Source organism: Vicugna pacos, chromosome 11 (genome assembly GCF_048564905.1).
Source record: "Vicugna pacos chromosome 11, VicPac4, whole genome shotgun sequence".
Classification (NCBI taxonomy): Eukaryota; Metazoa; Chordata; class Mammalia; order Artiodactyla; family Camelidae; genus Vicugna; species Vicugna pacos.
This window is the reverse complement of record NC_132997.1, coordinates 12,370,151-12,442,239: the sequence shown is the minus strand read 5'-3', so window position 1 is coordinate 12,442,239 and position 72,089 is coordinate 12,370,151. Positions and strand designations below refer to the sequence as shown.

Genomic DNA, 72,089 nt, shown 5'->3' with positions numbered 1-72,089 from the left:
ACTCAGTTTTAATGTGAAAACGGCAGGCAATTCAAACCGGCACTAGGAAACAGACTGAGAAACCAGAGTAAGTGTTTCTCCTGCAACCCGTTCCCTTTGTGCTGGATGAACGAAAGTCTCTCCACATGCTCAGTTCTGAGAGATAAGTGTGTGTGAAAGCCGTCCTGCACCTAGCTTGAAGGGAACACGAAGTTTCTTTTCAGGTGCCAACTCCACTCCATACATATATATGGGGAGGTACAAGCTCCAACTCGGTTTTAATGTGAAAATGGAAGGCACTTCAAACCGGCACTAGGAAACAGACTGAGAAACCAGAGTAAGTGTTTCTCCTGCAACCCGTTCCCTTTGTGCTGGATGAACGAACGTCTCTCCACATGCTCAGTTCTGAGAGATAAGTGTGTGTGAAAGCCGTCCTGCACCTAACTTGAAGGGAACACAAAGTTTCTTTTCAGTTGCCAACTCCACTCCATACATATATATGGGGAGGTACAAGTTCCAACTCGGTTTTACAGTGAAAACGGCAGGCACTTCAAACCGGCACTAGGAAACAGACTGAGAAACCAGAGTAAGTGTTTTCCTGCAACCGGTTCCCTTTGTGCTGGATGAACGAACGTCTCTCCACATGCTCAGTTCTGAGAGATAAGTGTGTGTGAAAGCCGTCCTGCACCTAGCTTGAAGGGAACACAAAGTTTCTTTTCAGTTGCCAACTCCACTCCATACATATATATGGGGAGGTACAAGCTCCAACTCGGTTTTACAGTGAAAACGGCAGGCACTTCAAACCGGCACTAGGAAACAGACTGAGAAACCAGAGTAAGTGTTTCTCCTGCAACCGGTTCCCTTTGTGCTGGATGAACGAACGTCTCTCCACATGCTCAGTTCTGAGAGATAGGTGTGTGTGAAAGCCTTCCTTCACCTAGCTTGAAGGGAACACAAAGTTTCTTTTCAGTTGCCAACCCCACTCCATACATATATATGGGGAGGTACAAGCTCAAACTCGGATTTACAGTGAAAACGGCAGGCACTTCAAACAGGCACTAGGAATCAGACTGAGAAACCAGAGTAAGTGTTTCTCCTGCAACCCGTTCCATTTGTGCTGGATGAACGAACGTCTCTCCACATGCTCAGTTCTGAGAGATAAGTGTGTGTGAAAGCCGTCCTTCACCTAGCTTGAAGGGAACACGAAGTTTCTTTTCAGGTGCCAACTCCACTCCATACATATATATGGGGAGGTACAAGCTCCAACTCGGTTTTAATGTAAAAACGGCAGGCACTTCAAACCGGCACTAGGAAACAGACTGAGAAACCAGAGTAAGTGTTTCTCCTGCAACCCGTTCCCTTTGTGCTGGATGAACGAACGTCTCTCCACATGCTCAGTTCTGAGAGATAAGTGTGTGTGAAAGCTGTCCTGCACCTAGCTTGAAGAGAACACGAAGTTTCTTTTCAGGGGCCAACTCCACTCCATACATATATATGGGGAGGTACAAGCTCCAACTCGGTTTTAATGTGAAAACGGCAGGCACTTCAAACCGGCACTAGGAAACAGACTGAGAAACCAGAGTAAGTGTTTCTCCTGCAACCCGTTCCCTTTGTGCTGGATGAACGAACGTCTCTCCACAGGCTCAGTTCTGAGAGATAAGTGTGTGTGAAAGCCGTCCTGCACCTAGCTTGAAGGGAACACAAAGTTTCTTTTCAGTTGCCAACTCCACTCCATACATATATGTGGGGAGGTACAAGCTCCAACTCGGTTTTACAGTTAAAACGGCAGGCACTTCAAACCGGCACTAGGAAACAGACTGAGAAACCAGAGTAAGTGTTTCTCCTGCAACCCGTTCCCTTTGTGCTGGATGAACGAACGTCTCTCCACATGCTCAGTTCTGAGAGATAAGTGTGTGTGAAAGCCGTCCTGCACCTAGCTTGAAGGGAACACAAAGTTTCTTTTCAGTTGCCAACTCCACTCCATACATATATATGGGGAGGTACAAGCTCCAACTCGGTTTTACAGTGAAAACGGCAGGCACTTCAAACCGGCACTAGGGAACAGACTGAGAAACCAGAGTTAGTGTTTCTCCTGCAACCCGTTCCCTTTGTGCTGGATGAATGAACGTCTCTCCACATGCTCAGTTCTGAGAGATAAGTGTGTGTGAAAGCCGTCCTGCACCTAGCTTGAAGGGAACACAAAGTTTCTTTTCAGTTGCCAACTCCACTCCATACATATATATGGGGAGCTACAAGCTCCAACTCGGTTTTACAGTGAAAACGGCAGGCACTTCAAACCGGCACTAGGAAACAGACTGAGAAACCAGAGTAAGTGTTTCTCCTGCAACCCGTTCCATTTGTGCTGGATGAACGAACGTCTCTCCACATGCTCAGTTCTGAGAGATAAGTGTGTGTGAAAGCCGTCCTGCAGCTAGCTTGAAGGGAACACAAAGTTTCTTTTCAGTTGTCAACTCCACTCCATACATATATATGGGGAGGTACAAGCTCCAACTCGGTTTTACAGTGAAAACGGCAGGCACTTCAAACCGGCACTAGGAAACAGACTGAGAAACCAGAGTAAGTGTTTCTCCTGCAACCGGTTCCCTTTGTGCTGGATGAACGAACGTCTCTCCACATGCTCAGTTCTGAGAGATAAGTGTGTGTGAAAGCCGTCCTGCACCTAGCTTGAAGGGAACACAAAGTTTCTTTTCAGTTGCCAACTCCACTCCATACATATATATGGGGAGGTACAAGCTCCAACTCGGTTTTACAGTGAAAACGGCAGGCACTTCAAACCGGCACTAGGAAACAGACTGAGAAACCAGAGTAAGTGTTTCTCCTGCAACCCGTTCCCTTTGTGCTGGATGAACGAACGTCTCTCCACATGCTCAGTTCTGAGAGATAGGTGTGTGTGAAAGCCTTCCTGCACCTAGCTTGAAGGGAACACAAAGTTTCTTTTCAGTTGCCAACCCCACTCCATACATATATATGGGGAGGTACAAGCTCCAACTCGGATTTACAGTGAAAACGGCAGGCACTTCAAACAGGCACTAGGAAACAGACTGAGAAACCAGAGTAAGTGTTTCTCCTGCAACCCGTTCCCTTTGTGCTGGATGAACGAACGTCTCTCCACATGCTAAGTTCTGAGAGATAAGTGTGTGTGAAAGCCGTCCTGCACCTAGCTTGAAGGGAACACGAACTTTCTTTTCAGGTGCCAACTCCACTCCATACATATATATGGGGAGCTACAAGCTCCAACTCGGTTTTACAGTGAAAACGGCAGGCACTTCAAACCGGCACTAGGAAACAGACTGAGAAACCAGAGTAAGTGTTTCTCCTGCAACCCGTTCCCTTTGTGCTGGATGAACGAACGTCTCTCCACATGCTCAGTTCTGAGAGATAAGTGTGTGTGAAAGCCGTCCTGCACCTAGCTTGAAGGGAACACAAAGTTTCTTTTCAGTTGTCAACTCCACTCCATACATATATATGGGGAGGTACAAGCTCCAACTCGGTTTTACAGTGAAAACGGCAGGCACTTCAAACCGGCACTAGGAAACAGACTGAGAAACCAGAGTAAGTGTTTCTCCTGCAACCGGTTCCGTTTGTGCTGGATGAACGAACGTCTCTCCACATGCTCAGTTCTGAGAGATAAGTGTGTGTGAAAGCCGTCCTGCACCTAGCTTGAAGGGAACACAAAGTTTCTTTTCAGTTGCCAACTCCACTCCATACATATATATGGGGAGGTACAAGCTCCAACTCGGTTTTACAGTGAAAACGGCAGGCACTTCAAACCGGCACTAGGAAACAGACTGAGAAACCAGAGTAAGTGTTTCTCCTGCAACCCGTTCCCTTTGTGCTGGATGAACGAACGTCTCTCCACATGCTCAGTTCTGAGAGATAGGTGTGTGTGAAAGCCTTCCTGCACCTAGCTTGAAGGGAACACAAAGTTTCTTTTCAGTTGCCAACCCCACTCCATACATATATATGGGGAGGTACAAGCTCCAACTCGGATTTACAGTGAAAACGGCAGGCACTTCAAACAGGCACTAGGAAACAGACTGAGAAACCAGAGTAAGTGTTTCTCCTGCAACCCGTTCCCTTTGTGCTGGATGAACGAACGTCTCTCCACATGCTAAGTTCTGAGAGATAAGTGTGTGTGAAAGCCGTCCTGCACCTAGCTTGAAGGGAACACGAACTTTCTTTTCAGGTGCCAACTCCACTCCATACATATATAAGGGGAGGTACAAGCTCCAACTCGGTTTTAATGTGAAAACGGCAGGCACTTCAAACCGGCACTAGGAAACAGACTGAGAAACCAGAGTAAGTGTTTCTCCTGCAACCCGTTCCCTTTGTGCTGGATGAACGAACGTCTCTCCACATGCTCAGTTCTGAGAGATAAGTGTGTGTGAAAGCCGTCCTGCACCTAGCTTGAAGGGAACACGAAGTTTCTTTTCAGGTGCCAACTCCACTCCATACATATATATGGGGAGGTACAAGCTCCAACTCGGTTTTACAGTGAAAACGGCAGGCACTTCAAACCGGCACTAGGAAACAGACTGAGAAACCAGAGTAAGTGTTTTCCTGCAACCGGTTCCCTTTGTGCTGGATGAACGAACGTCTCTCCACATGCTCTGTTCTGAGAGATAAGTGTGTGTGAAAGCCGTCCTTCACCTACCTTGAAGGGAACTCAAAGTTTCTTTTCAGTTGCCAACTCCACTCCATACATATATATGGGGAGGTACAAGCTCCAACTCGGTTTTACAGTGAAAACGGCAGGCACTTCAAACCGGCACTAGGAAACAGACTGAGAAACCAGAGTAAGTGTTTCTCCTGCAACCGGTTCCCTTTGTGCTGGATGAACGAACGTCTCTCCACATGCTCAGTTCTGAGAGATAAGTGTGTGTGAAAGCCGTCCTGCACCTAGCTTGAAGGGAACACAAAGTTTCTTTTCAGTTGCCAACTCCACTCCATACATATATATGGGGAGGTACAAGCTCCAACTCGGTTTTACAGTGAAAACGGCAGGCACTTCAAACCGGCACTAGGAAACAGACTGAGAAACCAGAGTAAGTGTTTTCCTGCAACCGGTTCCCTTTGTGCTGGATGAACGAACGTCTCTCCACATGCTCAGTTCTGAGAGATAAGTGTGTGTGAAAGCCGTCCTGCACCTAGCTTGAAGGGAACACAAAGTTTCTTTTCAGTTGCCAACTCCACTCCATACATATATATGGGGAGGTACAAGCTCCAACTCGGTTTTACAGTGAAAACGGCAGGCACTTCAAACCGGCACTAGGAAACAGACTGAGAAACCAGCGTAAGTGTTTCTCCTGCAACCCGTTCCCTTTGTGCTGGATGAACGAACGTCTCTCCACATGCTCAGTTCTGAGAGATAAGTGTGTGTGAAAGCCGTCCTTCACCTAGCTTGAAGGGAACACAAAGTTTCTTTTCAGTTGCCAACTGCACTCCATACATATATATGGGGAGGTACAAGCTCCAACACGGTTTTCCAGTGAAAACGGCAGGCACATCAAACCGGCACTAGGAAACAGACTGAGAAACCAGAGTAAGTGTTTCTCCTGCAATCCGTTCCCGTTGTGCTGGATGAACGAACGTCTCTCCACATGCTCAGTTCTGAGAGATAAGTGTGTGTGAAAGCCGTCCTGCACCTAGCTTGAAGGGAACACAAAGTTTCTTTTCAGTTGCCAACTCCACTCCATACATATATATGGGGAGGTACAAGCTCCAACTCGGTTTTACAGTGAAAACGGCAGGCACTTCAAACCGGCACTAGGAAACAGACTGAGAAACCAGAGTAAGTGTTTCTCCTGCAACCCGTTCCCTTTGTGCTGGATGAACGAACGTCTCTCCACATGCTCAGTTCTGAGAGATAAGTGTGTGTGAAAGCCGTCCTGCACCTAGCTTGAAGGGAACACAAAGTTTCTTTTCAGTTGCCAACTCCAATCCATACATATATATGGGGAGGTACAAGCTCCAACTCGGTTTTACAGTGAAAACGGCAGGCACTTCAAACAGGCACTAGGGAACAGACTGAGAATCCAGAGTAAGTGTTTCTCCTGCAACCCGTTCCCTTTGTGCTGGATGAACGAACGTCTCTCCACATGCTCAGTTCTGAGAGATAAGTGTGTGTGAAAGCCGTCCTTCACCTATCTTGAAGGGAACACTAAGTTTCTTTTCAGTTGCCAACTCCACTCCATACATATATATGGGGAGGTACAAGCTCCAACTCGGTTTTACAGTGAAAACGGCAGGCACTTCAAACCGGCACTAGGAAACAGACTGAGAAACAAGAGTAAGTGTTTCTCCTGCAACCCGTTCCCTTTGTGCTGGATGAACGAACGTCTCTCCACATGCTCAGTTCTGAGAGATAAGTGTGTGTGAAAGCCGTCCTGCACCTAGGTTGAAGGGAACACGAAGTTTCTTTTCAGGTGCCAATTCCACTCCATACATATATATGGGGAGGTACAAGCTCCAACTCGGTTTTAATGTGAAAACGGCAGGCACTTCAAACCGGCACTAGGAAACAGACTGAGAAACCAGAGTAAGTGTTTCTCCTGCAACCCGTTCCCTTTGAGCTGGATGAACGAACGTCTCTCCACATGCTCAGTTCTGAGAGATAAGTGTGTGTGAAAGCCGTCCTGCACCTAGCTTGAAGGGAACACAAAGTTTCTTTTCAGTTGCCAACTCCACTCCATACATATATATGTTGAGGTACAAGCTCCAACTCGGTTTTACAGTGAAAACGGCAGGCACTTCAAACCGGCACTAGGGAACAGACTGAGAAACCAGAGTTAGTGTTTCTCCTGCAACCCGTTCCCTTTGTGCTGGATGAATGAACGTCTCTCCACATGCTCTGTTCTGAGAGATATGTGTGTGTGAAAGCCGTCCTTCAACTAGCTTGAAGGGAACTCAAAGATTCTTTTCAGTTGCCAACTCCACTCCATACATATATATGGGGAGGTACAAGCTCCAACTCGGTTTTACAGTGATAACGGCAGGCACTTCAAACCAGCACTAGGAAACAGACTTAGAAACCAGAGTAAGTGCTTCTCCTGCAACCCGTTCCCTATGTGCTGGATGAACGAACGTCTCTCCACATGCTCAGTTCTGAGAGATAAGTGTGTGTGAAAGCCGTCCTTCACTTAGCTTGAAGGGAACACGAAGTTTCTTTTCAGTTGCCAACTCCACTCCATACATATATATGGGGAGGTACAAGCTCCAACTCGGTTTTACAGTGAAAACGGCAGGCACTTCAAACCGGCACTAGGAAACAGACTGAGAAACCAGAGTAAGTGTTTTCCTACAACCGGTTCCCTTTGTGCTGGATGAACGAACGTCTCTCCACATGATCAGTTCTGAGAGATAAGTGTGTGTGAAAGCCGTCCTGCACCTAGCTTGAAGGGAACACAAAGTTTCTTTTCAGTTGCCAACTCCACTCCATACATATATATGGGGAGGTACAAGCTCCAACTCGGTTTTACAGTGAAAACGGCAGGCACTTCAAACCGGCACTAGGAAACAGACTGAGAAACCAGAGTAAGTGTTTCTCCTGCAACCCGTTCCCTTTGTGCTGGATGAACTAACGTCTCTCCACATGCTCAGTTCTGAGAGATAAATGTGTGTGAAAGCCGTCCTGCACCTAGCTTGAAGGGAACACAAAGTTTCTTTTCAGTTGCCAACTCCACTTCATACATATATATGGGGAGGTACAAGCTCCAACTCGGTTTTACAGTGAAAACGGCAGGCACTTCAAACCGGCACTAGGAAACAGACTGAGAAACCAGAGTAAGAGTTTCTACTGCAACCCGTTCCCTTTGTGCTGGATGAACGAACGTCTCTCCACATGCTCAGTTCTGAGAGATAAGTGTGTGTGAAAGCCGTCCTGCAACTAGCTTGAAGGGAACACAAAGTTTCTTTTCAGTTGCCAACTCCACTCCATACATATATAATGGGAAGTACAAGCTCCAACTCGGTTTTACAGTGAAAACGTCAGGCACTTCAAACCAGCACTAGGAAACAGACTGAGAAACCAGAGAAAGTGTTTCTCCTGCAACCCGTTCCATTTGTGCTGGATGAACGAACGTCTCTCCACATGCTCAGTTCTGAGAGATAAGTGTGTGTGAAAGCCGTCCTGCACCTAGCTTGAAGGGAACACAAAGTTTCTTTTCAGTTGCCAACTCCACTCCATACATATATATGGGGAGGTACAAGCTCCAACTCGGTTTTACAGTGAAAACGGCAGGCACTTCAAATCGGCACTAGGAAACAGACTGAGAACCCACAGTAAGTGTTTCTCCTGCAACCCGTTCCCTTTGTGCTGGATGAACGAACGTCTCTCCACATGCTCAGTTCTGAGAGATAAGTGTGTGTGAAAGCCGTCTGCACATAGCTTGAAGGGAACACAAAGTTTCTTTTCAGTTGCCAAATCCACTCCATACATATATATGGGGAGGTACAAGCTCCAACTCGGTTTTACAGTGAAAACGGCAGGCACTTCAAACCGGCACTAGGAAACAGACTGAGAAACCAGAGTAAGTGTTTTTCCTGCAACCCGTTCCCTTTGTGCTGGATGAACGAACGTCTCTCCACATGCTCAGTTCTGAGAGATAAGTGTGTGTGAAAGCCGTCCTTCACCTAGCTTGAAGGGAACACAAAGTTTCTTTTCAGTTGCCAACTCCACTCCATACATATATATAGGGAGGTACAAGCTCCAACTCGGTTTTACAGTGAAAACGGCAGGCACTTCAAACCGGCACTAGGAAACAGACTGAGAAACCAGAGTAAGTGTTTCTCCTGCAACCCGTTCCCTTTGTGTTGGATGAACGAACGTCTTTCCACATGCTCAGTTCTAAGAGATAAGTGTGTGTGAAATCCGTCCTGCACCTAGCTTGAAGGGAACACAAAGTTTCTTTTCAGTTGCCAACTCCACTCCATACATATATATGGGGAGGTACAAGCTCCAACTCGGTTTTACAGTGAAAACGGCAGGCACTTCAAACCGGCACTAGGAAACAGACTGAGAAACCAGAGTAAGTGTTTCTCCTGCAACCCGTTCCCTTTGTGCTGGATGAACGAACGTCTCTCCACATGCTCAGTTCTGAGAGATAAGTGTGTGTGAAAGCCGTCCTGCACCTAGCTTGAAGGGAACACAAAGTTTCTTTTCAGTTGCCAACTCCACTCCATACATATATATGGGGAGGTACAAGCTCCAACTCGGTTTTACAGTGAAAACGGCAGGCACTTCAAATCGGCACTAGGAAACAGACTGAGAACCCACAGTAAGTGTTTCCCCTGCATCCCGTTCCGTTTGTGCTGGATGAACGAACGTCTCTCGACATGCTCAGTTCTGAGAGATAAGTGTGTGTGAAAGCCGTCCTGCACCTAGCTTGAAGGGAACACAAAGTTTCTTTTCAGTTGCCAACTCCACTCCATACATATATATGGGGAGGTACAAGCTCCAACTCGGTTTTACAGTGAAAACGGCAGGCACTTCAAACCGGCACTAGGAAACAGACTGAGAAACCAGAGTAAGTGTTTCTCCTGCAACCCGTTCCCTTTGTGCTGGATGAACGAACGTCTCTCCACATGCTCAGTTTTGAGAGATAAGTGTGTGTGAAAGCCGTCCTTCACCTATCTTGAAGGGAACACGAAGTTTCTTTTCAGTTGCCAACTCCACTCCATACATATATATGGGGAGGTACAAGCTCCAACTCGGTTTTACAGTGAAAACGGCAGGCACTTCAAACCGGCACTAGGAAACAGACTGAGAAACCAGAGTAAGTGTTTCTCCTGCAACCCGTTCCCTTTGTGCTGGATGAACGAACGTCTCTCCACATGCTCAGTTCTGAGAGATAAGTGTGTGTGAAAGCCGTCCTGCACCTAGCTTGAAGGGAACACAAAGTTTCTTTTCAGTTGCCAACTCCACTCCATACATATATATGGGGAGGTACAAGCTCCAACTCGGTTTTACAGTGAAAACGGCAGGCACTTCAAATCGGCACTAGGAAACAGACTGAGAACCCACAGTAAGTGTTTCCCCTGCATCCCGTTCCGTTTGTGCTGGATGAACGAACGTCTCTCCACATGCTCAGTTCTGAGAGATAAGTGTGTGTGAAAGCCGTCCTGCACCTAGCTTGAAGGGAACACAAAGTTTCTTTTCAGTTGCCAACTCCACTCCATACATATATATGGGGAGGTACAAGCTCCAACTCGGTTTTACAGTGAAAACGGCAGGCACTTCAAACCGGCACTAGGAAACAGACTGAGAAACCAGAGTAAGTGTTTCTCCTGCAACCCGTTCCCTTTGTGCTGGATGAACGAACGTCTCTCCACATGCTCAGTTCTGAGAGATAAGTGTGTGTGAAAGCCGTCCTTCACCTAACTTGAATGGAACACAAAGTTTCTTTTCAGTTGCCAACTCCACTCCATACATATATATGGGGAGGTACAAGCTCCAACTCGGTTTTACAGTGAAAACGGAAGGCACTTCAAACCGGCACTAGGAAACAGACTGAGAAACCAGAGTAAGTGTTTCTCCTGCAACCGGTTCCCTTTGTGCTGGATGAACGAACGTCTTTCCACATGCTCAGTTCTAAGAGATAAGTGTGTGTGAAAGCCGTCCTTCACCTAGCTTGAAGGGAACACAAAGTTTCTTTTCAGTTGCCAACTCCACTCCATACATATGTATGGGGAGGTACAAGCTCCAACTCGGTTTTACAGAGAAAACGGCAGGCACTTCAAACCGGCAGTAGGAAACAGACTGAGATACCAGAGTAAGTGTTTCTCCTGCAACCCGTTCCCTTTGTGCTGGATGAACGAACGTCTCTCCACATGCTCAGTTCTGAGAGATAAGTGTGTGTGAAAGCCGTCCTGCACCTAGCTTGAAGGGAACACAAAGTTTCTTTTCAGTTGCCAACTCCACTCCATACATATATATGGGGAGGTACAAGCTCCAACTCGGTTTTACAGTGAAAACGGCAGGCACTTCAAACCGGCACTAGGAAACAGACTGAGAAACCAGAGTAAGTGTTTTCCTGCAACCGGTTCCCTTTGTGCTGGATGAACGAACGTCTCTCCACATGCTCAGTTCTGAGAGATAAGTGTGTGTGAAAGCCGTCCTGCACCTAGCTTGAAGGGAACACAAAGTTTCTTTTCAGTTGCCAACTGCACTCCATACATATATATGGGGAGGTACAAGCTCCAACTCGGTTTTACAGTGAAAACGGCAGGCACTTCAAACCGGCACTAGGAAACAGACTGAGAATCCAGAGTAAATGTTTCTCCTGCAACCGGTTCCCTTTGTGCTGGATGAACGAACGTCTCTCCACATGCTCAGTTCTGAGAGATAAGTGTGTGTTAAAGCCGTCCTTCACCTAGCTTGAAGGGAACACAAAGTTTCTTTTCAGTTGCCAACTGCACTCCATAAATATATATGGGGAGGTACAAGCTCCAACTCGGTTTTACAGTGAAAACGGCAGGCACTTCAAACCGGCACTAGGAAACAGACTGAGAAACCAGAGTAAGTGTTTCTCCTGCAACCCGTTCCGTTTGTGCTGGATGAACGAACGTCTCTCCACATGCTCAGTTCTGAGAGATAAGTGTGTGTGAAAGCCGTCCTGCACCTAGCTTGAAGGGAACACAAAGTTTCTTTTCAGTTGCCAACTCCACTCCATACATATATATGGGGAGGAACAAGCTCCAACTCGGTTTTACAGTGAAAACGGAAGGCACTTCAAACCGACACTAGGAAACAGACTGAGAAAACAGAGTGTTTCTCCTACAACCCGTTCCCTTTGTGCTGGATGAACGAACGTCTCTCCACATGCTCAGTTCTGAGAGATAAGTGTGTGTGAAAGCCGTCCTGCACCTAGCTTGAAGGGAACACGAAGTTTCTTTTCAGTTGCCAACTCCACTCCATACATATATATGGGGAGGTACAAGCTCCAACTCGGTTTTACAGTGAAAACGGCAGGCACTTCAAACCGGCACTAGGAAACAGACTGGGAAACCAGAGTAAGTGTTTCTCCTGCAACCGGTTCCCTTTGTGCTGGATGAACGAACGTCTCTCCACATGCTCAGTTCTGAGAGATAAGTGTGTGTGAAAGCCGTCCTGAACCTAGCTTGAAGGGAACACAAAGTTTCTTTTCATTTGCCAACTCCACTCCATACATATATATGGGGAGGTACAAGCTCCAACTCGGTTTTACAGTGAAAACGGCAGGCACTTCAAACCGGCACTAGGAAACAGACTGAGATACCAGAGTAAGTGTTTTCCTGCAACCGGTTCCCTTTGTGCTGGATGAACGAACGTCTCTCCACATGCTCAGTTCTGAGAGATAAGTGTGTGTGAAAGCCGTCCTGCACCTAGCTTGAAGGGAACACGAAGTTTCTTTTTAGTTGCCAACTCCTCTCCATACATATATATTGGGAGGTACAAGCTCCAACTCGGTTTTACAGTGAAAACGGCAGGCACTTCAAACCGGCACTAGGAAACAGACTGAGAAACCAGTGTAAGTGTTTCTCCTGCAACCCGTTCCCTTTGTGCTGGATGAACGAACGTCTCTCCACATGCTCAGTTCTGAGAGATAAGTGTGTGTGAAAGCCGTCCTTCACCTAGCTTGAAGGGAACACGAAGTTTCTTTTCAGTTGCCAACTCCTCTCCATACATATATATGGGGAGGTACAAACTCCAAGTCGGTTTTGCAGTGAAAACGGCAGGCACTTCAAACCGGCACTAGGAAACAGACTGAGGAACCAGAGTAAGTGTTTCTCCTGCAACCCGTTCCGTTTGTGTTGGATGAACGAACGTCTCTCCACATGCTCAGTTTTGAGAGATAAGTGTGTGTGAAAGCCGTCCTTCACCTAGCTTGAAGGGAACACGAAGTTTCTTTTCAGTTGCCAACTCCACTCCATACATATATATGGGGAGGTACAAGCTCTAACTCGGTTTTACAGTGAAAACGGCAGGCACTTCAAACCGGCACTAGGAAACAGACTGAGAAACCAGAGTAAGTGTTTCTCCTGCAACCCGTTCCCTTTGTGCTGGATGAACGAACGTCTCTCCACATGCTCAGTTCTGAGAGATAAGTGTGTGTGAAAGCCGTCCTGCACCTAGCTTGAAGGGAACACAAAGTTTCTTTTCAGTTGCCAACTCCACTCCATACATATATATGGGGAGGTGCAAGCTCCAACTCGATTTTACAGTGAAAACGGCAGGCACTTCAAACCGGCACTAGGGAACAGACTGAGAAACCAGTGTAAGTGTTTCTCCTGCAACCCGTTTCCTTTGTGCTGGATGAACGAACGTCTCTCCACATGCTCAGTTCTGAGAGATAAGTGTGTGTGAAAGCCGTCCTTCACCTAGCTTGAAGGGAACACAAAGTTTCTTTTCAGTTGCCAACTCCACTCCATACATATATATGGGGAGGTGCAAGCTCCAACTCGGTTTTACAGTGAAAACGGCAGGTACTTCAAACCGGCACTAGGGAACAGACTGAGAAACCAGAGTAAGTGTTTCTCCTGCAACCCGTTCCCTTTGTGCTGGATGAACGAACGTCTCTCCACATGCTCAGTTCTGAGAGATAAGTGTGTGTGAAAGCCGTCCTTCACCTAGCTTGAAGGGAACACAAAGTTTCTTTTCAGTTGCCAAATCCACTCCATACATATATATGGGGAGGTACAAGCTCCAACTCGGTTTTACAGTGAAAACGGCAGGCACTTCAAACCGGCACTAGGAAACAGACTGAGAAACCAGAGTAAGTGTTTCTCCTGCAACCCGTTCCCTTTGTGCTGGATGAACGAACGTCTCTCCACATGCTCAGTTTAACTCTCAGAATTAAGCATGTGTAGAGACGTTCTTTCATATAGCATAAAGGGAATAGTTAGCAATAGAAACACTTACTCTGGTTTCTCAGTATATTAACTAGTGCCGGTCTGAACTTCATGCATTTTGCACTTTTGATCCGACTTGGAACTAGTACCTCCTCATTTATACGTATGTAGTGTATTTCCCCAATCAAAAGTAACTGCGTGTTCCCTGCAAACTAAGTGATAAATGGCTTTTGCACAGAGTCTTCTCTCAGAACTGAGCATGGGGTGAAGCGTTAGTTCATCTAGGATCAAGGGAATGGTTTGCAGTTGAACCACTTATCTGGATTCTCAGTTATGTTTCCTAGTGCCAGTTTGAAGTTCATTCAGTTTTCATGTAAAATCGACTTCTGTCTAGTACCTCCCTGTATATATGTATGTAGGTAGCCGGCACTCAAAAGAAACTGCGTTCCCTACAATCTAAGTGATAGATGGTATTCGCTAGCATTAAACTCAGAACAGAGCATGTGGACAGGCTTTCGTTCGTCTAGTATAAAGGGAATGGGTTGCATTAGAAATAATTACTCTTGTTTCTTAGTATGTTTCCTAGTGTTGGTAAATTTGCTGCAGGTTTCACGGTGAATCAGTTGGACCTAGTACCTCTCCATATATATGAATGTATTGTAGTTTTCCACTCAAAAGAATATGTTTGTATCCAACAAGCTAGATGACTGTCGGCTTTCACACACACTTAACTCTCAGAATTGAGCATGTGGAGTCTGGTTCGTTCATCTAGCATAAAGGGAATGGGTAGCATAAGAAACACTTACTCTGATTTCTCAGTATGTTTCCTATTGCCGGTTTGAATTTCATGCAGTTTTTACTGTAAAACCGAGTTGGAGCTTGTACCTCCCCATATATATGTATGGAGTGGAGTTGGCAACTGAAAAGAAACTTTGTGTTCCCTTCAAGCTAGGTGAAGGACGGCTTTCACACACACTTATCTCTCAGAACGGAGCATGTGGAGAGACTTTCGTTCATCCAGCACAAAGGGAACGGGTTGCAGGAGAAACCCTTACTCTGGTTTCTCAGTCTGTTTCCTAGTGCCGGTTTGAAGTGCCTGCCGTTTTCACTGTAAAACCGACTTGGAGCTAGTACCTCCCCATATATATGTATGTAATGTATTTCCCCAGTCAAAAGAAACTCTGTGTTCCCTACAAGACTACTGATAGATGATTTTGCACACATTCAACCCTCAGAACTGAGCCTGTGGAGAGTCGTTCGTTCATCTATGATGAAGGGAATTATTTGCCGTAGAATCACTTACTATGGTTTCTCAGTATATTTCCTCGTGCCGGTTTGAATTTCATGCATTTTTCACTGTAAAACAGAGTTGGAGCTTGTACCTCCCTATTTATATTTATATAGTGTTATTCCCAACTCAAAAGAAGCTGTGTGTTCCCAAAAAGCTAGGTGATTGACGGCTTTCACGCACACTTAAGTCTCAGAAAAGATCATTTTAAGATACGTTCATTCATCTAGCATAAAGGGAATGGGTTGCATTAGAATAACTTACTCTGGTTTCTCAGTTTCGTTCCTAGTGCTGGTATGAATTTCATGCAGTTTTCACTGTAAAGTCGACTTGGAAATATTACCTCCCATAAATATGTATGTATTGTTTTTCCCCACTCAAAAGAATCTGTGTGTTCCCTACAAGCTAACTGATAGATGGCTTTTGAACACATTCATCTCTCAGAACTGAGCATGGAGAGAGCCGTTCATTCATCTAGGATGAGGGCAATGGGTTGCAATAGAAACACTTAATCTGGTTTCTCATTATTTTTCCTAGGTCCGGTTTGAATTTCATGCAATTTCCACTGTAAAACCATGTTGGTGGTAGTATCTCACCCTATAGATATTGTGTAGTTTCCAATAGAAAAGAAACTGTGTTTTCCCAACAAGCTAGTTGTTTGATAGCTTTCACACACATTCAACTCTCAGAATTGAACATGTGTAGAGGCTTTCGTACATGTAGCATAAATGGATTTTGTAACTTAAAAACACTGCGATTTGTACGTATGTTTTCTAGTGCCGGTTTGAAGTTCATGCAGTTTTCAGTGTAAAACCGTGTTGGAGCTACTACCTATCCATATATATATATGTAGTTTAGTTCCACAGTCTAAAGAAACTGTGTGTTCACAACAAGATAGGTCATTGACCGATTACATGCACATTCAACTCTCAGAATTGAGCATGTGGAGATGCGTTCGTTAATGTAGCATAAAGGGATTGAGGAGCCATAGAAACAATGTGATTTCTCAGTATGCTTCTTAGTGTCAGTTTCAAGTTCATGCACTTTTCTCTGTTAAACCGAGTTGGAGCTAGTACCTCCCCATATATATTTATGTCGTGTATTTTCCCACTGAAAAGAAACTCTGTGTTCCCAACTAGCTAGGTGATTGACGGCTTTCATACACACTCAGCTGTCAGAATTGAGCATGTGGAGAGGCGTTCGTTCATCTAGCATAAATGGAATTTGAAAGAGATTATAGTGACCAATGTTGGTATTAAAACAGTAAAGGGAGGATTAATTTAGAGCCTGTAGAGTTATGGTCAGCATACATGACAGAATTTCATTTTCAGCATAAGATTTCTTTTTTTTAAGGTTCAGAAAACTTAATTCTTTCCTGCAACTGGATATAGATAGTGAATGTTTTAAAGTCTTTGAGCAACTGCTTTAAACTAGAATTGTTACTTTGCTTTTGGTCTTTAACCTAAGGGAATATCCAGAATTCCAGTGGCAGTTCAAAAGCAAGGGCCTGAAATTTGCCTATTACTTGTTTTAAGTACAGTAAGAATAACTGTAGACTAGGGTACTGTGGCTAACTGAAGGGCTGCTTGGATATGTTATATGTAAGCTATATTTTCAAAAATTATTAATATCATGAAAATCAATCAACCTTGGTGATCTATCTGGTATAATTTAATCTTTAATAATGTCGATTTTGATAGCCCTTTTATTTATGTAACTTATGAAAATAAGTTGGCTTTATATAACTACTTTTTAAATAAATGATTAAATTTTGGGGTTTTTTAATCATTTGTTTCTTAAAAATAGGATATTAATTACAAAATATGTATTTTCCTTCAAGTTCATACTTTTTTCCCAAAACTATCTTGACTTGTTTAGATAAGTTAACCCATAGTCTGATTTATTTTAAACACTCAGAATGTTCTTATGTATGTTGCTTTATTAGAGAGCAAGAATTTCTTATTATTTTTAATAAAATATACTTGCAGGAAACTATACTGGGATTCTTTCATTCACAGAGTCAAGCAATGATTCCTGTTTTGTTAGATCAGGTGTCTAGTCCTCTCAACTTCCAAAAGATTACATGGACAAAGTTAAAAACGCCATTAATGATCGACTAAGAAAGTTTATTGTGTTCCTTGATTAAAAGTATAAATATGGGTCAGCCTTAAATTCGGATGTAAAGCTGCTATGAATTACATGAGTCTTCTCCAAAATTCTTTTTTTAAACATTTTTTATTGATTTATAATCATTTTACAATGTTGTGTCAAATTCCAGTGTTCAGCACAATTTTTCAGTCATTCATGGACATATACACACTCATTATCACATTTTTTCTCTGTGAGTTATCATAACATTTTGTGTATATTTCCCTGCAAACTTCTTTAATTTGGGCTTTTAACCCTCCAGTAAAATACTGGTTTGAAGGAAGAAGAAAGTCGAGAATTGATTCAATCCAAATTCTATGGGAATAAACAAAGTTAAATGTTTCAGTCATTTTTTGAAGCAGAATAGATATGTTTTCTGCACCATATGATTTTAATATTATTCATCTGAACATACGGTTTAGACACCATGAGACCACAAGCCAACAAACAAGATGTCAGGTAAAGCAAGAAAAACAACTGAGGGGATTTTCTACTGCAAAATTTCCCCTAACTCGAACTGTAAAAGAGAACAAATCTGACGCCACATTGGATCTGTTCCTTTTGTTTGAAGCACTGTGCCCTGTTTTCCAGGCTTAATCTTGCTGGCTCTGCACCTTTTGTAAAACAACGTTGCCTTTAGCCTAATACCTACAGGAAAGCCTAATCTCGGGGCTCTGACCTTTAATGATGTTAGCACTTCTGCACTTACGCAGGGATGGCAAGTTGCAAAATAGAGAATAACCTTTGTTTTGTTGGAGATTTACAGGGACACCACAGCCTGACACACATGGATGACTGCAAGAACAAAGAATGCCTGCAGCAAGAAGTTTGCACAGCCAACCACACTCCCTCCCCTTTTTAGCTTAAAAGGGGCCTGAATTCTGACTTGAGCAAGATGATTCTCCAGGACATTAGTCCCCCATCTTCTTGGTCTGCCAGCTTTCTGAGTAAAGTTACTATACATTGCTCCAAAACCTTGTCTCCTGATTTATTTTTTTATCACTGTTGTGTAGCGAGCAGAACAAGTTCAGCCTCGGTATCAGAACCAGCTTTGTCATTCTGTCTGATGTGAAATCTCTCTGGGTGTACAAGTGCTTGCCTGGTGGTGGTGGTGGTGGTGGTAGGCAAAAATATTTCACTTCTCCTGATTTCAATAGGCTAAAATTTCCTGCTATTTATGTCAACTCTAGACTTTTACAGAATCACCTGCAGATGTGTTTCTGGAAGCTAGAAATATTCCAACAATGAAAATAATTATATTGTCTCCAGACAAGATACTTTTCCTCAAAACTGAGTAGCTGTGAGACACACTTCAGGAGTACAGATACATGCAGTGTGCTTCATTTCCCATGTTGTTCCAACACAATTTTCCAGTTGTATCAAAGTAAATTAAAATCTGTCTTCAATAGCAGATGCTCTGGCATGATACAACAATGTCAATTCCACTTATTTATTGAGCCAGAGCAGCTTTAGAGTAAATGATTTTATACCAAACTCCTGCTTGATGTCCTGTCTTCTCCCTGGTGGCTAATTCCTTCTTCTTTCTTCCTAAAAGTTCTCCTGTTATGGGAAGTTAGCCTTTACTGTGCACATTCAATTGGGAAGGCACAAGTTAAATATATGAGGGGATGACATGCATATTTAATTCTTACTTATACATAAATACAAACACACAGGACATGTGTCTTGGAAGGCGTCACTTCCTAATGTGGGCAAGAGGATGGTCAATAGTTCAATCAATGATCTAAAAGCAGTTTTCTAGGATATAATAAAGCAATGCCTGAGTTATAAGACAGAACAACCCCTGGATATGAATCAGTGGCACCAATCAGTGGGGGCACATGTGTGCACACACACGGCCATGCACACTGAGCAGCCTTGGAGACACTCCATCTGTGCTGATGGAGCAAAGTCATGCTGGGGAGATGAGGAAAAAGTGCCTAATACAATCAAACCAGGACACCTGAGGAATGGGTAATAGGAGTCAATTGAATTTTCTGGTTAGCTGAAGGTCAAACAAAAACACTTTTAATTTCAAACGTCATTACTAAAAATTTTCTTAAAGCACAGAAGCCTGTTTTCCTGCCTTGCTTAGTGTCATATGCCATATTAAACATGACAGATTCATTCTTCTCTGACTGTGGAACGGGAAAGGCCTTGCTGTCATATTCTGAACATTAGTCTATGTTTTGCAGCACAGTGGATACTGAAAATGGGGCAAATTGAGTGAATGGGAATGGATGGACATAAACTTGCAGTCATTGACTGTGTGATTTGCCAACTTTCTCCAAAAAGAAGGGGTAGCAAGCAAATCAGATAAATTCAGGGATCTTGGGGTGGGGAGTCTGGTGGGCTGACAGCTGAGTGGTCTCAGGTAGCTGTTTTACTGTGTAAAATAGTGACTATGATCCACAGTGACACATTGTCAAATTCTTGTGCCTGTAGCTGTGATACCTGGCCAAGTCTGTGCAGCCAATTTTATCGATGGTGCATAATGAAAATAACTAAACTTCCCTGAGGACCATCTTATGTGACATCCATTCATTGACTCACTGAATTCCCTAAGCACACTTTTTGGTACATAACAGTCTTAAAATATGAAGCAGGGATTAAATGAAGCTCTGATGTGTTGAAGCCTTGCCCGAAATCATGCAGATGGGAAGACACCATGCTGGGAGCAAATCTTGGGCCAGACTACAGAACCTGAAGGGCCCAGCAAGTCCCCTCACCCAGGAACCTGGCCCACAGCCACTGCCAGGCCCTGTTCTGTTTCTATGAGTGCTCATGGGAAAGTGCCAGGGACTTAGTGTAAATATGACTTGATTAAGGCATTCAAACTGGGATAGCCTTTTGTTGGGGACTATAACCTGGGAGTGAAACTGGCAGTGAAGTAAGGGAAGAAACAGCCCTGGTTGTAAGAACATTTCTAGGGAAGAAGGCTCCCTGATGGGCTGGCATGGGAATCGCTGTGGTTGTGAGGCCCCTGTTGCCCTGTGGGGGTGTGGGCAGGGAAGGAGAGAGACTGTTCAGACTGGTCATAGTCACTACAGTTTGTAAACAGCTGAGTTCTGTTTCCTCACAGAACAGACACATGCAGGACATGAGGAAGCTTAGCTAATGGCCAACAGTGGGTAGCAAAGGCCAAGAGTGGGGCGGGGAGGAGAAATGGGACCACATTCTGGAAGAACCTCTGCTCCAGGGGTCCAGGAATATAATGAATCATTGGGGATGCACAAAGGGTTTGTATGGCCTCATCATGTTTTTCCTACTTTAAACTGATAGTCTGGAATATATGGTAAAATACGGTGGAATGACTGCTCTTATTTTAGGTTCTACAAACTCTTAAATGGATGGATTTCTATCTCCATTATGCAAGCACTGCTGGGAAACCTTTAAAGCCAAGTGAGGATCAAACGAGTGAGTACTTATTAATACTATTACCATGCTTCTACTGAATTAACACTTCAGCAACAGTATAATGGCCACGCTTCTTAACAACTGCTTCTGTAAGAGCTCTTGCATGTCACAAATAATAATTATAAAAAATATTAAAATAATAACAATTACAGTTACAACAAATATGTTGTTTATAGCGATGATAGTGTTAGCATCTCCCTCTCATATTAAACAATACTCAACACTGGATTCCTTAGGAAGCAATGCCTATGCATGTTTGGACTTTTCAAAGTCTTCAGCCCATGAAGCCTTTTTACTCACATTGGTCCACCACAGCCAGAATTGCTGTTCCTTGCATGGTGGGCTGCCATGCTGCGATGTCCTGGGCTTTTTTTGGCACCATGCGTCTATACTGGGTAGTCAAGTTTCCACATAACCACTCTGATTTGCAATATATTGTTCTCCAGAGCCAACAGAGGGGCCACTGGAAAGAGGCCACAGATAAGGTGGTGAACCCAAACTGAATAGCTGTTGAAAGAATGGACACACAACATGGAGTGGTGGATGGATGGAAGGACAACAGCAATTCCTCTACTCCTGTAAAGAGAGAGGGGCAAATGGTGAACTAAATCCCAAAGAGAAAAGACACTCATGGTAATAATATTGTTCAACAGTGAAAGAATCCAAACAAAAGGCAAATATAAAATCTCTGGGAAGAAGACTCATTACAACCTGTTTCTTTCACGTATATAACCTTAGTAGGAATAACATACTTAAAAACCTTCAACCAACCATAGTTATTTGCTGGTAATAAACTTGGGAATCTTGAAGCATATTATTCACTCTCAGTGTTGAAATAATACAATCTTGGAAGATGATTTGTCATTGAGGATTAAGAAAAAGAATATTGTGGTTGTATATAAGAATTTAAATCGGAATAAGGAATGTACTTTTGGGAAAGCTCTGCATAGAGAATGTTGGAGGAAATGCACTGAAAATAGGAAAGTGAGCAAGCTCCCTTGAGTCTGGGAAGGTGAGTGCAGCACATTCAGAGAGTCTATGAAGTTATTACAAGTCACAGAAAGGTATGCAATTAAAGTGTCTTCCTTAGCAAAATATCCTTCTTCAGGAATTTTTATCTTGATATTTCTATGGTCTGTGTGGTCACAAGAAGTCAAAGTTATGGTGGTGGCTTAGAAGTTCTTTTCTCTCTGTCTGTAATTTACAGGGCATTGCTACAGATGGGGCAGAAGGGATCTGCATTAAGCTGTTCCATGGGGTGGGGGAGCAGTTAGAAATGATAAGGCCAGAGATCTAAAAGACTTTTAGACCCTAATTGGCAGACATTAAAGTAAACTAGCACAGGTATGTAACTAAGACAGTGGATGAGAGGCAAGTTTGTAGTCCCTTTAGTGTTACTGCTCAGTCAAGGGATAGGGACCACTCTGGGCAGGAACGGCAAGACCGTGGATGGGGTGGATGGGTAGGAGGAGCTGACATTTGCTTCTGACCTGAGAGGCAGGGGTGTGTTGCAGAAAAACCGACAGTGCTGTAAAGATGCCTCATGTCCACAGCCCAAAAGGAGCTGTCATATTCAGGAAGGTCACAGAGAAAGAACCAGAGTTAGTGATGCCACAGTGTCAGCAGTGTGGCAGCAGTGACGTCAGTATCTGTTTCCATAACCCACCTAACCCTACATGAACACATCTGCCTACAGGGGGCAGGTAAGTAGCAGAAATATGTGGAGTGGGTGCAGCCACTGGCAAATTGGCAAGTGGACATCCTAATGAAATGCACTGCTCACAGTCACCATATTGGAAAGAGGGCCCCACACTGTCTGATCCCCTTCTTATTCAAGAGAAACTAGAAATTAAGACTTCATTAGCAATCATCCCTGTTCAAACCCAGAAAAGTTACCATTTATAATGACAACAAAGGCACAGACTCTTCAGAAATAAATTAATGAAAAATGTTAAAATGATTCTGATAAATGACTTAAAAAAAGAGAAAAAAATGATGATTGAATGAACAGTAGAATGCACCATCCTCTTCAGTTGGCAGACTCAAATTTGAGGGACATAGAACATTTTTTCTCCAAAATAAATTTAGTATCTGAATGCAAATTTACTTAATAAACCTGAATGGATTTAAGAAAAAATTCTGAAAGGTGATCCTAAATTTCTTCCAGAAATATACACAAATGTACAAATAAAATAATGAGGAGGGATGTTTGAATTTGTAATATTAGGGACATTCTGGAAAAGGATAAAATAGAACCAATTGTAGGAGGTATTAATCTATGGTCGTGGAAACAGTATAGTAATAGTGCGCTAAGAGTATGAATGAAATAGAATACATTTCAAGAATAGGCATGGATATTTAAGAGATTTTAGTAACATTATAAAACTGACACTTAAAATCAGTGGATTCAGGTACTGGTGTAATTAGCTAAATCACTAGACGGCCTGGTACATTGTCCTCACTTTTGACATTAAAATAAATTCCAGATAATTTTTTAATTAAAAAATAAAACACTAGAAATAACCCAACATGATTTAATCTGTTCAGATATTCAAGCGACAAGAACTTTCTAAAAAGCTTTTGGAACAAAGACCAAGAAGAACAAAGGCCTAGCAACTCAGCAAGGCCAGAAACGCCCCCCTGTAAAACAAAACTGACCCTCGCCCAACCCTCTCTCACTGCCCTGTATTGCTCTCTGTTACTTTCTATACTTTCTTCTTCCCTTTAAAGTTTAGTTTCTTGGAGAAGTGCCTCCGCTGATGACTCCTCCAGGGCTCAGAGCACTGCAACCCCCACGGCCCTCACCTTGGCAATGAGACAGGAGCTGCACTGCCAGTGGCTGCGTGTTTCAAACCAGTGGGCATTTTCAGCTCCTCTTTATTTGATTACCAGGTAGCTTTTGCCGTGGACATATATTTTCCTCTCAGGGGAATATTTTCCCCCCTTAATTTTTGTTTTACTTAAATAAATTTTAAAAGCCCAGGCAGAAAGGTGTGTGTGCACATATGCACACACACAGATACACACAGATCTGTTTTTTAAAGGCTACCTAAGTGTAGTCCTCCTCCACCTTTTCCTCAGTTTAAACAATTAAAAGTGGGATTTAGCCCTTGCTTTTTTGCCCCACACACCCCCCTTTCTCACTATGCTCCTTTTAGTCATTGTTCAAATCCCTCTTAAGCCAGGTTACAGCCTTTTCTGTGTTGCCTCAACTAGTTTTCTCTCAACTGCTCTGCTATTCTTTCCCTTGGTGGATTTCTCTTCTCCCTTTTGCCATGTACATGGCCCTTTTCCCCAGGGCCTCATCTTCAATCCTCCGCCTGGCAGGACTGAATTGCCCCCACGGCCTCACCCACAGCTCCTTTGAGCTCCTGACTGGTGAATCCAGCTTAACATTGGACATCACCCCTTAGATATCCCATAGACACTTCGCACTGAAAATGCCACACACAGAAATATCTCCTCGAAACCAGCTCCTCCCCTTACACTCCCCCTGCAGATCCGCTCCCCGGATGGGTCACTGGAAAGTCACCTGAGCAGCTCTGCGGCCGGCCGCCCTGGCCCTGCTGTCCCCACTGCAGCAGTCACCACTTCTGCCGCCCATGTCTCCCTCCTTCTGCCCAGGGCCTCACTGCAGGCGTGTGCCACTTGTTGTCTGGGTTACCTGGGCTGGTCCCCGAAATATCCTTTCCCCCCAAAATATGGGCCTCCCCCCAAAAATAGTATCTTCCATTCTGCTGCCAGAATAACCAGATATTCTTCAACATAAACGTTATGCAATTCTCTTACTTACAAATATTCCAATATATCCCTGCTTCCTTAAGGATATATTGAAGTCTAAGCACACAAGGCCCATCATGACAGAGGCCTTGTTCACCTGATATTCCCACCTATGTATCCTTTGTTCTAGGCCTACTTGTTGTTCTTCAGTCTGGCCAAGCCGCTTCATGCCGTGTACTCTTATATGTCTCTACCTCTCTGCATGTAGTGTCCACTCCCTCTACCACAAAATAGAGAGCTAACTTCCTTTCACCTTTCAAGATTCAGTTCAAATATTTCCAGCTCTAAGAAGTCCAATTTGTTTTCCCCTGCTTAGCAATCCATCAACTACTCGCCATGCCTTGCCTGGCCTGGGGAGTGCAGACACCAAGTCTTACCTGTCTTGGTCCCCCAGCAGCTGATACAGTGTTTGGCATAGCTGTGCTCAATGTTTGTTGGTTGGATAAATGAATGAATCAGTAAAGGGATGAGAGGTCTACCATCCCCCCCAGTTACTCAGCTGCCATTTTGGAAAGTTCATTCTGCGGAGTTAAGGAAATGTCAATGCAGGTGTTGGGCAGACAGAACAGAGGTGAGGGCGTGGGGGAGACAGGCCTGGTCCTGGAGAGCGCAGGAGAGGCGTGGGTGGGAGAGCACTGGAGAGAGAGGGAATGGAGGGGGCAGGTGCAAGGAGATGTTGAAGTACAACTGATATTAAATGCAGTAAATTAAATGGAGAACATAATATATGAAGGGAAGATCAAATTAAGACATCAAGGGTTGAAAAGGCAGTACCAGAAATGAAGAGCTCTCACTTCATCCCTCACAGCATTTCACTTATGGCACCTGCCCTCTGGGAAGGCAGTGTCAAATTCTTGAGAGACTGGTGTTTGTGCTGTGGGTGCTCTAAGTACAAAACGGTATCTTATGGCTTCCAGATTTTAAGACTGATAGATTATTTCTCTTATGTCCCATGTCTGAGTTCTCAGGCAGCAGGATCATTGGCTGGTGGGGGGAAAGATATTGTGGTTAACAACTCAGGGTTACTCTAATAATCTCAAAGGACAGTGGGGAATTCATGAAAACAAAAAAAGAGAAATTTCTCTCAGAAAAAAGCATATGCCATATAGAACCTTGTGGGGGCCTTGGGGACAATTTTACCGCCACCTCATCTAACAGTTGTATGTGAGTGTGTTGAAACTCCAAGCTCAAGTCACTTAAACACGTATGAGAACCTGGGTCCAGGCTGTGGTGCACCAGACATGGACGGGAATATGAAAAGCCTGACTACTGCCTCCGACAGGATCAGTCCATCCGGGGAGCACAATGGACACGGACACGATCACGCACCATCAAGACAGGAATCAAGTGCAATTCATGCCTAGAAAGGAGAGCAGAAAATCTCTAAAAAGTGGAGGGGTTCCTGCCAAGGCTTGGCAAGAGTCCTTCCAGGCAGAAAAGCAGAGAAAGTTACTTCAGGCGAAGGAGACTAGTGTTGGTGGCTGGTTTCGAGGCCAAACGAGGCACGGGTGGAGGGCTCCAGGGTCATCTGTCAGAAGCTGTTCCCCTTCAGCAGCTAAGAGGCATAACTAAAAAGGCAGGTGGGGTGTCATTAATGATCATGGGAAAAACTGGGAGGAGGAAACTGAGGTCAGGAGATCACCACCAAAGGCACTTTATTTTAGAGGAACAAAAAGAATTCAAAAAACACTTGGAAATTCTATCTCCCGTGAATGAAAAGAACACAAAAATAAGTTTCACTCCAGCGTTGAATACAGAATAACAGGCTGCCTACTCTCAGAAATGGATTGAATTTTCTAATTCATCAGGGATTATTTAGATAATAGGAAAATGAATTAATCTGAACAATCTCTCTAGAATAGCTGTTATTCCATCCTGTTATGTAGGGTAGAGTTAGGCTGAATTATTTAATTGGTATTTTAATGAGACTATAAAGTTCTAAAAGTCCTATCAATTTCTCCCAAAAGTGTACAATTTTTCCTTTCATGACCTTTATTTGACTTAATTAGAACAATAACTTTTTTCCAAGGCTTTTTTTTGTGTGTATTAAAATACCAAATGATATGCTGCCCCCAAAATGTTGTTGTTATTACTAATGCTGATAATAGCCCCAATAACACATATTTACAATTATGACTCATTTTGGAATAACAGGTCATTGGCTTAAAGTCCTTTTGAAAATAAGAAGAATAAACGAACATAATTTCTACACCAGGGACAGCAGCTGCACCCTTAATGGAACCTGGTCACTAAACACAACAAAAGCAAAGATGAAACTCAAATCAGACACCAGGCCACAAAGCATAGCTGACTGAAGATGCCACAAGATGACCTTTCATTCACCGAGGGAACCAGATGCATTTCTATGTATAATGTATATTTTTAAAAGCAGTTATTTTATATATAGAATGTAAATTAGGAAAAAGAAAACTCCCTCTATCTGTAGACTTATAAACAGGAAGCACAAAGGGGTGACTTTGCAGGCATGAACCTGCATGCTTAAATGCAAAGCCTATTGACAAAAATCCTTTCCTGTTTCCTAAGCTAAAAAAAAAAAAAAACAACTACTTCAAGGCAATGGTGAGCTGAAAGGGCTCAGATATAAAACGTGCACATCATCAGCCTTCTAGTAGATAAAAGTGCGCCATGCATAATAGTAAAGATAAAGTTTCCTATGGAAATCTATTTTGAGATGCAACAATTTAAAGGCAACTGAGAGCTCAAAACCAAGTTCAACCAAAGAGAAACAGAGCCCAAGCAAATGTACAGAAATGGACGAAGATATTGGAGAAGGAGGGTTCTGTGTTCTACCGATACTCCAGATCAGCAAATTCATCCTGAAATCAAGCCAGTGATGTGCCATGAGGTCACTCAAGGAATCAGGCAGAAAACATCGGCCAGAAGAAATAGGAACAATATCAAAGACAGGTGTGAGATGTGGAAGGGGTGACCCTGTGAACCTTGCTGCAATGAGGCAGGATGCTTTTGCGGGCTTTCTGCACAGGCTGGCTGGCTCACATGACTCTGTTTAGAAGGATATCAGCCAACAGCTGTGCCACACGGGCTACAGCCCGAGCTGAGTCACATCTAGTAATGGTTCTGAGTTCATCCTTAGACGACATGACCAGAAGGATCTGAGAATCAATGGTGGAGATGTACCTGAATGAGTATTCCATTTCATTCTTTGGCAGTCAATCTTCAGCTTTGTACAACATAAATATTGACAAAGATACACACAGGCACCCTATTTGAAAGCCTGACTGCATAATTGCACCTAATGGAGAAAAGTGGGCTCCGTTTCGGTATGCTAGGTCATTGTTTGGCACGGTAACCGATGCTCCTGAGACCCAAAGCATATTCTAGTATAACCGACAGCACAGAAATATCCACTGATGACTTACTCATTTCAGGGTATTCATAAAATAACCCCTGTTTGTCCATGGGATACAGATGGTTGTCCCGTTCCCATCGTGGAGTGGTCTGTTCTGCTCCCGAAACTGTGGCACCATTAGATTCATGACCCAGCTGTCAAACAGATCAAATTATAAGGCAGGATATTATCAGACCAAGGTCATAAAAGTATTACTGACATCTCAAGCTGAACACATCATCTTCCCAAGAATTTAATTTCTTGTTTTCAGGATAAATTTCTTTTTATTGCTGCCTCCCTACCCTCAAATATTGTGAAAACTAGTCCTGACTACGCACCTTAGGTTTACCAAAATTGTAACGACTACTACTACTTTATCTCCTACCTCCTTTTCAGGTGGGCATTTTAGATTTTAGAAGATGCCTTCCCTCTTTTGACATTTTTACCCCCATTTCTCTGCTATTATCCACCATGGCCTTTCCAGTCTGAAAATCGTCAGAGAAAATAAGTAAAAGAAAGTAATACAGGGACTTTGAGCTGGTGATAAGTGCTGTGGAGGAAAATAAAGGAGGGTGAGGAATGTGTGCTTGGGAGGAGTGGGGATGGGGCAGTGACCTTTGAATAAGGCAAAGACAGAAGCAAAGGAGTGGGCAGCGGAGGGGCAGAGGGAACAGTGATCACAGGCCTGGAGGACCCTCACGCAGGACAGACAGCATGGAGACTGGTGTGGGCCACAGTGAATAGGAAATAAGTGGTGGTTTTGGGGGTGGAGCCTTAGAGGCTGCCGTGAGGATGTGGGCATCTTTCCCTTTGAAGGAATTGCGGAGCCATGGAGGGTCACCGAGCAAAAAAGTGATACTCTAACGTTGGATAGAACAGGTCTAAAACCCTAATTTAAGCTGAACAAATCAAGGGCCAAAGAAGTGACACGCCACCTCAAATTCAGTGCAGAGCTTGAAAGAAACACAGCCTCGACTCGCAGCCCAGTGCTCTGCCCCCTTCTGGATGCTGTCCCATAGAGCTATCTCTAAGGATATTTTTTTCCTCACTCAGAGGCTTGTGGGTCAACTGAATGCTTCCCCCTTTTTCAAATGGCAATTTGTCCTAAAGGAAATCAGATTTGGCAGTGAAACAAGGCATGGACCTGTGACCTACAGAGCTCTTGTCCCTGAAAGCAACAGCTGGCACGTGGTTTACTCGTGGAGTTCAGCAGAAGAGACAGAGCAACAACAGACAACATAGCGTCTGGCTGAGCTTCGACTGACTGCACTGCACGTTTGGATGGATTTCAAATTTGGACAGTGAGGCGGCTTCACATGAAAGGCAGGTGTATACATCATACATGCCCACACGTCTGTATGCATACACACGTAGACACACACAGAGCATATGATGTGACTTGTAAAGAGCTGCCTCTGCTTGGTTTCCCACGGCCTCTAATCTCAGCATTAACCTTTCACTGGCCATGCTCCCAGGTTTGCTACGAGATTTCTTTGCAATGGAACATGCCCTTCGCTTCACAAACTTTCCCCACTTCTTTCAATGACATTAGGGGAAGAGCAGGGAGCTCTGGGAAGTGCTGGGGATATGGACTCGAGATACCCCTGAATCTGAATCCGCACTTCATGGCTTATTTGTTATTTAACTTTATTTACATTCAAAATGCAGTTGTTGCAGATCTCAGAAGGTGACTTACACTCACTGCTATGGCAGAATGTTGCGGTTAGTAGACCCACCACTGGATCCTCTTATTCAACATGTTCTTCCAATATTTCAGATATTACTGTGTCACAAATGCCCATTTCTTTATTTTGATATCTGCTTTTCAGTATAATTATCTTCCTTCTTTATTCTCTAAATCTTATGATTTTAAAACATTTTTCTGAGAAGTGTTCCACAGGCACTTTACATATGATAATTTGATAAAGCGATCCTGGAGATCAAAACCACATTTAAATCCTGAGATAAACTCAACTGTGTCATATATATGGCTAGGTTTAGTCTGCTTACTTTGTTACTTTGTTTAGTAATTTTTGTTTCAAACAACAAAATCCTACTGTATAGCACAGGGAACTACACTCAATAACTTTTAATAGCCTATAGTGGAAAAGTATATAACAAGGAATATATATATATATATGAACATATATATATGAATCACTATGCTGTACACCAAAAATTAACACAGTATTGTAATCCAATTATACCTTCAACAAAAAAAGTTGAAATAAAGTTGAGAGATGAAACTTCCACCATCCAGGATGCTATCATGATGAAACGATTCAAAGCAGGCCAGGTATTAGCAACCCCCTGACACAGCAAAACCCCATGTGGGGTCTTCCTTTTGAGCAGCACAGGCTAACCGGCTGTGGTCACCTGTAAATAGGGTTGAAGTCACTTAGATCCTTGGCTTGGGATCACCGTGGCCACAGGGGTGGGGGTCACTGCAGCACCTACGAGAATGACGGGGCCAGCCTGCTGCTGAAGCCGCTCCCCAGGCCGCAGCCCAGAGCGCTGCAGGCAGGTCTGAAGTCCGGCCGGGGGCGCGCAGCTCCACAGCCACTCGGAGCCCTGCGGTGCGGGTGGTGCTGGGACCGCGCTCATCCATCACCCTCCCTGGCAACCAGACTCGGGATTCTCCTGGGGGAATTTTTCTCTGCCTCATACTTCCTGTGTCAGCCACTTGTGGAATCCGGTCCATGCCCCAGCGAAGAAGGGCTTTTACCCTCCGGGACCCAAATCCATCACGGTTTGGATCCAGAATGAAACTTCCATGTTAACTCACCTGGCGCTCCCTTCTTGTGCTGAACTGCCCTCCCACGTCGGTGGAATTAGGTCATATTAGAAGTCCCGACTTGCTTGTCCTTAGCTAAGACTCTGAGCCTCTTGCTCAGTCTTCCTGAGTGGAACCACTCATCAGTGGCAGAAAAGCTTGGGCTGTCATCCACCCATCATTGTCCTCGGTCTTTTGGGTTTTCTGTTGGGTTATGGTTCTCATGCAGGGATATCAATTTGCACATGAGAAGCACCTTTAGACATTTTAAAAAATACAGACACTGGATCCTCCCCCCTCTCCAGCCAAGGCTGGAAGCTTTCTCCCTCTAGCGGGGGTTACACAATCATTTGCTTGGGAATTGACCACACATATTGGCATAATCATAGTAAATTGCCCTTTACTCTGTGCTTGCCACGTGGCATTTTCTACTTCATGTTGTCTTTGTACCTTTATTATCACATTTAATCCCTGAATTATAGATTATCACCATTTCTGTTGAGGACACTCCTACTTGCTAATCTTGAATACAAGTATTTTTGATTCTCTTAATCTATTTCATTCCTGAGTTTCCTGTTCCTGAACTTAAAGAGTGAATTATGGACACATGTATTTAAGATTCTCTTATTATATGTATCTGACTCATCCTCTAACCAAATCATATCTGGAGAAGAGAGATTTTCTCTTTTAATCATTTGATTTTCTTATTATATAGTAGTACATACACACAGTGGAAAATGTAGAAAACATATAAAGTAAGAAAATTACAGCCATACATTATCTAAACACCAAAAGACAATGCTATGTCATTTTGGGCATTTAACTATTTTTCTTAATATTTTATCATAAAATTTCCCTAGGAAAGTTGCTTAACCCTGGAATTGTACTAGCCTTTTGTCCAGTACAGAATAACATTCCCAGAAATGACCCCAACATCCAAATGGTATGTGAGGCTGGGAAGGCCACAGGGCACTCAGCTTATCCTCTGAGTCCTACAAAGAATGCTGTTAATTCACTGATGTTACGCATTCGATGCCTGTGAGTCAGTCACTCACTCAGCTGGCTCGGACTGAGACCTACGTTATACCAGGTGCCGATCCAAGTGCTGGGGAGACCCCAGAGGGAGCCTGGATCACGGCATCACTGTCCTTCTTTATTTGCTCCCAGAATCCTACTCAAGAACCCTACATGGGATTGGGGGGATGGAGGCAGGTGAGATAGAGTGAAATTCATTTCATTATGTTCCTTTAGACATATTTAAATAGCATGAAAATTGTCGCTAATTTTGATAAGTTTTCTTTTCCCTTCCTATGTATTTTTGAGGATGGGTATAGTATTGGTGCAGCAACAGTAATTGATAGATCTTTGGTATGTTAGGATTTTATATGAAAAATTAAGAAGGAAACTGCACTTATACAAAGAGAAGAGGCAGTGAGGAAAAAACAAGCCACCCTCGAACTTGGCTACAATTCAGAATTCCTGGTTTTCAAAAAAGGGAAACATAATTCAAAATATATTCTCTAAATATTTTAGCCCATAGTAGAAATACATGGAGGCAAAGTTCAGCTCACTGGAACCTAGAACAATGTGCTTACTTAAGCGAAGGTATAAACAGACCACAGATACTATAATGCATCCTTTATTTTAAACTAGTTCATGTGAGCAAGTTTCATTTCACATAAACTGCTAAGTAGCTGTTTTGGAAATATATCCTTCTTGATTGGTAAAAATAGCTCACGGATTACCAGATTCAACAAAATTTAATATTAAATAATTTACTTATTTCCTTCAGGAAATTCTTTTGAGTAATCTGAGTTAAGTATTTCCTCTATCTGATCTAGTACTTTTCACAGAAAAAAGTAGTATTATTTGCACATGACCTACTTTTACTCCTCTGGAAATATCTGACTGTGAGCTCAGGTTACGGGTTGTCTACTGCACAGTAGGGAAAAAAAGTTTCATTTCACAGGGAAGATCAGAATCTTTTTTTGAGGGGCGTGGTGAGCTGGGGGACAAGGGAAATGCCTTTGTTTCGAGACAGACCCCAGTAATCCATACTGAAGCTGAAAGATGGAGCCCATGTGAAGAAACTTGGAAGGACACACTGACACCCAAAGATGTTCACTCGGCAAAAACAGAAAGAAAGAAACAAAGAAAAAATAATTTAACTGCCCTATAAAGAGAATGGACAGAAACTTGGTAATAAGGGAGAGAGAAGGAAGGTTAGGGATGGGAGGAGAAACAATGAAAAGAAACTTGGATGTGGTGGGCAGAATACCAGGTTTCTGGAGCCTACAATGAAGGATGATAAGAAAAAAAGTAAAGTTTAAAAAAAGTTACAAAGTTTAAAATAGTTTAAAAATTAAAAAACCAAGTTAAAAAAATTAATTTTTTTATAGTGGCATGGAAGATTTTAAAATGATGGAGGTTTTTTATTTCAAAATTCAAGTTGTTTGAGTTTCTCCCCCATGCTACAAACAACAATAAGACCTGCTTGTGTAAGTGGTTTTGGGGGACACCACAGAGAGGGGCGAGCTCTGCAGTTAGGTTGGCCAGGAGCAGAATGCTGGTGTGGAAGGCAAGACAGAAGAGAGATCAACAGTTTCATGAAAACAGAAACTCAAAGCCAGAAATTATCATAAAAAAGTTAGTGTGGTAGGCAGAAAAATGTTCCCCGCCATTATGTCTATGTCCTTATCCCCAGAACATAGGAAGAGGTCAGATTCCCTGGCAAAGGGGCCTATGGTTGCAGATGTGGTTAAGGTTGCTAACCAGTCAACTCTAAGAGAGACCAGCTGGATTATAGATGTGGGCCCAGTGTAATCACCAGGGTCGTTAAAGGAGGAAGAAGGAGGCAGAAGAGGGGAGAGAGGACAGGAAATCTGACCACGGGATCAGAGTCAGAGGCACACAACCATGCTGTCCTTGAGATAGAGAAAAGAGGTCACAGGCCAAGAGATGCAGGTGGCCTCTGGAAGACAGAAAAGTCAAAGATACAGGTTCCCCTGAGGCCTTCAGAAACAGCCGTGCCAACACTTTGACTTCAGCAGGCTTCTGTGTTCAAGAACCCTACAAGGTTAAATTTGTGTTGTTTAGTGGAGACTTTTTCTTTTTTCTTCCTACTACCATGATGTTTGGGGATACTAGTTACAACAGCAACAGAAAGCGAATACAGTAAGCTTCTTGAAATGTTCAGAAATTGCAGATAACACTGGACAGTCCACTTTGATGTGGGATTGTGCTTATGTGAAAATCAAAAGGACAGTGTGACCTTTGCTAACATCTGCTTTTCTCATTTTTAGGAAGAGAACAGTAAGTCAAAACCTCTGTTGTTATTATTTTAGACAAGTGTCTCTTAAAACATTATGTAACCCTGTGCCTTCGGACCCTAAGAGAGTCTCTGTTCTTAGAAGAACCTGGATTCAGAGAGATAGGGTCTTACATCTGAGTCCCACAGTGGTCTCTTATTGGCAATGAGAGCTTGGGCAAATCAGTTACCCTCTTTAAGCCACAGGATCTTCATTTACAAAAGGAAGATAAGAATAAGGATTCTTTGGGTGATTAAATTGTACACACACACACACGCACACATACATATTTGTACAACATTTAATACAGTGACTAGCACATACTAGGCACTCAACAAATTCCTGTTATGGATTTTTAAATGCATATATAAAAGGAGGAGAAATTTGCAGGAAGTTGTAGGAAAACTTAGTTCATGGCCCCAAAAAGGGCCATCTCTCAATGGGCTCTGATCAGTCAGTCCCCAGTGATGTGCTAATAAGCAGAGACTATAGCACTTGAGGATTTATGTTAAACATAAAAAGGAAGGTATTTAAACATAATTATTAAACAGCAGGTACGTTTATAATGTTGGCTGGATCATCTTATCTGGAGAGCTTTAATAAGCAGAGAGTCTCCCCTGTTCTAGAGATGGGCACGCAGGAAAATGACGTGGGTGGGTGAGCCATTCTCACCCCAAGATCACATGACTGAGTACTCACGGAAGTAACACTTCTTTTATGTTATTCCAGATGGACTGTCCTCCCATGATTATTGTCAGCTGTGTCATCAGTTCAAGGAGACAGCCACTTGGGTCACACTGGAATATTAGAAAGAAAATCTCATCTAAATTTTAGATAGCTCTAACATGAAATAAAGTCATTATTTTATGCCTAAAAAAAATCTAAGGAACAGAGAGTAAAGACACTCCTCATTGGGCAACTAAGAGAAAACCTGAAACAGGTTAGACTGTCAGAACACAAAGCTGTATTCACACCTCTTCATTTCTGTATTGTTACAGGCAATACACCAGATCTCACGGATAAGTCACAAATCTGCCCTTAAAGAATGTGATGTAGAAACACGAGGAGTAGTAGTTGACAAAATGGAACAAGAACACCTTCATGGCTGGGTTGTTCTCATAGTCAGTCTGGTCCTTCGGAGCTCTGCAGCTAGAATAAAGAAAAGGTAAGTCTGTAAAACTGTGAACGGCTTTGAGACCCTAATCAAAGCCACGGACACATGAGTTAACACAATAAATATGTATATAAATATATATATTTATATACACACACAATTATATATTATATATTATATATATATTTATATACACACACAATTCACACTGTTTTCATATCAGCTGTTTTGAATTTCTTAACATATCCACTATGTTAAGTCCAACTGTACACATTGTTGTAAGAGTTTCTCCCACTAAGAACGCAATATCCCACAAGGCAAAAAAAAAAATCACCCGTTCCTTAAAATTTATAAGCACAACAGTATCCAATGGGCAAGAACTGTCCTCTGTCAGGTGTTATTTGAAAGAAAGCTACTTCTAAACATCCTGCTAAATAATATTCTCTTGTCTCCCTGAACGGCAGTAAGGTAGGACTATTGAAGAAGACAAACAAAACACGGGGCAACTTGCTAGAAGCATTTGGGGAACATAAAACGGGTCATCCTCCTAGTTCAGAATTTGAATTGGTCTTAGTATTTTCAGAATATGACCACTGAGCAGACCACTGGGAGAATCACCCAGCCACATGCAATGTGTGGGAAGCACTTAACTTAGGCTGCTAAGCCGCTGGGTGGGATACAAGCCAGAGAGAAGAAACATTTATTATAGAAGCCACAGCTGATGAGAATGGAGCTACACTAACAGGAAAAGCATGGGGGGAAGACACATAACAGTGTAATTACTTATCCTCTCCGTAACGCACAAGCAAATCTGCCACTGGAGCCACGACCCTCTTCCACTTATTTGCAATACAGAGACTATTTACTTTCAACAGTAGGGTACATTATCTAATGTAATTGAAATTATTATTAAGCACTGACATATTTACCCAGAGCTTGGACATTCTAAAGCTTCCTTTGTCCCTTTTACTAATGCAAAAATGGAGCTAATTCACTTCTCATATAGGCTAGAGAAAATAGGTTTGCACTTGAAGTTAACTAAAGACTATAATGTACTGCAATTGAAGTGCCTAAAAGATAGTCTCTCTTTTGACCTGGTTCTAAAACTGGTGTAGAAATTATCTCAGCTGCTGGAGGAGCTTACCAGAGTCAGTCATCATGATTGCCACTTTCTCATATATGGCGTTCAGGGTCACCATGATGATAAAACTGATGAGGGAAGCAGTGATGGGCATGGCCCACCTGCACAGTCAGGTACTTTTGGATTGGGTCTGTTCCATTCAGGTTCTTGGGAAGTTTTGCAGAAAATACAATGAACACTGAAAGTCCGTAGACAATTATCCAAATAACTGAAGCAACGGTCAACAGGACCTGACAACCCAAAAACCCAGCAGCATGAGACTCACAAATGATCGTATTTTTACACAGAAAACTTGCCCCCAACCCAGCTTAAACAGAAAACATGCATGTGTTGTAAACTTCACATAAACGTGAGAAGTGATATAAATCGCACGTAAATGCCATAAGAGACGTGAATATCAGGCATGTTAAATTTTAGTGGAGGAGGGATGGAAGATGTCAAAAAGAATGACTGCATCCACTAATGTAACACGCTGGCAGCAGGAGCAGCTGTGTGCAGGGCATAGGGAATATATGGGAACTCCACTTTCTGTGAATTTTTCTGTAAACCTAAAACTGCACTAAAGAAGGAAGCCTGTTAAGTATATTTTAATGGGTGAAAATGGGGTAACTGGTGGCATGTTCTTTTGGAGGGAAGTCTGTGATAGCAGAACCAATGAAAGTATCCCTTCTACATCTGTAGAATTACTTTGGTTATGAACTAGTTGTAACCCATGAAGGGGATATGCTTCCTTTCAAGGGAGAACCTATCACTGATTCAGGGGTCAGCAGGTGCTAGCTGTCGTCTTCATTCTGAATAGAACCAGTGAAGCTGTGGACATGCCCTGAGGGAAAGAGTGGAAGTGACAGCAGGTCTCTGCTGATGAAAGCTTCACATGCTTTTCATACTCCTTGAGATCTTAAAATGGCAGGTATTCCTACTCCCTGCATTTGCACAAGTTTCATGTCCCTGATCCACTGTAGTTCTGACTGTGTGGACCCAAGGGCAGCGGGGGTGTCTGAAGCCTAATTTGCACGTGGCTAATAGGGTTTCAGTTCCTCACTAGGCAGGTTTTTTTCTGGCCACTGAAGAATGCACATTAAAGATCCCATTTTTAAACAGTTTTCCTTCCATCTACGTTCTTGGTCATAGTCCAGAAGCATGTACTCAGTGTCCCTGGCTGCTCCTGCTGGCTGCCCCAGAGAGAAAGCTACAAAGAATGTGAATTTCAGGACTAAGTGAACCACATCATGTTATTTACAGTAACAGCGGGCGGCTGGCTTGCACCTGCAGGGGAGAGCAGTGGGAGTGTTTAAAAGCCCCTCCTGGAGCCACACTCCTGCATCTGGATCCCAGCTCCGATGCTAGCTGTCCGGCCTTGTGCAAACTTCTTAACCTCTAGGGGCTTCAATCTCCTCACCCATATAATGGGGGGATAAGAATAGCAATTTATAGGACTATTGTGATGAGTCAATTATTTACTAATTGTGAAAACAATTGGAACATTAACCGCAGGCATGTGAAAAACTCTACCTAAGTATAAGCTATGAATACGGTGACCAAAGTCTTAAAAAGGTGTTTTTCTTAGTTTTTAAGCCATCAGTTTGTAGAGAAAGCATTTTATTTTCTCCTCTACTCTCTTTCATCGTCCTTTTCTTCACAGTTAAGTCTTCATGCTTGTGAAAGGAATAACTTTTTGGTGTGTGTGTGATTAAATGTGAAAATTAGTTAAGGCTGAGAAAAATGTATTATAGAAGGTATATTAAGCCTTCCTCTCTTGTACAGCACATATAGGTCATTTAAATAGTAAGCATTTTTTAAAAGCTTGCATAATAATTTTTTAATTATGTATTAAGTAAACATAATATTTAAGAATGCTTAAATGCTTACTATTGCTTCAGCACACATCTATTTTTAAAAATCCTCACAATCACCCTGTGGGGAAGGTAATATTATATCTCTTTTACAGATGTGGAAATAGAGCCACGTGGAGATGTTGCAATTTGCCCCAAATGAAGCAGCTATTAAGTGAAAGTACTGAAATACTCAAACAGCCCAAAGACACACTAACTGTATATCACTGTCTCCTACATGGTCTGTAAAATCAATTCTAATTCATTTCAGAACTTTTACAAACTTGACACATTTCCATTTTTCTTCCAAGCACTTAATGGGTTCACTATTTCTTAAGAAACAGGAAAGCTTTCCATTCCCCTTCGTCAAGTTTCTTCTTACTTATCATCTTTTCTGATCATAAATTTAACATTTGCTCATTAAAGAAAATTTGAAAGTACTCAGTAGTGGACAGAACTGCTGTCCTGGATCTGTCCCCAGTCTTAGAAGAGGACCCAGAACTGGCTTTAGGATAAATAACCTCCCTTTTGTTTTTAGTCCTGTGATTTAACCTCGATTGACCCACTCTTTCTGAAGCACCAGAAGTAGATCTCAGTTGGTTTAAGACAAATAATACCCCTCATTCTATTGGCCTCGCACATGATTGGAGAATTGACAAATAACTCAGGAAGAGCCACTATTATGTGAGGAGATACATGCTGATGCCCATGTGAATCATAAGCTTCCTCTATCAAGAGAGGAAGCTGCCAAAAGAGACCTGTCTTGGTTTGGAAGGATGATCTGGGATGCTGCGTGCCTAGAAGCATCATGCTGAGACATCTTTGGACACAGAATGAAGACAGGACAAAAGCAGCCCTTGACATCATCTGGGCTAGGGTATCTCTCCTTGACTGAAGCCAGACCTCAGACCTGAGGTTTTCATTTACAGGAACCAATAAATCCCATGGATCCTCATTTTTTGGTTGTCGTTTAAACACATTGGAGATTGATTTTGTCACCTACAATCAAAAGACTCCAACTCTGAAAATGAATAAAAAATAATATAAGAATAATGCTTCGACCTATAGACATAATTCCTTCAGAACGGTGCATTGTTTGTATATTACAAATCATTTTATATATTAATTTAATTCTCCAATCTATCATAAGCATAACACTTTGACATGTCATAAAATATTTTCATGGACACACTTTTTCATGACTGCATACTATTCTACTTTGTGAAGTGTTGGAAGAATATTTTGGCTGAGATTTTATATATATATATACACATATAAAAGTATGTCTGTGACTTGCATCCATACTGACTTTTCCCTGCCATTTTGAAATAATTCCTGATTAAAAGTTTTTCAAAGCTGAATTAGTGGATTAAAACATATGAATATTTTTGACTCGATATCAACTGCCAGACTGCTTTCTAAGAAGGCTTGAGAAGTACACCAGAAATTAACACAGCATTGTAAATCAACCATACTTCACAAAAATTATCCAGTAACCTAGGCATGGGATTGGTGATCACTGGCATTTCATCCCCATAAACAGAGCTGTGTCACTTGAGAGGTGGAAAACTATTTCATTTTGATGTGCACTGAGTGAATTACCATTGAAGTGTGCCATCAATTTTTTCTTTTGAGAATGTGTGTTCATCTTCTCTGCCTTCTACGCTTCTGAGATATTTTGATATTACCTTTGAAGTGTTCTGAACTCTCTATGTATTGAAGGAATTAGCCCCTTGTTGGATTTGTAAACAAATAACATTCTCTGGTGTTTTGTTTAAAATTAGGATGCTCTGATGCATGGAAATCTTTGTATACTTTCCTCTGAAACTTACTGTTCATCTAGAGGTTGTATACTCATCCATATTTATTTCTAGTTTTTTTTCTAATTGTGTTACTTTTTAAATGTTTCTGGAATTTATCACAATATATGGTTCACTGTATGATTTCAATCTTTTCTTTTCCCCCCAAGTAGCTAACAAGTGTTCCATTCACTGAATAACCTTTATTTATCTCCCTGATTTGTAATGCCTTCCATCTCTTATATTAAATTATTATTGATATCAGAGCCCATATCTGGACTTCCTGCCCTATTTTCTAATCTGGCTATTCTTGAACTAGTAAAACTCTCATTATCTTATTAATTATTATATTACTAATATGATTTTATTCACAATAAACCCAAATCAATTTTATAACTTCTGATATTTTGGAGATATGATCTTTTAATCTAGAATCGTGTGATTAAAGCACCTTTTATATCTTTCAGTAGTTTTTACTTTTATTTTTTGATAGTTCCTACTATCCTTTTGTTAGGCTATTCTTAGACATTTTACCTTGGTTGTTACACTTGGAAAATTTTAGAAATCTTAATGCCTCCATCTGGTCTCTTAATCAGACCCTGGAGAATCCTAAACCACTGATCTGATTTGAACAAATGAGGTGAAAAGAATTGGGAAAGCACTGTGAGCAGAAGAGACTGTGGAACCTCCAGAGTGGTGCCCTGCGTTGGCTCAGATGTTCTCTGGAAAAAGTTTTCTCTATGAGACTACATAGTTCCCAGCTTGACTTTCAGTTTTCTCAGCATTTCACATTAGATTTTAAAAGTCTGTGGCAGGTTCTTACCCAGCAAAAGAGCACTTGCACAAAGGGTTATATGTATACACTATCCCCAGGTGGTAAAGGGAACACGCTCTTCTTCCTAATTAAAAAAACAAGTTTAGTCAATCAAGGGATTACAACAATGAAATGATATTTCTCCTAACTGGTCACTAAATCCTAAAAATAATATAAAAAAAAATTTTAAGACATAGCCTCCTTGTTTGTGAATGCATGGGTTTTTTCCTGTTTTTTGTTCCTTTTCTTTCCTGTTAATGATGTCAAACACACAACAAAATATGTACAGTGTTCGTTTAAATACTAGTTTTTGAAAATGCACATGTGAACAGTAAACTGTTTCCCTGCCATGGTCTGAGCACCTGACGAGGCCAAGATTTAAAGCTCTATTCCTTAGCTTGCCTTTGATTTCAGAAGTGAAGGTAGTGACAGCTTAGAGTCTGTGCAGGACAGAAAGTATCACAGGTGTTTGCAGCTAACTGGTGTCCACTGTGTGTTTCTTGGTTGAGCTTTATGTGTTAATTAGCTACAAATATGAAGTTGAAGAGTTTCCATTTTAGAGTTTATATTTAGAATTTTTTAAGAGATGAAATCAGTAAGAATCAAGATTTAACTGGATTATAAAACCAGATATAGTATAATAATAGCTGTAACTAAGTACATGGCCCTTCCTCTGTGCCAGGAAGCCTTCCAAGTAGATTCTATACATTACTTCGACCCGTCCTTACCACTGTCATGAAGAAGCAACACTCTTATTCATATTTTATAGGAAACTATGGCACAGAGAAGTTAAGTTGTCCAAGATCACGCAGGAAGCAAGCTGCTGTGTTCAAATATGAATTTAGGCAACTTCATTCCCAAGATCTCACTACCACAACGCTGGCCTCTCTAAACAATGGAGCATGCTTTCACAAGTAAAGTAAAATACTTCAAATAAGAAACTAAAAAAAAATAATAAGGCAATTTTTTAAATAAGGAAGAACGATAAAGTTAAATGAGTCTTCATCTTCAATTTTTCAACAAGCATGTTCCAATGAAAATTTAAACTTATTAGCTTGCAAATTTAAATTTAAACTTGGCAGTTTAAATGACCAAAAAACTTTTCTTCAGTATTTTTTGTATGCTGTCAATATGATAAGTTTTTGTTTTTCAGGACTCAAAAGCATTATGAACATCTAATTTTGTCTAAGATTCAGCTTTCATCTCTGAATGTACAGTCTTTCACCAACATATGCTTTTACACCCATCTTCAGTTGTAAACAATGGGAACTATTCATAATGGGGATTATTAGAAGCTTATTACATTGTAAAAGACAAATGTCACTTTCTATTGGTAGCTGAACCTCATTTTTTTCCATTTATAAAAAGAGGAGTTTGACTTGCTCCCTCCATATCTTTTCAGTGCCAACATTCTGTAGCTCTGTGATTCAATTTATTAAATCTATATTTGGAGACATTTTCAGATACTCCTAGTAAAAGCATTTTTTCCCCAAGAGTTATTCATGCTCACAACCTACTCTCCTGCTGCTGCTGACTGCAAGCACCATCAGCTCTAAATTATCTCAGCTGATGGAAAGAAGCAATAATACAAATGACTCAAAAATCATCTTTTCATAGCTCTGGAATGTTGATACAAAGATATACAGTTTTATTTTTTTAATTTTGCAGCAGGAGTGGCAGCAATAAATTTACATTTCCAATTATGTAAAATGACTAGGTCAAACACTGCTCAAACACTGATGGCACCTCAACATATGTTTCCCTGCTTCCTCTACCCTTTCTCTGACTTTAGGATGAGAGCCATGCTTCTTTGTGCACATCCCAATAGGAAGGGGGAGCAGTGACCGGGACTTAGTTCAAGACAAAGGGGCACCTAGTCTACGATGAAAAGGAGGCCTCAATAATGAAGGCGCATGTAAAAAAATGGGAGTCAACTATAAAAACCAATTTGTCTTTCCTTCTACATCTATGTCATTGCAGCTAATTTATATTTTGCATTTTTTATTGGTGTTATGAAAGGATACAAATCAATGCCTCTTTTCATATACAGTTTTACCAGTCTTTTTCTTTTCCCCCTTTTTACAGTTAATATGAAGGAAGGACCTCATTTCTCTTCTGTGTCCACCATTCCAGGCAGTGCTTCTTCAACTTGGCTGCACATTAGAATAACCAGAGGAGCTTTAAAAACTTCCCTATGCCAGAATGCACTGGAGGCCACTAAGTACCATCAGAGTTTGCAGTGATGGAATCCAGGCACCAACATTTTTTAAGGTCCCCTGGTGATTCCAACATGCAGCCAAGGCTGACAAGTCCAGAAGTAAACAGACTCAAGTGCATCTAAACAGCGCCCGCTTTTCCTGGGTAATCTCATCTATATCCACATGGGGACACCGCGCCTCCTATTCTGGCCGGACTTGTTCTTCCTGCTCAACCGTGTCCCATTTGTACTCAAGTTCTGCCTGGCGCCGCTTCCAGAACTCCAAAAGTAAGGTGACTAACAGAGAGACAGAACAGCAGAATGTGGATCTTCAGTGATGACTGATGCTTCAGAAATCTGTACTTAATATTTATTACAATTAACACTTTGGTAAATGGTTAATAAAATCACATTTTATTTATAGGCGATACTAAAGAAAAAAATGAGTTAATACCTTTTTTAAGAAAAAAGAATATGTAGATAATTTATTGAACTTTTGGAAACAGACTAGCTCTCTAGCTCAAGGGAAAGGTATTAACGTGATGGTCAGAGGCAGGTGACTGTGTCTGACGCTAAAGTACCTGCTACCAGCACATTATGCCCTCTAAAAACACAAATATCGGGGGGAAGGGTGGGTATAACTCAGTGATAGAGCACGTGCTAAGCATGTACAAGGTCTTGGGTTCAAGCCCCATTACCTCCATTAAAAAAAGTAAAAAAAAGCACAAGTAACTGTCACAATTTAAAAGCACTGCACGGTGCACCCTCCAAGCCTTCTCCTCACATCCCTCTGTCTCTTCTGTCCAAAGGACCTGAGGGTGGGGAAGGGGATGAGAATGCTTTAGTAGCCCTTGCATTTCTATTTTCCACCACCCCAGTCACACAAACTTAAAATAATATTCTTAAGTATGGAAAACTGCCATTTTTCTCAATCATCGGTAAAGTAATTTTTAGAAATCGTCATTGTGTTTTAAGACTCGTAAGTTTAAATAGTAGACAAAAACAACATGAAATGTTAATTGAAAATGTGGCTTCAGGGTAAATCCCCTAAGCCCTTCTTCCCAACAGACTGTTACCCCTAGGCTCCAACTCTAGAGAAATTGCAGAATAACCACTGTGCCCTCCACCGTTATACCTGAGTCTCTACAATGCTCTGAGAATAAAGAGGAAAAAGACACAGTCCCTGCTTCCGGGAGCTCCTAGGTGCACAGGACTCATCATGAAGTGATGGCTGAGAAGGCGTGTAAAGAGGGCTTGGATAACAGTCAGCAGAGGGTGCTCGGGGCAGAGAGCCGGAACTGTAGCCAAGGCTCTCCCAGAGGAGGGAACCACAGTTGTGAGATCTGAGATGCCCTAGAAGTGATCAGGTGAACGTATAATGTTAAGGCCATTTCTCCCTGGGGAGTTGTGCATGCAAAGGAGGGAGGCCAAACAAAGCCAGGTCCCTTCCAGGAACTGCAAATAGTCTACAAGCGAGCACAGGGTGTGGGAGGCAGATGAGGCAACCAGGTGGAGAGATCACAGGTGCACATCACAAAGGACTCTGTGTGCCTCCAAGGTAGAGGAGACATGCAAAGTGATCTAGAAAGAGACAAGATAGTGTCAGGGAGGACTACTGGCAGGTTCATGTGAAGTCCTGCTGAGGCCCTGCCAGGAGGAGAGAGAAGAAAACATTTCAGCAGGTGGACGGATTGGCCACAGGTGTGATGGAAGGGCAGGAAGAGGTCAAAGATGCCGGCCAGCTTTCTGGCTTTGGCAGTGTCTAAATAATAGTGCCATTCTGTGAAATAAGAAGGGCAAGAACCTCCTAGAGGAAAACATAGGCAAAACATTATCTGACATACATTGCAAAAATTTTCTCCTAGAAGAAATAAAAGCAAGAATAAACAAATGGGACCTAATGAAACTTACAAGCTTCTGCAGAGCAAAGGAAACCAGAAATAAAACAAGAAGAAAACCTATGGAATGGGAGAAAATTTTTGCAAGAGAAACCGACAAAGGCTTGATCTCCAAAATTTATAGGCAGCTCATATGACTCAATAAGAGGAAAATAAACAACCCAATCCAAAAATGGGCAGAAGACCTAAACAAGCAATTCTCCAAGGAAGACATTCAAATGATCAAAAAGCACATGAAAAAATGTTCAATATCACTAATCATCAGAGAAATGCAAATCAAAACTACAATGAGGTATCACCTCACACCAGTCAGAATGGCCGTCATTCAAAAATCCAAAAATGACAAATGCTGGAGAGGCTGTGGAGAAAGGGGAACCCTCCTACACTGCTGGTGGGAATGCAGTTTGGTGCAGCCACTATGGAAAACAGTGTGGAGATTCCTCAAAAGACTAGGAATAGACTTACCATATGGCCCAGGAATCCCACTCTTGGGCTTGAATCCAGAAGGAAATCTACTTCAGGATGACACCTGCACTCCAATGTTCATAGCAGCACTATTTACAATAGCCAAAACATGGAAACAGCCTAAATGTCCATCAACAGGTGACTGGATAAAGAAGATGTGGTATATTTATACAATGGAATACTACTCAGCCATAAAAACCGACAACATAATGTCATTTGCAGCAACATGGATGCTCCTGGAGAATGTCATTCTAAGTGAAGTAAGCCAGAAAGAGAAAGAAAAGTACCATATGAGATCGCTCATATGTGGAATCTAAAAAACAAAAACAAACAAACAAACAAAAACAAAGCATAAATACAGGACAGAAATAGACTCATGGACAGAGAATACAGACTTGTGGTTACCAGGGGGTTAGAGGGTGGGAAGGGATAGACCGGGATTTCAAAATTGTACAATAGATAAATGAGATTATACTGTATAGCACAGGGAAATATACACAAAATGTTATGATAAATCACAGAGAAAAATTGTGACAATGAGTGTGTATATGTCCATGAATGACTGAAAAATTGTGCTGAACACTGGAATTTGACACAACATTGTAAAATGATTATAAATGAATAAAAAATTAAAAAAAAAAGAAGGGCAGGAAGAGGGGCAAGTCATGAGAGGAGACAACTGATTCAGTTCTGGCTGGGTGCCTGTGTGCTCCAGGAGAGATGTGCAGTAGGCAAATAAAAGTCTAGAAATCGGGAGAAAGTTCTAGGCTGAGCCAAGTAGTTTTTCTGTTTCAAGAGGCTAATGGGTGTGAGTGGACAAGCTCACAAGAGGTGTATAGGGATAGCTCTCACCCTCCTGCATATGGGAAGAATTTGGGAGCCTTTCAAAAATAGTGCACCACAGCCTGGAGTGGGGCCTTTGTACTGTTTATTATTTTTTAAATACTTCTTTCCTTTTTGTGGGGAGTATTGAGCTTTATTTATTTTAATGGTGGTACTGGGAATTGAACCCAGGACCTCTTGCATGCTAAGCACGTGCTCTACCACTGAGCCATACCGTCCCCACCTTTTTTTGTTTTTAGACATTAGCTCTACCGAGCAGTCAGGGTTGAGAATCAACCTGCAGAGAGCAGAGAGCCTTGGGGTTAGAGAACAAGGAGAAGCTGCCCAGAGCCCTGTAGACCCCACCAGGGGCAGCCGGAGACGCAGGGAGCCTCGGAAGTGCTGTGAGGAATGTGAACTCAAAACTCCCCAATAGCAAAGACGACAAACATATTTCAAGCACCCACTTCCCAGCAGTGTTTGTTCTGACTTTACTAGTTTTCCAGTAATACTCAGTGAGAATAGAAATTATCTGGACACAGGGATCAAATTCAAATGCTGATTATGACCATTCTTAGCTGCGTGATTACTGATTAAGTTACTCGTCTGCCACGTGTAAAACGGGGGACCTAGCACCGTGCTCGTGGGCTGCTGTGAGTGTAATGAAATGACATCTATAAAGGCGCTCCTGACTCTCAGAGGTAATTGCTACTATTGTCCCCATTTAGGACACCAAGAAACAGAGTCACAGAAAGCTTCAAACATTTGCCCAAGATGAGGGTTGGGATCAGGAATCAAGCCAATGACTTCTTGGATCCAGAGCCCAGGATCTTCTTACGAACAACACAGCACTGCCCAGGCTCCCTGCTCCAAAACCAGCCTCCCTTTGGCTCAGTTCCATGGCACCTGCGCTGCACAGATGCCCTCACTGCCTGCCCGCCCGCCCGGTGTCTGACCCCGGCACTCCTCCCTCCGTCCCACACAGCGCTTCCTTGGGCACACCATCGCTCACGAGGCCATTGCTGTGGCTACTCGGATGTTTACATGGAAACGCAGGTGGCAGCCCAGGTTTTTGCTATAGATGCTGCTGTCAGTGGAGGCAAAGAGCTCACAGTTGGTGGGGGAGGCCACTTGTGGTCTCCTCCTTGGCTGGAGAGCTGGATGAAATCCAGTTTCCCTTTGCGACTTAGACATCCAGCATGAGAGATATGTAAGGCCATCTGGCCTCTCAACATAGAAATGATGCCCCCGCAGTCATTCTTAACATTGTAATCTCCTGGCTCCACCAGGGAGCAGGGGCCATGGCCTGTTGTCCACCAAGTTTTGTTTCCTTGCACAACAGCTACAATGGGGTGAGTTAACACCGGACCAGAAAATCTACAAAGCCCTCGTGTACTATTTCCTGACACTTGCAGGTCACCAAAATACCCCAGATCCCCCAAGTAAACAACTAGTAAGAGGAACTGAGCTTGCTCGTCTGTCAGACCCCTGATGGCAGGACTGATTTGGCCTCTCCTGCTCTCCGGATGATCCGTTCTCCTTCTGTGTGCCCTTCCCCGAGTGAAAGGGACAGTTCTTTGTTTATGGGCTAGGGAGTATTTGTGGCTGTCTGACCAGAACCTTCAAAAGTAGAGCTCTTGGTGAGAGTGGAAGCATGGCACCCACGTCTCATGAGCTCAGCTACCCAACAGCCTCATCTAGCCAAGACTGTGGCCAACACCAGGGGTCCATGCTGTTGAGTGTTGGGTCTGGAGAGCAATGCCTCCACCACTGAGAAGCTGCCCCACCACTTGTGCCCTTGTCCCCTTCGAGGGGGAGGTGACACATCCATGGGATAAAAGCCGCGAGGGCACTAGGTGACTGTGGACCAAGCTGTGACTGGCCGGTCCTGCCCCCCATGTGACCCATGTTAGCCTCAAGTGCAGAAAATCCCCAAAGAGACCCCTGCTTGAGTGAATGGGTCACCTATAAGCCAACTGTCCTCGGGACGCCTAAGAAGCAACACAATATACACAGTGAGACACCCACTCACTGAAGTCCCCAAGGCTCACAGCTCCCTAATGTGACACCAGGTACCCCCAGCAAACAGAAGACCCTTACTTTATAATTGACTTGAGAATTCTACTACCAACACTGCCTTCCACCTTCCACTTATAAAGTTCTTTCCACTCTGTCCCCTGCTCTGCAATTGTGCAATCAGTCCAGAGCTCCTTCATGAGACAGGAGGGAAGGGGGCAGGGCACAGACATTAAAAGAATGGCACAGCCATTAGCACCGAGACGGTGGAAAAGTCAACTCCCAGTAGATCTTGAGCTTCAATACACACTCACTGAAATACAGCAGGATGCTAAATGGCACTCCTACAGGTGCCAGGACAGGTTCAAGGCTGACCATGAAAGGTCAAAGGGTGAGTGGTGGCCCAATTTCTGGTAATCGCAACACCTTCCCCAAAGCGGTTGGAATATTCCTCCCACTTATTAGCATATGAAGATACTGAGTGCATAAAAACTAACAACCACACCTCGTGGCTGCTCTCTCTGCTGAGGGAGACAGCCCACACTCTGTCTGTGGAGTGTGTATCTACTTTTACTTTAAACTGGAGCACCCAACCCTCACGCCTCATGGCCTTTCTCTTGCCTTCTGAAACAGCGCACTCTGTCTGTGGAGTATATATCTCTCTGAGTAAATCTACATTTACTGAATTGTGGCTCTCTCTTGGATTCGTTCCTGTGCAAACCAAGGACCCACACATCACGAGGTGCATCACAGGGACCCAAATAAGACCTGGGATACGGCCATCCTCTCCCCCACATTTTCCTGTATCATACATTCCTTCCCAAAGGATCTCACCTTGTGCACTCCAAAGTAGACAGCACTCATGTGTCCTGACCTGGATCTGCTTCTGCGTTTATCATTTCTTATGTCCACTAGAATGTCATCTTCATGAGGACAGGGATTTGGTTCTGTTCACAAAGAAGCACCAGCACATGACAGGTGCTGGAGAAGTATTAGCTGAATGAATGAGCTGTGGGAAGTCCTGGGAATTCAACCTGGAACTCCTAGCCACTTGGGCCCCAGCTGACTCCAGTTGCTTCCTGCTACTCATGGCTGACCTCTTGCCACCACTCTCTGCTCTGCCATCACCTGAGCCTGGATGAGCTGAGATGAGCACACACCACGGAGAGCATGGTGAATGGTTCACGTCGTTGCAAAACACTCGCCCTCTGACTGCCAGGGGTTACTTAGGATGGACAAACTGAAGGGAGCACCACGTGCACCGCCCTACCCTACAACTCACTTGAAGCACCAGAACTGCACACATGGGAAGCGCTGGCCCTTTCCAACCTAAGGAGAGGGACTATGGGTGAGAAGAGGGTCTCTGTCAACTAACAGTCTCTTTAAAAGCCCAGTCTTAGAAAAGCTCTTTAAAGACACTTTTGGTATCTTCCTTGTGTTTCGGTAATCCCTCTAGATTTTGTCATTTTAATCTATGCATCAGAAATACAGATGCTCTTGAAATCTCTATTGATTTTCAATGAAGAAAATCCTCAAATTCCTTCTCTGCTAGGAAAATTACTGCACTTTATATAAAAAAAAGCAGCTTCCCTTTTCAAACACCTAATTTCACAAGAATCAGTGAAGCAGGACATGAAAATCTCGCTGTGCTTTATCACCTACTGGTGGGCAGGAATGAAATGAATGAGAACTGATCTCATGAGACGGGAAGGCTGGGGCTGTCTTATTCCTGCTACAGATGGAAGGGTCCATATCTGTGAAGGGGAGGAAGGACCAAGGATGAGAAACCAACATTTACTAACCCATTTCTCTTTTTCAGAGTCTCAGACAAAACACTGTGATTTTATAAACAAAACAAGAACATCTGCACCCTTTTAAAAGCACGTTACAACTTTACTGCTACACACGGCACTCTGTCATTGACCTAAAGGCAAATGACAGACAAGAAATTTGCAGGGATCTTATTCTGTGCTCATCCCTTTTGGTCTTTGGAAACTCAGGAAGTTTGCCTCCTCTCCCTGAGTGTCGTTTTTCTCATCTTTCAAATGGGAGTGTAACAGTCATTCATTTGCTCAGTGTCCATTCGACAACAGGAGACGGCTTATGAAAACAATAATAAAAAAAAGCAAAACAGCAATTCTGATCTGTGCTTCTTCCTCCTCCTCCCTGAACATGAACTTACAGGCTAAAATGGCATCTTTCACTAAATCCCGAACGTAAGGAGCAGTTCTGATAAGGAAGTACAGGACTGCAGGTGTAACCGAGAAATGACCCAGTGAAAAAGAATGAGTTGCCAGCAAATCCTCAAAACCCGTAAGGGTGCAAACCCTGGGAGTTACAGCCATGGGTGGGAGTTCCTTAGTTCCCCATTTCACAAAGCCGAGAACTTTGCAGGGCCCATGAAAGACACAGATAGCCCAGTAAAACCACACCATGTTTTGGAGTACACCGGGGCCACATCGCTGCTGACCTGCACTGCTGTGTGTCCCAGAGCAAGAGCCCTGGGAGGGGGTGACTGTGTTTGAGGCTGGACAAGAACTTCCTGTTCTGTCTCTTTTACTCTCTCTCTTCCTGCAATAAAACAACTGGTAGGACTCTGGTGGGGACCACTGCACCCACATTCTCTGGGAAACCACACACCAGACAGCTCTAGCTGATCTGAGAGAGGACTATATATACTCCAAAGTCAGGCAGAAGGCTGCCTGTGGCCTTGGGAATCCAAACTAGCTTGTCCTGTTAATCAGGATATTACACATCTAAAGAAAGTGTGCACCAGATGAAGACGATGCCTTAGACAACATCGGTGGTTATGTCCAGCAGTGTCTAAGGACAAGTCATGCTCTGGTAGACGGGAGCATTTTGGTAGCTTTAAGAGTCTGCTACTGAAGGGCTGGGACATTTCATTGGGACTTGAAACTCCAGACCTCTTTACTCACAAAGGCAGACAAGTTAGGTGAGCCAGGTCAGCCTTTATTCCAACTTCCTAACCAAAAGTCTATGAGGTCGAAAATATATTTCTCAGACACTTCTGCAACAAGGGTTCCAGATGTGGCTTTAAAAATGCCCATCAGAGATTGAGATTTGCAAATATTAACTACTATATATAAAAATAGCTAAAAAACTAAATTTCTTCTGTATAGCACAGGAACAATATTTAATATCTTGTAATAAACTTTAGTAAAAAATATGAAAAGGAATTCGTACATATATATGTGAATATGAAGGACTGGAACATTGTGCTGTACATCAGAAATTGACACATTGTAACTGACTATACTTCAATTAAAAATATATATATATATAATGCCCATCAGCAGCATCTGAGTGTCACTGAAAGCAGAAACCCAGATGAATGGAGGCAGAGGTGGTTGGAGGAGCTACGTTATTTTGCTGGGGTGGATGCAGCCGGCATGGCAGAGATCTAGAAGGAATGCGCACAACAGCCACTCACTGATCTGAAAGTGAGTTAGTTTAACAGCTTTCTGAAATCCTCACCGCCCCTCCTGATGAGCCAAGTGTCTGGCGTTTCTCTGGAAATCACTAGGCGCAGCCTGGAACTCAAAGGTAAAAATTAAAAAGTGCAGTCAAGTAGCAAAGAGACTGGCAGGACACGCTGGACAAAAGTAGGTCAGAATCAACAAGGAATGGGGAGGGGATAGAACATGTGTTGAGGACCCTGAATTCAGGGGTGGATTGTCTATGTTGAGTACTCTGAGTCAGTATGAGTAGATGGATTGGTGTGGACTATGGACTAAAATGGTGGCCATCGTTCAGATAAGTGTGTGATTTGGAGTACATTTATTTGAGGAGGGTTTTTTTTTCCCCTTCAACATTGATCATTTCTAGGGAGCAGAAAAATACTCTGCCACACAACATCTAAGTGCAAAAGAGATGCTATGGGATGATGGTGGTATGAAAAATTTCAGTACTGCAGTTTCAAGCTTTCCTTAATGAGGTGCACAGCAGTAGGTACTTAAAATAAAATAAGGTACTTATAATAAAGACATCATCATATGTACATATCCTTTAAGATACACATATGGTGCTATAAGTGGGCCTGAAATGTGTTCTGCATTCTAAAATCCGATGAAATAAAATCAGTAGTTCAATATGCCTGTCGGCTCTAAAAACATGATGTAGCTCATGATCACAGAAAGCAAGATCAGCTAGGAAATTTGAGATTTGTCGTTTCCAGTGTCAAAGTTAATATTTTTTGCTTTAATTAAAAAGCATTTTTTTAATTAGGTCTGTCAGCATCCATTGGTATATGGGGTTCAGTAGATGTGTTCAGATGTTCCAGACAGTGAATCAGAGCAAAGGCTGAGGTTTAGACAGTAGTTAAATGCCTCACCCGTGTGATCAGCATCCACAAACTGCTATACTGAAAATCCTTAAAAGTGAGAACTTCATTAAAGAAACGATAAGTGAGGGGAAAAAATAGCTACAGACTAGTGGAAGTTTTGTAACGTGTAAAAATGACAAAAGGCTATTCATGAGCATATTTTTAAAAACCCCTACACTTTAATAAGAAAAACAACAGTCTGACAACAGGTTGTACACTGCTGTAGGAGAATCCATGCAGGTGGACTCTTATGTGAATGGGGCTGGAGCTGTAGAATTAGTTAGTCTTGCAAGTAACTCAGTTAAACACAAATGCAAATGGGATACACTTCTAGAATATCTGAGTAAATATCTTGGAAAACTTACTCCTCTATGAAGCAATGACAATGGCTTTGTAAAATTTGTCAAAATTAACCTCTGTAGAACTCTGGAAAATAAACCAACACTTCCAGCAATCCGGGGAGTCTTTATTTGAGAAAAAAAAAACCCAGCTAAATCTCCATAAAGATAGTGAGTTTTGAGGCATTGTAACTTGATCTACCCCATCCCTGTATCCTCACCTAAATGGTGGCCTTTATAAGCAATAGTCTCACAATCAAGGTAGGGGCAGAAGTTATTTAAAGTTACCCAAAAAATCCGCCCCCAGAGAGCTGTCACTATGTGACCTGTCACAAACTCATGCTGTGCAAACAGCCTGTCCCCAGAGTGTGTGTGGGAAACAATCAGCAGTGAGTATCTAACATTACAACTGCCTGAGGCAGTGGGACCAGTAGAGGCTAACTACGTGCTGACTAGGAAACTTAGAAGGCAAAATTGAGTAATGAGACGTTCTGGGGGTGAAGGTAGGGTTAAAAAGCTCCAAAAAATTCTGAGAATTGTAGAAGGCAATATACATGTGTGGCACATGGCAAGGAAAGATCTGAGAAAATCCTAAGCCTTCAACTCTGGCTGAACTTGAGATTCTGCATAAGCAAGAACTAAAGGATACGGAAGAGCTGCTGACTGCATGCCGGTGCTGAGGGCATCCCTCAGCACGTGGACACACAGCCACCTGGCAACAGCTCAAACGATTGTCTCCAGGCATTGAAAGAAATCACTGTCCAATCATTACTACAGTGATGACAACTAGGCTTTCTTCACACACACTGATCTCATGGTCATGCATGATAAAGAAAACAGACTTTACAGAATTTGTTCAGGAAAGTAACTAAATAAATAGCAGCAGCAGCAATGACAATGAAAGCAATGATAAACCCTGGAGATGAGGAAAATCAGGCTTTCAGATCTGCCACATTGTAATATTTTAAATGTCCAGCTTTCAACAGAAAATTACAAGATGTACAAAGAAACAGAAAAGTTTGGTCATAACAGACGGGGAAAAAGTAGTCAACAGAAACTCCCTGAGGTAGCCCAGACACTGGACTTACTAGACAAAGACATAAATAAGCAATTACACATATGTTCAAAATACTAACAGAAACCATGCCTAAAGGATTAAATTATGTGCTCATCTCATTGTACAGAGAATAACAATAAATAAAATTTATAATAAAAACCAACTAGAAATTCTAGAGATACAAATATAATGACTAAAATAAAAACTTCAATAAGTGGTTTCTCTGTAGATATGAACTTGTTGAAGAAAAAGTCAGTTAAATTAAAACTACTGAGATTTCCCTGTCTGTGGAACAGAAAGAAAAAGGAATGAAAAAAAAATGAACACTGTGTCAGAGATAGGTGGGACACCATCAACAATACCAATACACACATAATGGGAGCGCCAGAAGGAGGGAGAGAATAAAGGGGCAGAAAGAATATATAAAGAAATAATGGCTGAAAACTTTCCAAATTTGATGAAAATATTAATTTGTACATCCCAGCAGCTCAACAAACTCCATGTGGTATAAACTTAGAGACATCTAAAATAGGCACATCAGATTCAGTGTGTCAAAAGACAAGAATAAAGTATCTTGACAGCCGAAAGAGAAAAGTGGCTCAACGTATAGAAAGGCTCCTCAGTAAGACAGTTGATTTCTCATCAAAAACCATGGAGACCAGAAGGCAGTGGATGGTATCGTCAAAGAGATAAAAGGAAAAGACTGTCACCAAGTATTTTATAGCCAGCAAAATGATTCTTTAAAAAAATTAAAGTAGAAATTAAGACACTCCTACAAAAACAAAATCTGAAAGAATCCATTGCTAGCAGGCCTGCCCTACAAGAAATACTAAGGATAGTCCAGCAGGTGTAAATGAAAGGACACTCGCCTGAAAAATAAAGAGCACTACTACATGAGTAAAAAAATAAAACAGTATAAATCGAGTATTACATGTAAATGTTTTGTTCTATTTGATGTAAAGGACAACTGCATAAAACAATACTTATGAAACTGTGTAGATGAGCTTATAAATGCATAAAGGTGCAATTTGTATGACAGTGACAGCATGAGGAGGGGGAGGGAAAAGACTGATACCAAAGCAAAGTTTTTGTGTACTGTTGAAATTAAGTTGGTATTCATGTGAACTAGATTGCTTTAAAACAAGATGTTAATTATAATCTCCAGGGCAATGGAAGAGAAGGAGGAGGAGGAAGAGTAGGAAGAGGAGAAGAAAAAGATAAAATAAACAAATTAAAATGGCACACTTGAAAATGCTTACTTTGTACAAAAATGTGTAGTAATTGAGGAATGGGAAAAAAAGACATATAGAAAGTAGACAGCAGTTGTAACTTCAATCTGATAAGAAATTACATTGATGTAAATGAATTAAACATTCTAATCAAAATACTAAAGGCAGAAATAAATGGAATAGACAATAGATGAACAACAGAGAATAATCAACAAAAGGAATAGTTGGTTCTTTGAAAAGATCAATAAAATTGACAAATTTTATCTAGTACTAAAAGAAAAGAAGATTCAAATTACTAAAATGAGAAATGAAAGGAAGGATGTCACTACTGCCCTTACAAAGATAACAAGGAATATAAGGGAATACCATGGATAATTATATAGCCAATAAATGAGATAATGTAAATGAAATGGATAAATTCCTAGAAGGACATAAATGACTGAAGCTAATTCAAGGAGAAATAGAAAACTCAAATAATCCTACAGTAAGTAGTGACTGAAATAGCAATCCAAAACATTCACACAAAGAAATGCTAGGCCCGTATGGCTTTGCTGGTGAATTCCATCAACTACTTAAAGAAAAAACAAAAACAAAAACAAACAAAAAATGCTTCACAAATTCGTCTGAAAATAAAGAGGTGGGCACACTTCCCAATTCATTCAATGAGACTAGTATCACACTGATACGAAAACCAGACAAAGGCATCACAAGAAAACTAAAGACTATCTCTTATGAATATAAATGCAAAAATCCTCAACAGAATAGAAGCAAATCCAAAACAGTAACATATAAAATAGACCACCATTAAGTGGGATGTATCCAGGTATGCAAAGGCAGTACAACATACAAAAGTCTATTCATGTAATACACCATATTAATAGAATAATGGATAAAAACTAGGAATAGAAGAGAACTTCCTCAACCTGACAGAGAACATCTATGAAAAACCTGAAGCAAAGATCATACATAATGCAGAAGCACTGAATTATTCCCTCCCAAAATCAACATTGTACTAGAAGTTCTAGTCAAACCAATCAAAGAAAATAAAGCCTCTAGATTAGAAAGAAAGAAATAAAACTGTTTTGATTCCAGATGACATGATATTATATATTGAAATCACAAGGAATCCACAAAGGAAAAATAGAAAAGAAAAAAAATCCTCTTAGAATTAATAACCCAGTCTGACAAAAATTTTAAGACACAAATGAATATATAAAAAGTAATTACATTTCTATTCAACAGCAGTGAATAATCTAAAAATAAAATGAAGGAAACCTTTTCATTTACTATAGCATCAAAAAGAATAAAATAATTAGTAATATTAAGAAAAATATGTGGAATACTGAGAAAAATATCTGAAACTTGTATATTGAAAACTAAAATACTAGTGATAGAAGTTAAAAATGACCTAAAATAAATGGAAAGCTCTTCCATGTTCATGGATCAGAAGTCTTATTATTTTTAGGATGGCCATTGTCCTCAAAATGACCTATACATTCAATGCAGCTCTGGCTTTTTGGCAGAAATGAACAAGCTGATCCTAAAACTAATATGGAAATGCAAGATACCCAAAATAGTCAAAACAATCTTGAAAAAGAACAAAGTTTTGAAATTTCCAAATTCAAAACTCACTAACAAAACTGTGATCCATACAGTGTGGTACTTGCAGAAAGGACAGAAAAATAGATTGAGAGAAAAGAACTAAGAGACCATAAACAAAGGCTTACACGCAGCCATTTAATTTTTGACAAAGGTGCCATGACAATCCAATGGGGAAAAGTAATCTTTACAAAAATGATGTTGGGACACCTGTACATACACCTGGAAAGAAAGAAAACTGAACTTTTATCTTAACACCATTTATGGAAATTAACTCAAAATAAATCACAGACCTGAAACTATAAAACATATAGAAAATGAACAATGAGAAAATCTTCAGGACTTTGGATTATAAATACTTGTAATATATGACACCAAAAGCACAAACAACAAAAGAAAAAAAATCAAGTAAACTGGACTTCAGTAAAATTAAAAACTTCTGTGCTTCAAAGGACTTCATCAAGAAAGTAAGAAGACAATCCACAGGATGGATGAAAATATTTCCAAAATTTTCCCTGATAAGGGACTTTTATCCAGAATAGACAAAGAAGACTTAAAACATGACAATACAAAGACAAATATAATTAAAATGGGCAAAGAATTTAAATAGATGTTTCTCCAAAGAAGACATACGAATGGGAACTAAGCACATAAAAAGATGTTCAACATCAGTAGGCATTAGGGAAACAGAAATCAAAATCACAATGACATACCACTTCATACCAACTAGGATGACAAATATATATGATATATGATATATAAATATGAATCTATAAACCCAGTAATAAAAAGTGTAGATGAGGATGTGGAGAAACTGGACTCCTCATACATTACTTCTGGAAATATACAATGCTTCAGTCACTTTAAAAGCTATATTAGCAATTCCTCAAAATGTTAAAAGTAGAATACATCCCAGCAATTCCATTTTTTGATATATCCTGAAGAGAAGTGGAAATATGTGTTCACACAAAAACTTGTCCATGAGCATTTACAGCAGAATTATTCATCATCAACTGATGGATGGATAAGCAATGTGGTGTATTTATAACTATGGCATATTATTTGAATACAAAAAGGAATTTGGATATTGATATATGCTACACGATGGATGAGCCTTGACAATGTCACACTACATGAAAGACATTAATCAAAAAAGGCAGCATACTGTATGGTTCTACTTATATGAAATGCCTAGAACAGGCAAACCCTTAGAGGCAGAAAGTAGAGTGGTGGCTGTTGAGGGCTAAGGGAAAGGAAGGTTAGGGACTGACTTACTAAAGGGTACTGGTTCCTTTTGGGGGTGATGGCTACACAACCCTGAAATGTACATAAAACCCTAATGCACACTTTCAAAGGCTGCATTTTATGGTATGTGAATTATATCTCCATAAACCTGTTATTCTTGAAGCTTAGCCCACCTATGGAGCAACTTACACAGCACTGACTGTGGCATCCGGACGGGGAGTGACCCACCTGTCCACCGCGAAGGAGAGCAGCACCTGACCCAGTGTTGGAGGGGTGCAATCTTCTTGCCAATGGACACTGTGAGCAGCACAGACCAGGGGGCCAACAGAGCAAGCTGAGTTCATGAAACAGGGCGAAGACACAAAGACCTCTCAATAAAACCATTAAGAGCGTTCAGTCTCTAGGAGAACACATCTTTGTTTTTAAAATCTTTTTATACCTGTTTTATTTTCTATGAGCTTTTTAATCTTTACTTTTTAAACAGTTCTATATGTTTACAATTCTCATTTCATTTTTAATTCTCTTGGATTTGATCTGTTATTGATTATTCACAGGTTTTAAATACTGTGTTTTGATTTCTTTCTTCTTTTTGTTAAGGTTTTAAAAAGACATCTCAACTCGATTCCTATTCTTCTTCAACTTGCTCTTCTATTATTGATTATACACTGTCTTCAAACCTTCTTTTCCTCCATTCTTTTAAAATTCTATTTCTCTCTCTCATTTTTAAGTTTTATTCCAGCATAGGCCTTAGATAGATAAAAAAATAAACCCCTTTAAGGGCCACAATAGATAACTGATACTCCTTAAGCCACAGTGCCAGAGAGATATGAGCAGTTGAAGAAGCAGAGGAAGTATTCCCAATTAAAAGAGAAAGAGAAATCCCCTGAAAGGACCATCAATGAAATAGATATTAATGGCCTATTAGATCAAGATTTCTAAAAAGAAGTGATTGAATTACTGAAGGAATTAAAAGAGATAGTGTTTAGAGACATAAAATATGTCAAAAACAAAATAGTAGCTATAAAGAAGAGCCAAGTAGAATTGGTAAACTCATTGGCTGAAATGAGATCTGACCTAAAGGCAGTACAACGCAAGCTAGATAATGCAGAGGAACGAATAAGTGACCTAGAAGACAGGACAACAGAAAGCACACAATCAGAACAGTTGAGAGAAAAAAATAAAAAACAATAAAAACAATATAAGGAATCTATTTGATAATATAAAGCATGCCAATCTATGCATCATAAGAGTTCCAGAAGGGGAAGAAAGAACAAAGGGGATGGAGAAGGTATTTAAAGAAATTATAACTGAAAAATTCCCAAACATAAAGAAAGAATCAGACACCCAAGTACAGGAGGCTCAGAGGTTCCCAAACAGGAAGAGCCTAAAGAGACTCACACCAAGACATAACAAAATCAAGATGGCCAGACTGAAGGATAAAGAAATGATCCTAAAGGCAGCAAGAGAAAAACAAAGAGTGAGTTACAAGAGATGGCTCTCAGCTGATTTCTCTACAGAAACACTACAGACCAGAAGGGAGTGGAAATATATATTCAAATTCCTGAATGAAAAAACAGATGCAGCCTAGGATACTTTCTGCAGCAAGGCTATCCTTTAGAACAGAGGGAGAGGTAATGAATTTCACAGAGAAGAAAAACTGAAAGACTTTAGCAACACTAAACCCATGCTAAAGGAAATATTGTAAGGTACACTCTAAATAAAAAAGAAGCAGGATGATACAGAAATGAGAGCTTATAACTGGAAAGGTGATAACTACCATGAATTACAAATAGAATAAACATGAAATTGTAAAAGAAGACATCTAAATCATTGAGTGGGAGAGGGAAGCAATTAAATATAGAGTATTTTTTCTTTCTTCTATTTTCTTAAATTTTTTGTTCTCGGTAGGATGGGTTTGAGATTGCATTACTATCTGTTTAGTACACACAGTTACAGTAATTGGTTAACAGACTTACAAAAAAGTATAACCATAAGCCAAAAACTTACAAGTGAGTAACAAAAACTAAATACAATCCAAGATAACACAAAGGAAAATTACCATACCACAAAAGGAAGAAGAAAGGAACAAAGAAGAAATATGAAATCAACTGCAAATATAAGTTCAAATAGCAATAAACACTCATTTATCATTAATTACTCTAAATGATAATGGACTAAATGCTCCAGTCAAAAGACAGAGTGGCAGACTGGATAATAAAGCAAGAAACTTCAATAAACTGCATACAAGAGACACACTTTAGGGAGAAGGACACATATAGATTGAGAGTGAATGGACGGAAAAGGATATTCCATGCAAATGGAAACTCCAAAAAAGCAGGTGTAGCAGTTCTGATTTCAGACAAAATAGACTTTAAAACAAGGGCCATAAAGAAAGATAAATAAAGGCATTTTATAATGATTAAAGGAGCAATACAAGATGAGGATATTACAATCATTAATATATATGCATCCAACATGAGCACCTAAGTACATAAAACAACTACTAACAGAGATAAACGGGGATATTGATGGGAATACAATCATTGTCAGAAGTTTTAACACCACATTAACATCACTAGACAGATCTTCCACACAAAAAATAAATACGGCAACAGAGAAATTAAATGATACAATAGAAAAATTAGATTTAGTGGATATTTTCAGAGCATTACAACCCCCCAAAATAGGATATATATTCTTTTCAAGTGTGCGTGGAACATTTTCTAGGATTCATCATGTACTTGGTCACAAAAGAAGCCTCAAAAAGTTTAAGAAGATAGAAATTATCTCAAGCATCCTTACTGACCACAATGCCATTGAAACTAGAAATCAAATTCAGAAAAACAAAGCATGAAAAAAGGAAAGCATAGAGATTATACAACATGCTATTAAAAAAAATGGGTCAATGATGAAATCAAAGATGAAAGTAAGGAATACCTTGAGACAAATGAAAATGAAAAAATCCACAAAAAACTTATGGGACAAAGCAAAAGCAGTGCTAAGAGGAAAGTTTAGAGTGATACAGGCCTTCCTCAAAAAAGAAGAACAATATCAAAAAAAACAATCTAACCCACCAGTTAAAAGAACTAGAAACTGAAGAGTAAAAACACCCAAAAGTCAGCAGAAGGAAGCAAATAATTAAGATCTGGGAGGAAATAAATAAAATAGAGATTAAAAGAAATAGAGAAAATAATCAATCAAACCAAAAGCAATTTTTTGAAAGAGTAAATAAAATCGAGAACCTCTGGCCAAACTCACAAAGAAGAAAAAAGAGAGAGCACAAATTTGCAAAATAAGAAAGGAAAATGGAGAAATTACAACAAATAACATAGAAATATAGAATATCATATGAGAATATCATGAAAAACTACATAAAAAAAGGGATAACCTAGAGGAGATGGACAAGTTTCTGGAAACACACAGTCCACTAAAACTGAATCAAGAAGAAACTGACCACTTGAACAAACCGATCACTAGGAATGAAATCGAATTAACAATAAAAAAAAATCCCTACAAATAAAATCCAGAACTGGACAGCTTCACCAGGGAATTGTACCACACATAAAAAGAAGTACTCATACCAGTCCTTCTCAAACTCTTCCAGAAGATTGAAAAGAAGGAATATTCCCAAACTCATTCTATGAAGCCACAAACACCCTGATACCAAAACCAGGCAAAGACACCACCAAAAAAGAGAATTACAGACCAATATCACTGATGAACACAGATGCAAAAGAGTCCTTACCAAAATACTAGCAAATAGAATTCTACAGCACATAAAAAAGATTATACAACATGCTCAAATTGGGTTCATCTCAGGGACACAAAGGTGGTTCAACATATGCAAATCAATCAATGTAATACTTCACATCAACAAGAGAAAGTACTAAAACCACATGATCATCTCAATAGATGCATAAAAGCTTTTGATAAAATTCAACACCCATTTATGATAAAAATTCTCACCAAAGTGGGTATTGAGGGAACATAACTCAACATCATGAAAGCTATATAAGACAAACCTACAGCCAGCATAGCACTAAACGGTGAAAACCTCAAAAGCTTCTCACTAAATTCTGGGACAAGACAAGGATGCCACTATCACCACTCCTATTCAACATAGTCTTGGAAGTCCTGACCATAGCAATCAGGCAAGTAAGAGAAGTAAAAGGGGTCTAAATTGGAAAAGAAGAGGTAAAAGTGTCACTACATGCAGATGACACGACACTATATATAGAAAACCCTAAAAGGTCCACACCAAAACTACTAGAGCTGATCGAAGTATTTAGCAAGGTAGCAGGTTACAAGATTAATGTTCAAAAATCAGTTGCATTTCTTTACACTAATGATGAATCAACAGAAAAAGGAAGTAAAGAAATAAAACACTTTAGAATAGCACCCAAAGTAATAAAATTTCTAGGAATAAATCTAACCACAGAGGTGAGAGAATTATACACAGAAAACTATAAACCATTGGTGAAGGTAATTGAAGAAGACTTTAAAAAATGGAAAGGTATCCCATGCTCTTGGATTGCAAGAATCAATATTGTTAAAATGGTCACACTGCCCAGGGCAATATACAGATTTAATGCAATCCCTGTAAAATTACCCAAGACATATTTCATAGAACTAGAACAAATCACAATAAAATTTATATGGAACCATCAAAGACATAGAAATTCCAGGGTATTACTGAAGAAAAAAAAGAAAGAGCCTGGAGGAATAACGCTCCCAGACTTCAGACAATACTATAGAGTTACAGTCATCAAGACAGCATGCTATTGGTACAAAAACATACATATAGACCAATGGAACAGAATAGAGAGCCCAGAAATGAACCCACAAACTTTTGGTCAACTAATCTTCGACAAAGGAGGCAAGAATATACAATGGAATAAAGACAGTCTCTTCAGCAAGATAAACATAAGACAAGATACAGTAAACCTCCTAGAAGAAAATACAGGCAAAATATCTGACATACATCTCAGAAATGTTCCCTTAGGGCAGTCTACCCAAGCAATAGAAATAAAAGCAAGAATAAACAAATGGGACCTAAAGAAACTTACAAGCTTCTGCACAGCAAAGGACACCATAAGTAAAAAAAAAAGACAACCTACAGAATGGGAGAATATTTTTGCAAATGAAACTGACAAACTTGATCTCCAGAATATATAAGCAGCTCAAATGACTTAATAAGAAACAACCAAATAACCTAAACCAAAAATGGGCAGAAGACCTAAACAAGCAATTCTCCAAGGAAGACATACAAATGATCAATGGGCACATGAAAAAATGCTCAGTGTCACTAATTATCAGAGAAATGCAAATCAAAACTACAATGAGGTATCACCTCAAACCAGTCATAATGGCCATCATTCAAAAATCCACAAATCACAAATGCTAGAGAGGCTGTGGAGAAAGGGGAACCTCCTACACTTCTGGTGGGAATGCAGTTTGGTGCAGCCACTGTGGAAACAGTATTGAGTTCCCTCAAATGTCTAGGAATAGACTTGCCATATGACCCAGGAATCCTGCTCCTGGGCATGTATCCTGAAGGAACCCTACTTCAGGATGACACCTGCATCCCAATATTCATAGCAGCACTATTTACAGTAGCCAAGACATGGATACAGCCTAAATGTCCATCAGCGGATGACTGGCTAAAGAAGTGGTATATTTATACAATGGAATACTACTCGGCCATAAAAACTGACAATATAGGGCCATTTGCAGCAACATGGATGCTCCTGGAGAATGTCATTCTAAGTTAAGTAAGCACGGTAACAAGGAATAAAGACAAGTTACCCACATGTACAGCTATTTTGATTAAAATATCCACACAGAAAGCAAGTCACCCCCACGACTGCTGCCAGGAGGAGCATCTGAGTGTAATAGCCCAGCCAAGCAAAGTAGATTCCGAACTTCTCTCCTTAGAATTTCCTGCAGAAAGACAGAAGGAAGTTTCAGAAGACACAAATAATCACTCTGTAGCTTCATCCTCATGTTAATTTATTTTTTCTTTTTTGGGGGGCATAATTAGGTTTATTTATTTGTTTTTAAATGGAGGCATTGGGGATTGAACCCAGGACCTCATGCATGCTAGACATGCACTCTACCACTGAGCTATACGTCCCTCCATCATATTAATTTCTGATTCTAAATCAAGGGGGCCTTAAGTTTAAACCTCCGACTCAATTCACTCTTAAAACATATGCGTTTTCATAGCAGCCCCCAAATTCTACCGTGAAATAAGAAGTGTTTTATGTATCATAGAAATACAGATCACTGGCTCACCTGCTGAAGAGAGATAAATGAGAACAGAGCAAAGGAGGGGACGAGGCTGACTCCAGAGCAGATGCAGGGGATCATCACCACTCACTGGACAGTCTGGCACATTCAACAAATCCCCCCCAAAATCATTCTTAACAGGCTTGACACAAGTGGACATCAACAACTGGCTCAGTCATCTGCTCCTGCCTTATCTCGGGAAAGTCCCTGGAGCAAATGCATCGTAAACCACAGATAATAAGGAAATGGCTGATAATGATAACAACTGGGAGTGCAATGTCTGTCTGACAAAATATTTATAAAACTCATTGTGGGAATGGGAGAGGGCAGGAGGGATGTGACTGAGGAAGGCACTGCCCTGTATTCTTTGTATCTAGCACGTCTTTTGTTCCTAGGTTTTAAAACCTCTTCTCAGTTAATCTGGAGTAGATGGAACAGGCCAGGGAGGCAAGATTAGAAGAAAGGAGGCAGGGCATGAAGTGGTGCCAGGCTGATCCTAAAAGGGAGACCGACACAGACAGGCAGACACAGAGAGTTTAGGGATGAGGTGGAACAATGAGACGGCGGCTCAGGTGTTTCTTGCTTTTGCTGATAATTCCCTCAACTGGCTCACTGCTGACTCGGCAGTGCTGGGTAAAACCTGTGGATTTCCTCAGCTCTGAGTTCTCTCTGAGGCTTCCGGCTCAGTCTGGAGCTGAGATGAGTTCCGTGGGCTTAGCCTAAGGGGGACTCAGCTCTGAGAATAGCCTGGAATCCTGGAAAACTTCACGCAGGAATCCCTTGGGCTGGACCAGCACTCACAGGGCTGCTGTGAGACCAGCTCCATCATCAGAGACATGGGCGTGGACCATTCCATGGGGAAAAGGGCTGAGCCCGATGCCAAATCAGATAGGAGCGACAAAGTGTGTTCATTCTCATGTGACTGGGCTTTGTGGCCTGGATCACGGGTGGCAGGCTCAGGATGGTGTCTGGCAGAGAAAACCCTGGCAATGGGTTTGAGATGTCTTGGACTCTTTCTTGTTAAGCTTTTTGTAATACATTCTTATCAACTATCCATCCTGAAAATGCCAAATTCAAAACTGAGAGAATGTTAGAATTTGCCTGCTCTAACTGCCCAATGGTAAACACACCCTGCTACAGTTACAGAGCTGGTCAGGCAGCCTCTGCCTGGATATTTACAGTGACGGGGAGTTCATTACTTCCAAAGGTTACAAGTCGGCAGGAAGGTCAGACAGAATTTTTGAACCTTAAACAGTTGTCTGCCTCCTAGTCCTTGCTGAAAGGCAAAGAATAATGAGGATCCCTTCAAATGTAGTTTTGCTGATTGTTATCTCTCTCTGTCAAAAGCACCCCAATTCTTAACATAAATTTTTCAAAATTCAGCTTTGATTTCTTTTTAGCAAAGTAATGCCATACATTTAATAAAGAGTCAAACAGTTCTCGAACACCGATTGTAAAAAGGAGCAGTTCCCAACAACTGCCCCATTTCCTGGCCAGAAAAAACCACGTTCAGCTCCTACTGCTGACTCTTGGAATACTTACTCCCTTTCTCTGACTAATATCCTTGTAACACAGCCTACTGACTTTTTCAGCTTTATGTATCACCTATTTAACTTTCTATTTTGGAAAATGAGGATTCAGATCTCTTTCAAACCCCATCTCATCTACATACCCAAATCTTTTTTCTTCCAACCTTTTCATACAATTACATTATAATTTTCATCAGTTCAGTATCCTTGCTTTACATTATTATTACTCTGTACAGACTATTCAAAGCTGTAGCAATTTGTGCTAGTCTTACCTTTTCTTCCCTACTTTGTTTTCCTGGAGTTAATAATTGTCTTGGTGGTTCATAGCTTAGATTTCTGTGCACTTAACAATTCAACCTCAGACCTTCTCTTAATGAACAACTTTCACAATACTTTCCAATACATTGTCTACAAATTTCATCTCCTTGAATAAATCTCTTCAGATCTCCTTCCACATGGATTAACGACATGCTAGTCTTGTCACAGAGCTCAAGGGGCCACTAGTGGGAAGTAACAAGGGAATACATGGACCAGGAGCAGGGAAAAGATCAACATAATTGCCTTAGCAATGCATACTTAAAATAGTGGGAAAATTGTTTTCTTTACAAACACAAACACACACACAAACCCCAAAAGCCCATAAAGAATGATTAAAGAGCGGTCAAACCCATTGCCCTGCCTTCAAATTCTGTATAACATAAAACAAAAATAACAGAAGGAAGATATCATATAAATATGAATCTCAAGGGGGATTGGGTACACTCAGTGGCAGAGTGTGTGCTCAGCATGCATAAGGTCCTAGATTCAATCTTCAGTACCTCCATTAGAAAAAAAAATTAAAAAGAAAAAAAATTATCAATTTTAAATATTTACATATTAACAAATATCCTCCTTTAAAACTGTGTTCTAAAGGATAACCCGGGTTAAGGAGAAAGTGCCTCTTCGTGACTGATCCTGCTGATAATTGAGGGAGGAAATTAGAGTATGACCACATGAAATAAAATTCCTTATGAAATAATGATCCTGGGTGACAATCATTTTTGGCTGCTGTCATCACAAAAAAGAGAGTCAACTGTAATATTATGTACCTTATGACAGGAGTACAAAACTTCACATAACAAATATTTTTGCATAAAGCTGAACCTCAATCAGACCAAGCTTTTAGGGGAGGATTAAATCACTTAGCTAAAGCCAATACATAGGATGGAGAAACAAGTCTAACACCATAGGGGAGAATGAAATCAGCCAAACAGGAAACAGAGAAACCCCTCAGCAATTTCAAGGAAAATGAGAAACAGGAAAATTATAGATTAGAACGCACTTGAGAGATATGCTAGCTGCAATGCCTGAATCTTGTCTGGATCTTGATTTCAACCCCAAAACTACTTAAAAGTGTATTCTTGTGACAAGCAGGGAATTATTTTGTAACCCTAAAAAAAAGGAATATTCCAATTTTATTTGAAAGAGACCTTGTCATTTCACTAATGAAAGGTTAAGCTATGTAGGATTGTCTTCAAAATGACCCCGTAGTGGGGAAAGGGAGGAGATGGAGATGAAAGATGCAACAACAGTGACTCTGAGTTTATAATTCTGGAGCTGGGTGACTGATACAGGCAGGCTGGCTGTACTGTTCTCTCTATTTCTGTACATGTTTGAATCTTTCCATAAAATGTGAAACAACAAATAGACTTCAGTGTTTTTAAACCCTCACTATGAAGGTTAAGAGGTTTGCCCAAGTAGGTGGGCAACTGCATGGGGCACTGAGAAAAGAAAGAACAGACACCTGGCTCCAGACCGACCTGGGGCTACCTTGACCCTCCTCTTCTCCTAACCATCCACAGCCAGCCCATAACTGAATCCTGTCAGCCCCACTCCCCAAACGCATTCCTCATTGGCTCCCACCATCTCTCATCTGGCCCAATCCAAGAGCCTCCTACCTGGCATCCCTGCTTCCTGGGTCCCTGCCATACATTCTCCACATTATCTTTGCAAAATGTGAGTGAGAGAAAATTACTTTAGTGCTTAAGCTATCATGACTGCTTCTCAGTGCGCTTAGAGTCTACACTCCTTTCCGCGCTCCTGATGCCCTTCTAAACCTCGCGTCTCATCACTCTCACCAGCGCTGGCTCCAGTATCTCCTCAAACCTGCTGAGCACATTTGTGCCTCAGGGCCAATGGACAAGCTGCCTCTATTCCATGGGTGACTTTTCCCAGATCTTCAAATTCCAGCCGCCTTATCGCCATCTCAGCTCACATGTAACCTACTCAAAGATAGCTTTCTTAACTCACTTCCCCCCAAGTCTCCCATCTCAACACTGTGTTATTTCTTCATTTCAATCTGACATTGTTTCCTTATTTGCCCGATTATTTTTGTTTTCTCGGTTGTCCTTGGCCTCCATCCCCCCAGCAGCCTTGCCCAAACAGCATAAGCTCCCGGGGAGCAGCCGGCACTGGTGCTCTGAGAAGACACATGCTGAGAGCGACATTACAATCACGTGGTGTAGTGAAACGGTGTCGAACAGCAGATACAGAAAAGCAGTGAGAATTTCTCTCTTATTTTATAATTTAAATGAAATATAACATTTACTCCTATTTAATGAAGAATTTGGTAGGTCTTTTTTCCCAGTTCCTAGGCAGCAACCGCTAAAGCCTCGAAATTTCCCAAGATAGGAGTGTCTTTGCTATTCATGGTGGAACCTTGGATGGCTTGTGTTCATGAGATGACTCAGGATGGGGAGTGGCCAGCCAGAGACACCAACCATGTGATTAGAAGAGTGGGGCTTTAAGCTTTGTGACAAGTGAGTGGCCACCAGGAGAGGAAGGGGCTCAAAGTTTAGGACTAAGGAAAGGTTTGACTTACAGTTAGGGTTTGGGTTAGCCATGTAGGTAATGACCCAATAAATCATGGCTTTGAAATAAAGCCTGCAGTAAAAACTTGGGGCAACGAAGCTCAGAGCTCCTGTGAGCTTCCTGGTTGTTAACACTCTTGGAGGACTGTCACACTCACATGCCATGAGGACAACCCTGAGCCCTTCCCACTGGAGTGCTCTCCACAACAGCTCACCTGATGAGACCTAAGGGCTGCTGCTTGTCTGTGCTTCGAGGAGGAGCCCATTCCCTGTACAGAAGGCCCTGATCGCTGGGGCAGCTGACGTCCTCTGACGGAGGCTGAAGTGGCACTGGGAATCAGAAGCAAACAGGTGAGTGTCACTGTCACAAAATGCTCACATGTTCTGTTGATAAAATTTGGTTCTAACACTTCGTGGTCATTTGTAAATAAGGGGCCCTCACTTGCCAGGAGGGATGGCGGTACCATATAATTTTTCATAATTCTCACCCAGGATTAATATTAACCCCTTGAGGGTCATTTGCAAACGTGATTGGAAAGGAACGCTTGGATGTCACAGTCCTGGGACCACCGTGGGTACCTGGTGAGAGTCTTGCAGATGCTTAATGTACTACAACCGGGCTAGTCTTCCACAGCAAAAATCTAGGCCACCCAAGTGCCCAAACTGCTGCAGTGGAGGGACACCTGATGGTCCAGCCCCCTCTTTGGGCACCCAGAGGAACCTGGACTCTGGCAGGTTAGGAGCAGGGTCAATTCTAAAACCCAGGCATTTTTGTCCCCACAATTCAGTAGTTATTCGGTGACAGCACATGGAATATAAACAACAAAGTAACTTCACATGATGTTATATATTTAGCTTACTCAAGAAACAAAGTTTAAATCCAGTCATTCTCCTTCCCACCTGACCTACTTTCCTTTCTCTTGTACTAGCACCAGATTATTACCCACCCAGCCTTAACATGGGTCCTGACTCCACTTACCTCCCTCCCAAACACCACATGAGATGATTCCTCAGCCTGGATGTGGGACCAGCAATTACAAGAAGCTTTAGTGGAAAAGAACTGGTTATGCACAGATGCCAACTAAACACTGTAGAATCCTGGTGTCCCGCATTAGTAATCATGACAGCTGTTTGCAAGTGTCCCCAAAGTTCATTTAAGACTCTCACTGCTAATTATGCTGGAACATAAATATGAAACATGTGGACTGCTGGGCTGGACTGCTAAGCTGGGTCTCTAATCCAGGAAGCTCAGTGTCTGCTCCCTGCACCCAGCTCCCTGTTCTGTTCATGCATGTGCATCAAGAAGCTGTTTAGTGTCCATTTTAATATCTTAAACAGTGCATTTCAATATTATCTTCATCCATATATACGTGTACCACACAGTAGTAATGATCAATCTTAGTATTTGCTTTCTTTGGTCTTAGAGAGTCAGATAAACAGATAGCAAAGATAACAAAGTCATAGAGGGCTATAATATAGTATTTCCTTTATTTCAATGACAGGATTTATTTAAAGAGCTTAGATATAACATCCTTGCATTTATGGCATCATTAAGCGTCTGAAGCTGTTACATTATAAAAACTTCATTTCTAGCGAGATGTTATCAGTTAGAGAAGCGCTCCTAAATTTGAGGGGTTGCTGTCATCTCAGACGGAGTCCCTAAAAAATGTCAGCAATCTGCAGTATTGCCATCATGACAAGAACCCAGACAGATGAAATTTGGAAAGCCTTGTGGCTTTCTAGTGCACAGACAGAAAATGGTATTTCAGAGGGAAAAGCCTGAATTACAGAAAGTGATAAATGAAATGGTCTAACATGCATTTCCCTTTCAAAGAACTAATACGTCTTTGGTCGATAATAACATCTGTCAGAAATTATGAAAAGAGCTGACAGATGCATAGTACTTAATATAAGCCAGGGCTGTTGTATCACTGACACAGATTCATTAATCCCCATAGCATCTCTACGAGGTTGGTACTACAATTATCCCCATTTTATTGGTGAGGAACTTGATAGACACAGAGGGTAAATGACATTTACAAGGTCGACAGCGGGAAACCAACACAGGTGTTCCAGCTTGAGTCTACGCTCTTGGCCACTTCTCTTTTTTTTTTTTTGGTGGTGGGGAGATAATAAGGTAATTCTGGTGGGGGGTGGGGAGGTAATTAGGGTTATATGTCTATTTTAGAGGACGTGATGGGGGCTGAACCCAGGACCTTATGCTTGCTAAGCATGCGCCCCATCACTTGAGCTGTGCCCTCCCCTCTAGAGTCTATGCTCTTAGGTTCTAATCCTCACTGTCCCACATGGTAACTGTGGGGGAAGTACAGTTCATTCATTCGCTCGTTAAACTCAGCCTTCCCGGTGCCTGAGATTCAGCAGTGAACAAGACAACATGCTTCCTGCCTTAAATGAGCTTGTCGCCTCCTGATATATTATCTTCATTTTACCCAGGAAGAAACAAGGTCAAGAAGATTAGCCTTTTCCTCTTAACACCGGAGGATACATGAGGTGCTTTATTTCAATTCTGCCATTTGACTTACACCATGGGGAGGGAAAGCTGCCTTGCAAATCCTGGAGCTCACAAACCTGTTAATCCTGAATTTTTTTTAACACTGTCTCTTACTTGATACTTGATCTGAGAAAGGATGAAGCAAACCTAAAAATGTTCTAAGAGAGCTTGTGGTTTATACAAGGTAACTAACCAGCCACTGTTTACTATCCTAACAGGAATCTGTAGGCATATTTCTTTTCTTTCTCTTTTTTCCTTTTTATGGGCAGCTTTTAAAAACCAAATCAAACCAACCAAACCAAATCACTGATAATTCAACAGCAGGTTCTAAATCACCCCCAAGACAGCAGCTAAACTCGGTTTAGACTTACAATGCGGTTTCTGGTGGTTGGATTGGAGAATGTATCTCTATGCTGAATATAAAAGTCATTGACGGAGCTCTTCTCAAATAGGGCAAAGAAAAGCTCTTGTTCCGGTTGTTGATACTTTCATCCATTTGGAGGACTTTCATAAAACATCTGAAGTTATCAAAGGCTGAGGACCGGGTTTTCAGATCATTGGGCTTCAGAGGCAATATTATGTGCAGTATCTCAGCTTATGTACAGAACACCTCCCACAGGGGATGTACTTTTGCAAATACAAGCTTGTCATCCAAAACCTATATTGGGAGAATGAAAACACAAACCGGGAAAGTATTTTCACATTTTTAGTACACAGATTTTTCTTACGTTGCTGGTAGTTAAAGCACTTGTGCAAACACACACATATGTCACACTGGTAAAAGTGAAGATATAATAAAAATAGATTTGCAATCCATCATACATTTTTGCCTTAAAGATAATTTCTTTGTTGAAATTACTGAAAAGTTATTTAAAATCCTTACAGTTCCTTCATAAAATAACCAATGTTTTAGATGAAGAAAAGCAAACTTGTTAATTTTTAGTCCAAATTAGTAACTAAAAATAGAAACACCAAAATATTCTTTGCAGTGGTATTGTAATGACAATTTTTTAAATTTCTGAAACCTAGAACTATTTACATATCTGTTCAATATAGTGTTAAACAGCAATTAAAAGGGATTTAAAAGATTTA

At 41.4% G+C, this 72,089-nt stretch overlaps 1 long non-coding RNA gene across 1 annotated transcript; it reads right to left on the bottom strand.

The window, feature by feature from the left end:
* Positions 1-43,010: 43,010 nt before the first annotated feature.
* On the bottom strand, positions 43,011-71,592 carry LOC140699644 (uncharacterized). Its single transcript, XR_012077886.1, has 4 exons — positions 71,369-71,592; positions 68,701-68,815; positions 63,629-63,759; positions 43,011-43,105 (listed from the first exon to the last, which is right to left on the bottom strand). It is a non-coding gene; the product is annotated as an uncharacterized lncRNA (long non-coding RNA).
* Between the last annotated feature and the right edge of the window lie 497 nt (positions 71,593-72,089).